General features: G+C 38.6%; 1 pseudogene; it reads left to right on the top strand.

The window, feature by feature from the left end:
• Window positions 1-46,409: 46,409 nt before the first annotated feature.
• Window positions 46,410-47,009, top strand: LOC145819612 (G-type lectin S-receptor-like serine/threonine-protein kinase At5g35370 pseudogene; annotated as a pseudogene).
• The last annotated feature ends 25,080 nt before the right edge of the window (window positions 47,010-72,089 follow it).

Genomic DNA, 72,089 nt, shown 5'->3' with positions numbered 1-72,089 from the left:
GGAGTTGACCCCCTGCGCTCTCTTGAATAATTTTTCTAGTTTATTGACCTTGAGTGCAGTTAGATCAACCTCGAACTCAAACGGAGCCTTGGTTTGATAAACCGGGGCTTTAGAGGCTTGTGATGGGATTGGCTCTGCTGAATTGCCTTGGTTTTCTTGAACATTGGCAATATGAGCGGTGGCTCTAGTTGTTGGGATAGTTCACGTAGGTTTATGAGATGTAGAAATCGTTGCCGGATGTGGTGGTTGTTGTTGTAGTCTAGTTATAACCTCAACCTGACGAGCCGTAACCTCGACTTGATGGGTCGCATTGCGTTGTAGTGTCTCAACTATTTGCTGTAATTGAAGTATTAATTCCTCTATATCAGTTGGGGGATACTGTGCCATGGGAATGGTGATTGTCTTTGAGTTGAGTTGGAAGTAGACAACTATTCTTGATCTGGACTAAACCCAAGTGAGCTGAGTGGTGACTGTTGTAAGAAATGGATTAGTGAACTCTGTCTGATTTTTCTTTGCCTTGTAACTGGTGGTAGTGAGGTAAACACAGGTTGTCCCCGAACAAGATCCTTGGCCTTGCACAGTCTTCCAACTCAGGTCTAGAGTACTTGGGGGATATTAGAACCTTCTGAAGCTATGGTTTTAACTACCTAACAAAAAGAAATAAAGCAAAAGAGCAACAATCAGAAACCGTACAGTGCCTTAACTAAGACATTCTATCAACACAGATATGATCAAAGTTGTAGGACTGCACTCCATACTAAATCTTGCCCCAAAACAGATACCAATTTTACAACTGATATTCACATTCCTGTACAGTTTCACTATAAAGCACATGCCAGTTAAGAGAGAACCAAAACACCCTTATGAGGGGGTTGGGTTACCCTATCCTAGTTTTGTCATGAACTAGGTTTCACTATTTCAATCAAGTAGTTTCACGCAATCCTGCATTTGGATGAGCATCCTGTCCCAGTTTGGAACAATCACTAGGGCTTTGCTATATGCAGCTAGGCCGAATGGTCAAAGGGGGTACCTTAGCAAGACTACCTAATATACCTCTCGCACCTAACACCGAGAAGTAAAAAGAGGATTAAACGGTACAACGGTAGTCCAGATCCAACGGTTGTGTTCCCATCATGGCAGAGACCACGACCGGTCAGCCTTTTGGTAAGCTTTTGGGCAAGCCTCCGACAAACCGTCTAGGAATAGCAGATGGAAAACACAGTGACTTATGCGTACCAATGCAAATGCAATGCAAAGAACATATAAGTGTAGATAAAATTTCATATCATGAAGTTTGAGTCAAATTCTCTAAATCCCCAGTAGAGTCGCCAGAAACTGTAGCTTGACTTTTAGTGCTCCTTTCAGATACGACTAGCCCTACAGTTCGGATTCCCATGTTTCTGAATCTGATTGCATAAGTGCAATGTGAAACAGATAAACACAAATAAGTCCAAATCTAACAATTCTTTTGGAAAATCAATTTTGAATCAAAATGCCAAAAATGGATTTCTTTGTCAGATACAGAGTCCCCACCTAAATATTTTTTTTTGGAGAAATTTAGGAAACCCGGGACTCATGCCAAAGGCCACTTATCCGTCATCACAAAAGTGTCTCGACTCAGGAACTTAGGTACGAGAGGGGAAGGACATGAATTGAGCACCCTCTCTCGATCAATCAAAGATCGGCCTTTACCAATCATGACGTGATTCTTATTTACATTATATGCTCGTGTTTCGATTATAAGACTAACTTTACTATATGTTGTACACAGTATAGACTAATTTGCAAAAATTGGAACACTTTGATTTCATGTTTGTTTTTTGAAAATTGTTTCGAATATGTACCACTTGAAAAAGTGATCTCATATGCACATTACTCAAATTATTCCAATTCAAGCAATTAGCTTTCATCCATAGGCATTCAGACATGTATAGCACTTAAGCACTTAGTGTAACAACCTTGATCCATAATTAGCCACTAATCCGTAATCAATGATGTTAATTAAGTGGATAAAATAAATTATGGTTTATTATGTATTTTGGATGATCTTTGGCTTTCTATCTATTACTCATAGAAGTATCTGTCTAGGATTCTGCTTTAATATGAAAATTGAAAGCCTTATCGGCGTCCGAAATCGGAATTGGTTACATTAATGTGTTATTCGGAATTTTTAGAACCATACGGCAAATTTTATTAAAAAAAAATTAATTCAGTTTGGTTCATTAAGTCGGGTTTGGCAAGCCTTATGTTCTAATTAATGTATTATGGCATCACAACTTTATATATGAGCCCTTAAGCTCATTTGAGCTCATCCTTGTCCATTTTGAGTGCAAAAATCTGAGATTCATTTGAGAGAGAGAGAGAGAGAGAGAGAGAGTGAGTGAGTGCAATTCTAGAGAGAGAGAGAGAGGAAGAGATTGAAGAGGAATTGAAGGTTTTGTGTTAAGTTCATCAAGATTGTCTAAGGACATGAGAATTTGAAGGCTCTAGGTAAGAATGCAATCTCTAAATTATGAATCTAAGTCATCTAGCATGAGATTTCATCAAGATTATGAGGTTAAATGTGTATATTGAGCTTAGAATGAAGATTTGAGTTGCAATTCATGCATGCATGAATATGTGAGTAGTAAATCATCATTTTGATCACAAGCTTTGTTAGTCATGGGGGGTTTAGGCCATGAAATTAACATGCATGCATATTTGATTAAGTTTTGTAAGTAAATTCCATGTTTGATGAGTTTTGGAAAGAAGTTTACATGCATGTTGGGTTTTTCCATATCAAGTTTAATTTTGATCCTTCATGTAGAAATTATGGATAATTGGCTCATGCATGTCTGAATCATCACTTATTACCTTTTAAATCATGTTTTGAGAAAGAGTTTTGTATATATGTGGAAGTTTTGGAGCTTAATTTTACTATGAACATGGACTTTGGGGATGAGAGTTTATAAAACATACATGCATGGGAGTTTTGAACTTAATTTTAGCTAAATCCATGAGTTTTGAGCTAAGAGTTTGTAAATGATCACATATTTGTGATTTAGAAAAGTTTTCCAAGTGTTTTGAACAAGCCATCCACGAATTTGCCATTGAATTTGCATTTGGAAGCTCAAAACCCTGTTTTGGAAACCCAGAATTTTTGAAGGTCGCTTGAGCGGGGGATTTACCACTCGAGCGGACATTTCGTGCATCCAGTAGTTTTGCAGGCTATTACAGCCCGGTCGAACGACCACTTGGACGCTCGAGCGAACCCTTTGCATATTGTTGATCTGCTCGAGCGTGGAAGTTGTAGCTTGAGCGTAGAATGAGACCAACCAGCACTTTTTCCAAGTTTGCAGACCGCTCGAGTGAAGGAAATCTTGCTCGAGCGACCCCTCACATGTTTGCATGTCTGCTCGAGCGAGGAAAGCTACGCTCGAGCGGGGACCTTGTTTTTAGAAATTTTACCAAGTGTTTCAACTCATGTTTTTGGCATCCTCATTGTATCTTTAGCATCCCTAAGCCTTAATTAAGCCATGGTAATGAGGTTATGAAGTAGAAGCACTCTAAGAAAAGAATGTACTAAGTTAAGAAATTACAAGTGTGTGTTTTAAACAATGCATTAAGCAAGAACAAGAATCAATGTAAAGAGAGGTAAGCCACAATGGCCAAGTACATGTGTAATGATAAGATATATTTGTGTTATGTACTTTTGTGTTTGTAGGTCAACGTCTGAGGATTGATTGACCGTTTACGAGAATCACTGTGAGTAACATTTCTATAAAGATATGTTGATATGAATTATGTTCCAAACAAGTTATGATTTCTGAAATGATATTGTTTACGTGAACGAATGTCCTATGATTGAAATCTATTATGGCATCCATAGACAGTCCCAAGTCATGGGGGACGGCATGTAATGCAGGTCCATGACATATATGTGATTACGAGATCTCGTTAGCCACTTCATTGTGGTGATATGTGTTTAATCAGTATCCGGAATCGATTACTCTTGTCGGAAGACGATGTGTGATGAGTTCTATGGGATGTACCATTATTATGTTTAGATACGAGAATGCTTAGACTATGATCTATTTTATGCTTATAATATGTTCGGATTTCGTTCACTAACCTCTTTACCTTAATGTTATTCATTGGGCTTTAGCTCACTGTGTGTATATATATGTATAGGCGGATACTTTGGAGATCGAGCCTAAGGGCTTTTGTTTGAATCTGTGTTTTGTTGTCAGCCAACCATTGCGCCTTACGTGGAGGTTTCGAACATGTTGCATGTTAAGAGTTCCGGTTACTTATGTATTTGAATTGTTTATTTTGTTGGCTGTACGCAAGCTGCTTCAATGTGTGTGGGTATAATACAAGGCTGACTATTGGATATGTATGTAAATCTTTAAATATTCTGTTTCATATAAGTCAGCACAGCTCATTGGACAATTATATTTATGCATTTGCTTCCACTAGCCCCTTAATTATGTTAATCAGTTCAGAGGCCTTCAGTAATCCAAGGAATATTGGCCGGTTACGACACTAAACCTATAGGGGCGGGTTTGGGTCGTGACACTTAGCCTCATGGCAAGCATGCTAGACATGGCAACAATCACACTCATGTCATATGCTAAAGCAATAAAATGTTCACCTGGTACTCCGAGGTGAGCCAAAACAAGAAAAATAATTAGAAAACATGCATGCCCCTAATTAATGCAATATGACTAATGCAATACATGCAAGATGCAATTAATAGGATCGGCTACTAGTATACCATGTGAATCAATTTGATAGCATGCGTTTTAAACACGTTTTCAACGAAATAATAAACAACAATACTTGTTAGAATGATAAATCAAGCCTCGATTCATGCAAGACAAGTGGATGCAAACATGATGTTTTAAACTACCCATTATAAGCAAGTAAATAAAAGGGAGAAAGATATGGGGTTAGAAGACGTACACGCATTATTACATATTTGCCCTCACGCAGGAGGGTCTGAATGAATGCCCTAGCGATTTACTACAAATTAACTAATCTATTACAACCCAAATGAAATAAATTAACTATGCTACCTAATTATTACAACACCACAAATTAACTTACTTTAGCTTATTAATTAAGTACAACACAAAACTAACTAGCTATTCTAACTAAACTACCTAATTGGTTACAAGTCCGCTACTTTAAGTACAACATATTACTATTACAACATTATTTTAATGGATCCCAAGAATATAGGGATGGTTCATGCATGGATGTGGATTTCCTCCCGAAAATGCTCTCCGTTTTGCTACTGGAATGTTTTTGTTCCACAATCAGGAAATTGCACTGATTTTTCATTTCAGTTTTTGCTCTGTTCTGTAGGAAACAGTACACTGCCCTGTTGGAAAAAGTGGCCGGCAGGTCAGAAGTAGTGGCCTGCCGCCTAGTAAAAGTGGCCTGCCGGTCACTAATGTTGGATTTCTCCTGCTGCAACAAAAAAAAAAAAAATAGAGCACAAATAGAGTATTCTCAGGAGATGTTTGTCCACTCTACCTCTCCTTATCAACAAACAGCTCAACGGAGGGGTAGGCTTGATTCGCAAGCCATCAATCGATGCAATTTCATTGCGTGACGACTTATGAACCAAGGGATACAATTTCAATAAATGGTAAGGAAAGACCAACAAAACCTTCTCCCTATCACAGATTTATCAAGGAAAGGGGTTGACATCGACTCTTGAACCGTTTTCATCATTAACAAGTATGAAACGACTCAAGACTCAATGGGTTCAATTGACGTCTGATTGAACCCAAACCATTTTATTATCTTGTTTCATTTTAATCCCAATTTTGTTACTTCATTTTAATTACTTTCCATTCATTAGTCAATTAAGTCTAATAATGAGCTTTACGTTCACTATTAGAGAGAATTGTCAAACCAAATGTTGTTTTAGACATGAGAGGGAGATCATACTGTTGGTAATGAACCCCCAAAGGGATTAAACCATTAAGCACAATATCACCGTTCAAGCTTAAACAACACTCCTTTTGGAGCAACTCTCAAAACAAAAAGAAAGGCCAAGAAAGGAGGGAGATTGCAAAGATGCTTAGAGGTGAACACAAGTATAGAAAGCAAGAAATAAATGCTATCAACTCAAACAGGTTGGTGGCTAAGGCCTAAACCGCCAAGCCTATGAGAACCATTACACTACAAGCATGCAATACAAAGCATAAATGAAACGAACACATAAAAAAAGTCCTAAATTAGCTCAAAACAGTGCTGGAATTAAAGTAAAAATAGATAAATGAGTAAGCTAGAAACATAGAGAAATTAAGCTAATAAACAGCACAAGGAAGGGAGGTTGCCTCCTCCATTTTTGAGACTTCATAATATGATTTTTAGCCTCTGGAAAACTCTGAAAACCAATGGTAAAAAGCTCAAAAATAGTTGATAAAAAGGTGGGAAAAACAAGGGTGAAAGCCTATGAAACAAGGTTCAAAGAAGGGTGATCCAACCCTCTTCCTTTAATGGCTTTAAACCACAAGTTTCAGCCTAAAAATACAGGTGATAAACAACTCAAAAACAGTAAGAAAAGATGAGAAAGAGATGGTACAAAAGAACTAGAATGTATAACTCTTGAAGAGGAACGATCCATTGAATTCCCAAACCACTAATTTCACTCTCAAGTGCTAAAATGCAAGCTTACGCACCTCAACAAAGATCCCTCAAGGTTTGGTTTAGAGTGTCTAGGCAAAGGTTATATAAGTTCAAGAGAGAGAGAGAGAAATGTAGAGAGAGAAATATTTTCCAAAAATTTTTCTCTCCAAAATTTTTTAACCCTAAAAAAATAAGAGGGAGTCATCTATATATAGAAATATATGAGACCACCTCAGAAATATCTATATAGACACAGCTGGTATCATGCACGCACCTGTGGAGACAGCTGGCATAGCTGGAAAAAAGATCTAAAATTTACACAAGTGGCCGGCAAGCCACTAATAGTAGGCGGTAGGCCACACTAGTGGGCGGCTGGAGTCACAAGTGGGTCGACAGGTACCCAGATAGTCAGGCTTAAAAAACTGTTGTTTTGGTCCAAAAACAAGGCACAAAGGTTGTAGGTTCAAAACTGAGGTTTTCTTGTTGAGGAAATCAAGCATTTGACAAGCGTACACATTCATCATTGAGTGATCAATTAGTGGTGCCCAAGTCTTAAGAGCTATAAAAAATGGGGTGTCTACACTATTGCTATAGAGTGATACCATTCGGACTTAAGAATGCTGGGGTAACCTATCAGAGAGCAGTAACTTCTACAATTCATGACATGCTTCATAAGGAGGTTGAAGTATATGTAGATGACATGATTGTCAAGTCTTGGGATCGGGACGACCATTTTGTCGCATGAGAAAAGTTCTTTAAGCATATCAAGGAGTACAGGTTGAGACTGAACCTACAAAAGTGCACTTTTAGGGTAACTACAGGAAAAATGTTGGGTTTTTTGATTTCACAGAGAGGAATTGAAGTAGATCCATCCAAAATTAAGTCTATCTTAGAAATACCCCCACCAAGGACTGGAAAGAAGGTGTGCGACTTTCTAGGAAAAATGTAATTCATAAGAAGGCTTATCTGTAAATTAGCCATGACTTGTGAACCACTATTTGGCCTTTTGAAGAAAGGGAGGAAATTCCACTGAGATAATCGATGTCAGTTCACCTTCTAACAAGTTAAACAGTATCTTCAGAGTCTTTCTATGTTGTTACCACCGGAGCTGAGATAGCCACTGATCGTGTACCTATCAGTGACAAAGTCAACTATAGGATGCATGCTTTCACAGGAGTCAAAAGCAAGGGTGGAAAAGGCTATTACTATCTGAGTAACAAGATGTTGGATTATGAGACTTGCTACACTCCTTTGGAGAAGACTTGTTTAACTTTGGTCTAGGCCACTAAGAAGTTGAGACAATACCTGTTAGCCCATTCGGTAATTTTGGTTTTGAGATTGGATCCCATTAAATATCTCTTTAAGAAACTGACACTTACAGGTAGGATAGCTCGTTAGTTGCTTCTTCTCTCTGAATTCGACCTCAAGTATGCCACTCGCAAGTCAGTCAAGGAAGAGCTGTAGCGAAATTTCTGGCAGGCCATCCAGTAGAAGGGAGAAAAGATGTGGGGTATCTATTCCTAGATAAGGAGATCCTGAAGGTAGAAGAAGAGGTGTGGAAAATGTACTTTGATGGAGAGGCTAATCAAAACGGTTATGGAATAGTCGTGTTGCATAAAGCACCCGATGGTTCCTATATACCCCTACCTTTCAAACTCCGTTTCAAAGTATCCAACAACAAAGTAGAGTATGAAGCGTGTATTGCTGGATTAGAAGCTGCTTTCAAACTAGGGGCAATAAGGTTAGACGTCATCAAAGATTCGAATCTAGTTGTTTCCCAAGCCAATGGAGACTGGAAGGTCAAGGAAGAGAAAATGAAAGTTTATCACTTGACCTTGGACATCTTGATTCGAAGGTTTAAAAACTGACATTTACACATTTGTTAAGAGAGAACAACCGGTTTGTTGATGCACTGGCAACTCTATCTTCTACAATAGAAATATTGATTGGAGTCAAGATACACCCAATCATTATTGAACAAAAGTATGTGGCCGCATATGAAACAGTAGCCACAATAGAAGAAGTTCAGGCCAAGAATCTTTGGTATCACGACATTTGTAACTTTCTTGCGAAGGACATGTATCCACAAGGGGCAAATGCCAAAGATAAAAGGACAATACGACGTCTAGCCGTCCAGTTCATCATCTGTGGAAGTAAGTTGTACAAGAGCGGGCATCTAGGAATGCACAAACTGTGTGTAGAAGAGAAAGAGTTGAAGCGTCTTATGAAAGCCATTCACAGAGGAGAATGTGGAGCACACATGAATGGTGTAATGCTAGCTAGGAAGATCCTTAGACAAGGTTGCTATTAGTTAACCATGGAGGATGATTGTGTCAACTTTGTTCGGCGATGTCATAAGTGTCAATTCATTGCTAATTGCATGAATATTCCACCGTCGAAGCTCTATAATATGACTTCACCGTTGCCTTTCTCGGTCTGGGGCATAGACGTCATCAGAGAAGTTTGGCCTAAAGGCTCGAATGGACACGAGTTCATTTTAGTGGCAATCGACTACTTTGCTAAATGGGTAGAGGCAAGTCATATTCCGTGTTGAAAGATTCATACGTGGCCAAGTTCATTAGGAATAACATCATTTGTAGATATGGGCTGCTGTACAAAATAATATCAGACAATGGCTTCCACTTTAAAAAATAAGTGTTAGACTTTCTTGAGAAATACAACGTGGCCTTCCACAAGTCGTTGACATACATGCCTCAAATCAATGGAGTCGTTGAAGCTGCGAACAAGAACATTAAGAATATTCTCTGAAAATTGTGGAAACCTACCAGGATTGACCAGGCAAGCTGCCTATTGCACTTTGGGGTTACAAAACATCAATCTGAACTTCTACCAGGGCAACTTCTTACTCTTTGGTGTATGGGATGGAAGCTGTTTTGCAGATCGAAATTGAAGTGTCATCGTTGAGAATCATGGTTGAGTGTCAGATAGTAGAGGCAGATTGGCAACAAAATAGGTTTGAAGAGCTGATGTTGTTTGATAAGAGGAGGTTGAAGGCATTATATCATATCTAGGGATACCAGTGTAGAATTGCTAGGGCATTTAACAAGAAAGTCAAGTCTAGAAATCCGAGAGAAGGATATATGGTGCTTGAAGACAATCAAGCTCCTATTAAAGACCCTAGGGGCAAGTTCCAACCCAATTGGACCGGTCCCTACATCATTAAATCTATTTAGTCAGAAGGAGCAATCATTCTCATGGATTTGGATGGTTTGGAGTTCTCAAAACCGATTGACATGGAAAAGTTGAAAAAGTACTACCCTTGAGAGGCTCGCTTGGCTAAAAACTCGAAAGGGTGACCTAGGCAATAGTTAGAGCGTACAAAGTTGGAAATGAATGAAAAATGGAGCTCGGAAGGTCGAAAACCTGAAAGGGCAACTTTGGCAAAAGTTATAGCACAAAAGGAGAGAGTTAATACTCGAGTGAACCCTTACTGAGAACTACGTAAAGCCTAATTCCCATCTTCGGGGTACGTAGGTAACTTTATCTCGAAGTTCGGCCCTAATTATTTTCAACTAAACTGTCTTATCTGTTGTTTGATAAATCCATCTCACCATCGGTTGGCTTGATTGTTTTACCTTGGGAAGGGATAAAAAATAAGAGAGATTAAAGAATAGAGAGATGTGTGTTGAGAAGAAAAAGTAAGGAAAGGGCTTTTGAGAGAAAATAGAGATTGAGTGTGAAAGTGATGTGAGAATCATAAATAAGAAAGGGTGTGAAACAGTACCTGAAAAAGTAGTGGGCTCCCTGCAAACTGAGAAGTCTCCCACCGGTGGAAAGCATCCAAGCCCATTAAGGTTTCATCCAGTGTCAAGCCTATGCAGCTTTGGCCCTCCTTGAGTCATTGGGCCACTTCAATCAGCCTAATGTTGGCTTCGCTGTAACTAGGGGCAAGTAGGAAGTGTGCGCGCAAACACAAGCAGAGGGCTTGTTGATGACAACCTCGCCAAACAAGGTCACTCATGTCCCGGATGTTAGGAAACCGATGAATCAAGTCAGGTACATCTAACTCTCCATTGTGGGCCAAAGATTGGGCCTCATTTAAAGTAAGACCACACATCCTTTCAAGAGCCCCTGCATGGCCAAAGCGGGGTTAGGACATGATCTCCTCATTTCAGTGAGACTCCATCAATGCTTGAAACTCTTCAAGAGTAGGACACATCTCTTACGTTCCGAAGTGAAACACATGAGTGAATGGGTCCCAATATTAGGCAGCGACATAACGAAATGGAAAACAAAGCGGAGTATGTCTCAGAGGAAAAAGGTTGCTTATGCTAAAACCGTTGAAGTTTCCCTTTTCCGTGCCATCTAAAGTGGCCATCCAATCCTTGAGCCTATTCCCAAGCAAAATCTCCATCTTTGGAGCAAAATATCAGAATTTTGCTGTTCTGCCGAGAAAACAATGAGAGGGCACCTTTTATAGAGTTTGGGAAAGGGTGAGTACATGACAGCTATATCCCATTGCCCATTCGCTATTTGGATCCGACCTCCCTTATTGAAACCCGACTGTGTATATTTAGACCCGATCGAGTCTTAATTCCTGCCAAATAGAACAATGGCTGCAAAGGCAGCAAATCTTAGCGCAGTATTTTAAAGTCTTGTTTTAAGTCTGGCTTTGGTTCCAACAAGTGTTTTTATGTGATATTAGGTTGTTTTTGCTTTGTTTCTCTTTTAGGGAGTTGTATTTTTCATTTTGGTCAGTTGAAGGCTCTTTATCTGGTTCAGAATCAATTCCAAAGCAATCATTCTCAGTTTCAAAATCTTGTGAAGTGCTTTTATGTGCAAGTGCCATGCCATTCACCACATGTTATGCAAAACATAATTTTCTTTCTTTCATAAATTGTTGGGTCCAACCTCGATCATAGTTTTACAAAGAAAACAAAGTTTTCAAAAAAAAAAAAAAAAAGAGAAATGCAAGTAAGGTAAAAGGGAGTTATTTAAAGCTACATAGGTTCCGAACTACAAAGCAAAAGCAAAAGAAATGAAAGGAAAAGCAAAATCAATCTCTCATGGCCCTCTTCATCCTCGATTGTGGAGGGGACTCGTCACTATTGCCGCTATCTTCGATAAGTTGGATTTCAACACTAGCATCCTCCTTGCCTTCAGAGGTGGTGTACACAGCATGGTCGTCAAAGGGTCTCCTCTGAAGAAGGCGAGTGCTATCTCGCTCTCACTCTGCATCGACCTTGTCTCGCTTTGCCTCTGCCACGACCACGAGCATCCCTGCCTTTTCCATAGTCAGCTTACTCTCCACCTCTAATTGGGGCTCATCTCTTTCTCCATCCTCTAGCCAGATGAGGCCCCGTAGGCACAGCCAGTGTTGGCTCAAGCTGAAAAGATACAAGGAATTAGAACAAATGTGGCATAATTGTGAACAAGATATTAGAGTATATCAAGGCCGGAGAATGAATGAATTGCAAAGTAATGGATTATAGGGAAAGTGGGTAAGTGTACCTCAATCCTGTGAGCAGCCAACGTAGTTTGTCTCCTTCGCACCATGAGAAGTAAACAGCCAATCGTTCGAAGGAGATCATTAACGTACTCCACGGGCACCTGCAAGTGATAGAAGACATGAGTATGTGGAACAAAATTGTGAAGCACAGTGGGTAGAAACAGAGAAGAAATGTCTACCTACACAACATCAGGGGAAATCACCAACTTGTGATCCCTCACCTCAATATGATCAAAAGGGATCTACTCAATCACTCTATCTGGTTGCATGTGTACGACCTCACTAGGAATCCCATGCAGCAACATAAGTCACCCTCGATGCTTGGGGGATGCCCGCCTAAGGGTGCCACTCAATCTGCAGATAAAGAATGCAAGTCAGATATCAGATATCAGAATACAGTGGTTGAACAGTATGAAAATAAGGAAAAGACAAAGATCAGTGTGAGATTTTGTTACTGTCTCAGCGGTGATCGTATCCAAGAAGTGGTGGAAGTAGTTAAAGTCACGATCCGCGCGTCTCTGACACTCGAATCTGGAGTTGTAGTACCAAGAGCGGGGCACAGACAAGTCAATGGGCCGCACTGGAACAAGGGCGATAGATGTGAAATAGGTGTAAACCCACAACTGTAAAAGGACAACAAGTTTGTGAATCAAGTGGGCAAAGGAAGTAGATATAAACATAAAGTGCAAAGTAGAAAGCATGGTTGATAATAGAATTGAAAAGAAAGTGTAAGGTGTACCTCCCAGACTTTCTAATATCCGCTAACCAAGTTTGCCTTTCGGTGGGATGCCAAACTCATATAGCCGTAGAGACCCGCGGGAGGTGCACCAGTGCTCCCAAAATTTATATCCTCACGGTATTCTCTTTTTTCACAAATAGGATAGTACCAAGGAGATATATAAGGAACCCGCGGACATACTGTTCGACCTCATCCAGAGTAACTAGCTAAAGGGAAGAGAAATGGTCCAAGAACCAACTATAGCGTACCATCTCGTGGCCGATGACATCTGGGATCACCCCAAGAAGATGAAGCTATACAACTCTCCACTGAATCATGTTAGGATCAAATGGGATCGGGTCGCCAACCCCTACCCGTAAACCGGTAAGCATTGAGAAGTCACCGGGAGTCATGGTTATCTCCCCAGTTGACGAGAAGTAGGAGTTGGTGGTGTCCCACCACCTCTCCGCCAAACCACCATACAAAAGCGGCTCGGCCTTCATCTTTATGAGCCCTGAACAAAAAGGTCCAAAGCTGGCGTCATCAACCAAGGTGTGGACCTCCCGGGAGAGCGTCTCATACCAACGTCATGGACTGAAAAAAGTCCCATAACCACTCATCTTCCTAGCCATGACATGAGGCAAGAAGTGTTGTTAGCATTTGGAACAAGAGAGTAGCAATGAAATTCAAGTAAAACATACCTAACAGAAAGATTTCTTATTGTGGTGGCGTTAGCAAATAGGTGCTTCGGCGGCTCTCGTAGAAGGACGCCCTCATTAGCCTAAGGAATGAGGCCCTCAAATCTCAAAATGCCACCGGAAGCCAATACATGTGTGCGCTACTGATAGGTGGCCTGGTCCAAAGGTCTATCAACAAGGGGGAGGAACGCAGGCTCGGCTGCTGGGGGAGGAATGTCCTCGATCGCTAAATGCTCACCAAGAATGGCCTCAATACCAGCGGCAGTCTCCAAGATAGGGACATCTGTAGCAACCAAGGGGACATTGCCTCCTGGGATGACAGAAGGAACACCTCCTTATGAGACATCATCGACCATGGAACATGTGATGGGTGGTGAGAGAAAAGCATGAAAAGTGAGGGAAATAGGTGAAAATCCCAAGCCACAACCTAAGAGAGAGAAAATGAGCAAAAAAAGTGAAAACTCAAGAGTGAGTAGAGAAAATCGAAGAAAACCCGTGAGAATGAGCCAAAAAACTATGAGAAACCCAAAACTCAACCCAATCAAAGTCCAATTGGTTCAAAATGTAGAGGGTTAGAAGGGTTTTTAAAGAAAGTTCACAAGGACAGTTAGGTAATGCGAATAGAGTGAAAATCTAGAGAGAGAGCACCTAAAGAGAGGCAGAGGAAGTTTTTGAGTAGATGGTTATGTGAAATAAGAGCCCAAACCATGTTTAAATGAGCCACGGGTTGCAAAATCCTGAAATTGCCCCGTACCGCTATTGTAACCCAATCGTTCCTTTTTGGAACTGGCCGCATGTTTTTGGACCTGGTCGGGTCTCAATGTCCAAACAATGTGTTTTGGCTAGATTTTTGCCTGATCTATGTATGGATGGTCCTGTATTCATCTTGAAAAAGGAAAAATTAGAATATCTAAGTTTGTTTCAACTTCAGAAAATTCTGAAATTACGTTCTGGATGCACTTTCTCATGTCTCGCCATTTCTTGGGAGTGCGAATGTACCCCAACCTTGAGCTCAAGCTTGCTTTAAGTCGGAATGGCAATCAAAAGTGCCCTCCCTAAACACCATTCCACACTAGATGTATCTTTTCATAAAATGTCACTTTCCGGCAGTGTTGGTACACGTAAGCCCAATTTTAAACAAATATCAAATGAGATACTTTCCAGAGTATCACTTCTTAGCAGAGACAGGTTTGTTTTGTTTTATTTTAGTTTTTTTTTCCCCTTGAAATACCACTTTCTGGCAGCGTGGTACGTGTAAGTCCAATTCAATTCTCATACTAAACGAGGTGATCTTCGTGAACACTGTTTCCCAAGACATTTTCTAAAACCTGTTGCTTCTCGAAACAAGATGGCTTCATACATCGAGCTCCAAAAATATTTTTTTCCTTTTAATGTTCGAAGAGAATTAACCCCCAACATAATTTTCACCCTTTTCGCGCTAAGCGTGTCTAGGTTTGTTTTCATATTATTTCATTACGCTCACCCTATCTACGTGGAAAATGCAGTTTGGTTTGCACCCCCATCCTTTCTGCGTGGAAAACGTAGTTCGGATTGAACCCTCACCCTTTCTGCATGGAAAATGTAGTTTGGCCTGAACTCTCTCCTTTTCTACGTGAGAACATAATTTAAAGAGAGATCCCCATCAGAGTAAGGCGGTTCATCACCACTCACCCCATGAGGTGCCTTTTAAGGCGCCACTTTGTTTGTTTATTCTATTGCATTGCCTAAACATCATCCATTACCTTGCTTGTCACACGTACCACATTGTCTATTGATCCCATTGCATCTATTTGCATCATACGTTATCTTGCATGATCTATCCTTTTTACGCTCAAACGCATTTAGGATCATTGTACCTGAATGGTTTTCTCAGGACATGTGAGACGCATTGTTGAGCGGTCTTTATCTTAAGGTGTGCAATAACACGACCCTAAGCGATTTTCTCAAGACACGTGAGATGCGAACCCGAGTGGTCTTTATTTCAGGGTATGTAGGAACATGACCCTGAGTGGTTTTCTGAGGATACGTGAGACGCTTACCCAAGCAATCTTTATCTTAGGGCGTGCAAGAATACGACCCTGAGCAGTTTTCTCAGGATGCGTGAGATGAGTTCCCGAGCAGTCTTTATCTCAAGGCATGCAAGAACACGACTGTAGACACCCATTTTTTTACTGTCCTTAAAGACTTGGGCGCCACCGATTGACCACCCAATGATGAATGCACACGCTTGTCAAATGCTTGATTTCCTCAGTAGAAAGCCTCGGATTTGAGCCCCAAAAACCTACAAGCCTTACATCATTTTTGGACCACAACAGCTTTTTTCAAACTTGACCACCCAGAGGCCCACAAACCCACTAGTGGCCGGCCAGCCACAAATTAGTGTACGGCCATCCCCTTTAGTGGCCGGCCAGCCACTTGTGTCAAAAAACCAAATCTTTTCGCTAGCTATGCCAACTGTCTCCACAGGTGCATGCACTGCACCAGTTGTTTTTGTATGGGTATTTCTGAGAGCCTAACATGTTTTTTCTATATATACTTGACCCCATCTCATAAAATTGGGTTAGAAAAATTTGGAGAATGAAAATTCTTAGAAAATATTTCTCTCTCTCTACCTTGCAACCTATATACACCTTGCCTAGACTTCTTAAACAAATTTTTGAGGTCTCTTTACTGAGGTTCTTGAGCTTGCATCTTAGCTCTAGAGGGTGTGAAATTGGTGGTTTATAATTCAAAGGCTTACTCCTCTTCAAGAGGTGCAACTTCAAGCTTTTCTCCCCTATTTATTTACCATCATTTATTGCTATTTTTGTAATGTTTTTCACCTTTGTTTATGGGCTAAAACTTGTGGTTTAAGGCCATTAAAGGTAGAGGGGTTGACCACCCTTCTTTAAGCCTTGCTTCTTAGGCTCTTACCCTTGTGTTTCCCATCTTTTCATCAAATTTTTTTCAGCTTTTTACCACTGATTTTCAGAGGTTTTCAGAGGCTAAAAAAGTGGTTTGGAAGTCTCAAAATGAAGGGGTTAGCCATCATTCCTTTGGCTTGTTTACTAGCTTAATTTCTTCATTATTTTAGCTGACTCTTTTAGCTTTTTGTACATTAATTCAGTACTATTTTTTGATGTTTTAGGACTGTTTTAGGTTGTTTATTTCAATTATGCTTTGTATAGCATACTTGTAGTGTAATGGTCCTCATAGGTTTGGTGTTTTAGGCATTAGACACCAACCTATTTGAGTTGATAGCATTTATTTCATGCTTTTCATATTTGTGTTCACATCTAATCACCTCTACACTCCCCTCTTTTCTTGGCATTTTATTTGTTTTGAGAGTTGCTTCAAAATGAGTGTTGTTTAAGCTTGAGAGGTGACCTTGTGCTTAATAGTTTAATCTGTTCGGAGGTTCATTACCAATGGGATGATCTCTCTCTCATTCTCATGCTTAAAACAACCCTCAGTTTGACACTCCTCTCCATTAGTGGACTTAATCTTCATTTTTGGACTCAATTGATTAATGAATGGAAAGGGAATTAAATGGAGTAATAAAATTGGGGCTAAAATAAAGCAAGATAATAAAATCAACTTGGGTTCAATCAGAAGTTCATTGAACCCATGGAGTCTTCAGTCATTTCATACTTGTTAGTGATGAAAATGGTTCAAGGTTCCAAGGTCAACCACTTTCTTTGATCAAAGCCATGATAGGGAGAGGTTTTTGTGTGTCATCATCATTATTTATTGAGATTGTATCCCATGGTCCATAAGTCATCACGCAATGAGTTTGTGTTGATTTATGGCTTGCGCATCAAGCCTACCCCTCCTTTGATCTATTTAATGAGAATGAGAGGCAGGGTGGACAGACATCTCCTAGAAACACTCTGTTTCTACTATGTTCCTTTTTCTACTACAACAGGGCAATACCAACAATAGTGGCCAGCCGGCCACCTCTTCTATACGGCCGTCCACTTTTACTGGCTGGCCGGCCACCTTTTTTAGCCAGGCAGTGTTATTTTCCTACAAAATAAAGTAGAAGCAGTGGCAAAATAGAGGCATTTTCTGCAGACAAAACAGTTCTGGCAGCAAAATAGAGGCGTTTTCGAGAGGATGATCGCATTGGCATGCATGGTTCTCTAACCGCCGCTCGGGTTTAATTAGTGTTAAATTAATTAGTGGGTTTCTTCATTAGATTTTGTAATAGCTTAGTTAATTAATCTTGTGTTGTAATTAATTAGTTAATTTTAATTTGTAATAATTAGCTAGTGTAGTTAATTTATTTCATTTGGTTTGTAATATTTAGTTAATTCGTAGTAATTAGCTAGGACATTCATTCAGACCCTCCTGTGCGAGGGAAAATATGTAATAATGCATGTATGTCTTCCAACCCCTATTTCTTTCTCCCTTTTATTTCTTTGCTTATGATGAACAACGTAGGACATCATGTTTACTTAGCATTTTCCATGATTTGCATCCATTTGTTTTGCATGCATAAATTTTGGTTCATTATTCTAACGGCATTGTCATTTATTACTTTGTTGAATACGTGTGCCACCGCATACTATCAAAGTGATTCACATGACATATTAGACAACCGAACCTATTAGTTGCATTTTTGTATGTGTTACATTAGTCATTCGCATCGTTAGGATCATGCATTTTTTCTAACTATTTTCTTTCTTTTGGTTCACCTCGGATATTGGGGTAAGCATTTATTGCTTTAGCATATCACATGTGTGTGATTGTTGCCATATCGAGCATAATACCATGAGGCTAAGTGCTTAAGTGATATACTTGTTTTAATGCCTGTGGATAATGGCTAATTGTTCAAATTGGGATGATTTGATGAATGTGCATATGAGATCACTTTTTAAAGTGGTACATATTCAAACACTTTTCAAAAAAACATGAATCAAGGTGTTCCAAATTTTGTAACTTAGTCTATACTTGTGTGCAACACGTAGTAAAATAGTCTAACAATCAGAACAAGAGCATATAATGCAAATAAGAATCACATCATGATTAGTAGAGGCCGATCTTTGATCGGGCCAGTACGGTGCTCATATCATGATATTCCCCTCTGGTACATAAGTTCTCAAGCCTCACTTGTTGATGACGGATAAGTGGCCTTTGGCACGAGCCTCATGTTTCCTAAATTTTTCAAAAATATTTATGTGGCGACTCTGTAATCTGGCAAAGCAGTCCATTTTTGACATTTTTGATCCAAAATCGATTTTTCAAAAGATTTGCTGGATTTGGACTCATTTGTGTTTTATCTATTTCACATTGCACTTGTGAAATTAGATTCAGAACCACGGGAGTCCAAACTGTTGGGCTAATCGTATCTGAAAGGAGCACGAAAAGTAAGCTACAACGACCCTGAGCAGTTTTCTAAGGACATGTGAGATGCGTTCCCGAACGGTCTTTATCTCAGGGCGTCCAAGGACACGACCCTGAGTGATTTTCTCACGATACGTGAGACGCGATCCCGAGTGGTCTTTTTCTCAAGACGCGTGCGAGAACACAACCCTGAGCAATTTTCTCAGGACGCGTGAGACATGACCCTAAGCGGGTTTGTTGGGACGTGCAACAAAATGTTCCCGAGTAGTCTTTATCTCGGGATGTGTGAGACACGACCCCGAATGGTTTTCTTAGGACGTTTGAGACATGCCCTCTAAGCTTTTTGCAGTCTTTATCTCAGGACGCGTGAGACGCGACCCCGTATGGTTTTCTTAGGATGCATGAGACGTGTCCTCTAAACTTTTTGCAGTCTTTATCTTGGGACGCGTGAGACATGACCCCAACTATTTTTCTCATGATGTATGAGACGTGTCCTCTGAGCTTTGTGTAGTCTTTATCTCGGGACGCGTAAGACGCGACCTGGAACATTTTTCTCAAGATGCGTGAGACATGTCCTCTGAGTTTTTTTTTTCTTCTCTCTCTCTCTCTCGAGACGTGCAGGATTGCGACCCCGAGTTGTTTTCTATCTCAGGATATGTGACGACATGTCCTCGAGCAGGTTCATCTTGGGACACATGAGTTTGTGTCCAAGTTTGTTTTAAGTCTTTGCTATATCATGTAGAACGCATGTTCAAAGTTTGCCTTGTTGCATTATTGAATTACATCTTCTATAGTTACATCATTTCATAAGCATTATGAAATCGGCTATGTGATGCGTAGTTTGGCCTGCATCTTTCACCCTTTCTATGTGATGTGTAGTTTGGCTTGTATCTTTCACCCTCTCTATATGATGTGTAGTTTAGGCTTGTACTCCCTAGTCTCTTTGTGACATTAGGGCGGTATGCTCGTTTGTGGTTTTGATTGTTGCATTGTGTAAATTTGTATCCTTCCCCTGAACTACACTGATTTGATTCCTTGCGAAGGGATACATAGACAACTTTCGAGTTCAAGCAACTGCAACTGCATCTGCATCTGCATTTTTGTTTGTCTGCCCAAGTCTTACGGCCTTGTCAAATGGGTCATCTTTGGGCTTTGACATTCACTTGTGTCATTTTATGATGTACCGAGCTCTACCAAAGAGGGGCAACTGTAGACACTCCATTTTGACCGCCCATAAGACTTGGGCGCTTCATTCCAAACACTCGATAATGAAAAGTTTCACTGTACAATGTTTTGAATCTTCAACAAAGGAATCTGGATTCAAGCTCTGATCCTAACCTTGCACCCCATTTTGACCAAAATGTTTTAATCCTTGTCCCTCTCTCTAACCTGCAGTGGCCATGCAACAGTGGTCCAGTAAGTAGCTTTTAGACTCGATCGTAGGTTATTGGGCTGGACTATAGGTATTTGAACCCGACCGTGTCTCATTAGCGATAGATAGTATATCTGGTGAGATTTCACCAGCTGTTCTTCTTTGAAGATATTGTCGACCAAAACACCTCAAATTCTATAAATAGACTCTCTCCCTTCAAAATTTAGGCTAGAAAAAAATATCAGAAGGCTTTGAGGTTGTTAGGAGCTTAGAGCATACCCTTTCCTTGCAAAAGTTTTCTTGACCTCCATATCACGTTTAGCTATTGTAGACACCCCATTTTTGACCGTCCTCAAGACTTGGACGTCATCGTTTGAACACTCGATGATCATCCATGCTCGTGTTCGTTTTAAGTTCCCGAAGGTCTCAGCTGCGCGCCTTGCCTTAGGATCTCTCAACTTGTTTGTTTTGTGCTTGGTTGTGGACCAAGGACTTGTGGTTTTGCTTCTGAGGAAAGATGGTGGCTTGTTGGCCATCCCTACAACCCATCGACCAAGGCCTTGTGTCATCAGCCATAAGTTTTGGCCAATCGGCACTCTTTTTGGTTGATAAACACTATTTTTGGTCGGTTGGCCATATTTCTTGGCCGAGACCTTTCCACCTACTTTTGCAGATATTTTTGTGCCAGCTGTGACAGCTGGTGAGCACAAATCTCATCCTCTATAAATGTGTATGGAAGGATGGAATCAAGACTAGCTTGTTTAACAAGCTTGAGAATTGATTTTCTATAAGAAGGGAGACCCCTCTCTCTTTCCAGAGGTTCTGAAAAGTGGAGACACAAGTTATATATATATTTCTCTCTATATTTCCTCTCTCTCTCTCCATATTTACCCTACTTTGTGCTTAAAAGTGCATTTTCTTCATACTATTTCACACAAACACCTACTAGAACACCATCCTTTTGTTGCTGAGGTCCTTAGGAGCTGGTGTTAGTGTTTTTGGATTGGTTTAAGCTCAGAAAAGCAGCTGGAGTTGTGTTTTTGAAGATATTGTTCAAGGGTGAGTCAACTAGCCTTTAAACCCTTGTTTTGTTTTAAGCTTTTGGACCTATTTTCATGCTGATTTAAGCTTACCTTTCTACTATAAAAATTTCTGATTTTTCATGCTTGTAATGTTTGTTTAAGGTCACTTTTGTGTTGGAGGTTGTATACTCCCTCTTAGGCCTTGTTTGGTCTTGTTCTTATGCCTTCCATTTAAGCTATTGGGACCACTTTGTTTTGGCCTTCTCACTACTGAAACTCAGAGGAATTTCAGTAGTGGAAAGTGTGTTTTGAGAGCCCAAGTAGGAGAGGGTTATCCCCCCTCCTTGTGTCTTATATGCTTGTATTAATAGCTCATAAAAGTAACATGCTTGTTAAGCTTGTTTCAGCTCCATTTTAGCATGTATTAGACCTTATTTCAGCATGATGTACCTCTGTCTAAGGTTAGTTTGATAGCCTCTTACATGCACCATGCACCATGCACCATGCACTTGTAGTGCAATCCTCTCTATTGCCTTAACATGCATCTTGTGTTTAGACCATCATTCTAGCATGTTTTGGCTCAACTGAAAGAAGCTTTCCCTTATGTTTTACCATGCTTGGGCTCTGTTTGATGTTGGTTTAGTCATGTGTGCATTGCTTTGTATAGCCATAGTGCATTCTAGCTTGTTAGCTTTGAGTTTCCAAGCCACTAGAATGCATTGCTTGGACCATTTTCATGATTTGGCATCATTTCATATGTGATTTCAGTCCACGTAGTGTGGTCATACACTTACATCTTTCATTCTTTTGACGCTTTCGAGGTTTGGTGTTTTATGACTCATGTATGGGTCATTGTGTATGCTACCATGCTTAGGCCTTTGGGCTTTCATTTCAGTGCATTTTTGGTTTTATTTTGACATGCCTTAACTCTGATTTGTGTTGGTGTAGTCATCTCATACTTGGTTTTGGGGAGTGTAGTGTAATCCTGTTTGTTGGCCTTATATGTGCCATGTTTTGTGCTTGCCATGCTAGCCTGTTTTGGCCTCATTCCATACATGTTTTAGCATCATTTTGGCATGATCTAGGACTATTTTGGTTGTCCTTGGCGCTTTGGGGCTTGATTCATGTGGCCTTGGTATAAGTTCATTGGCTAGCCTTAAGCTTTGAACCCCCTAGCATGCTATGCTTGTGTTGTGTGCATGATTTGGCATCGTCCCTCACATGATTTCAGAGCTTACTTCATTGCCACATTCTCATGTTTGTCACTCATTGCTCATGTTTGAGAGTTGTGCTACCGTGCCTAGTTGATGGGCCATTGCATGCGCATGCTTGTTTTGCATTTCATGCCTTTATTCCAATATTTTGGCCACTGATTTGGGCATGATTGAGGTCTATCCACTTTATTTTAAGTCCATTTTGCATGTTGCTTCATGCTTATTGCATTACTTGGTACATTGCATGTTGTTGCATGCTTGGTACATTGCATGTTGTTGCATGCTAGTTGCATATTGTTGCATGATTGATATATAGCATGTTGTTGCATGCTTGTTCCATTGTATTGTTGTTGCATGCTTGAGTTGCATTACATGGTGGTTGCATGCTCATGTTGCATTACATTGTTTGCATGCCATTAGCTTTGTTAAGCTGTGCATGCATTGCATTGTGTTTGGTTTGGGTGTTAAGCCAAACACGAGGAACGAGGGACGTTTCATACTTGAAGTGATGAAACGTGCCTCAATTCTCAGTCGTCAACCCTCTTGATCATGCATGATACAGGTTAAGGCATTTATGTGTTTTTGTGCATTTCATCCATATTGATTTGTGCAACTTGGCCTCTTTGGCCATCATGCATCGAAATGCGTGATTGATGGCTCGAGAGTCAAGCACTACACTCCTTTGAGCTTCAAACATGATAAGGAGTGTAGTTGCACATACATTTTCTTTCAAATACATTGCCATGCCTCTGTTTGTGCTGTGTTATAGCAAAAAAGAGAGTCTGCAAGAAGCAGTGGCCGATCAACCACCTTGTCTGTCGATCGGCTCTAAATATTTGGCCGATAGCCTCATATTTGGTCGATGACCTTTATTTCTTGGCCGATGACGTCCCAGCATGTCCATGAGGTGGATCAAAAGTGTTTTGGAGATTTGTACAATTTTCAGAAGTCTAAAGCAATGCAGACAGAGGCAACATGAGGCATGGCAATGGATTTCCGAGCGAAGCCGACTGAGCATGCATCTCTTCCTCGCCCGCGAGGCCATTTCACTGTTATTGATTAGTTTGAATGATTGGTCATTTGATTTGTTGTGTAATATTTAACTAGCTTAGTATAGCTATTCGTTTCAATTCGGTTGTGTAATAATTAAACTAGCTAATTTGTTTAATTAGTTAACATGTTGTAATAATTAGCTTAGTGTTAGCTAGTTATTCATTTTGATTGTGTAATAATTAGTCTAATTAGATTATTAGATTAGTTAGAATAGCTTCGTGTAGCTGGCTTGTATTATTCATTCGGACGCTCCGTCGAGAGGGCGAATTTTGTAATAAGTGAGCGTAAGTGTGCGAATGTCTTCCAACCCCACGTCTTTCTCCCTTTTACTTAACCGCTTACGATGGTTAGTTCTAGGTCATATTTCAATTAGCATCCTTATGCTTACATGTTTGCATTCATTCATTTGTCTTACATGCACCAGGCTCGGCGCATCATACAAACTGCATTGTATTTCAATTCCAATTTGAATGCATGTTATCTAATTGCATTCACATGACATCTTAAAATAGCCGAGCCTATCTTAGTTTCATTTTGCATGTGTTGCATTAGGCATTATTAACATAGCTAGGATCATGCATTGATTACTAACTAGCTTTTGTTTTGGCTCGGAGTACAGTATACGTGTTTATGCTTTAGCATCCTCGCATGAGTGCAAGTGACTGCCATGATACCATACTTGCCATGAGGCTATTTGTTTAACTGATATAACTGCATGAATGCCTATAGATGAAGGTTGGATTGCATGAATTAGAACAATTCATCGAAATGTGAGTTTTAAGCCCACTTTGCGAAGTGGCAAAATCTTGTGTTCTAAGCCTACTCGAGGTTGGCAAATCCACGTCTTAGCCTACTTGCGAGTAGCACCTTCAAACCATTCTCAAACAAACAAACATGAGATGCTTTGTTCCAATTTAGGTGGTCTAGTCTATACTTGTATGCTGTGCGTATCACGTAGTAATGATAGATTAATAAATCGAAATAAGAACACATGTGTTTTCAAAAACAAAATATCATGTTAGTAAAGGCCGATCTTTGATCGGGCGAGCGGGAGCGCTCATTGCATGACCTTCCCCTCTCGTACCCAAGTTCCTGAGCCGAGGCAACTTTGGTGATGATGGACACGTGGCCTTAGGCACGAGGCAGGGTTTCCTAAATTTCTCAAAATAAAACATTTAGGTGGCGACTCTGTATCTGGCAAAGCAATCCATGTTTGGCACTTCTTTATTAAAATCAGTTTTCCAAAACGATTTGCCGGATTTGGACTCTTTGGTGATTTATCGGTCTTGCATTGCACTTTGTGAGATTAGATTTAGACCCGTAACATTGAGTCCGAACTATAGTAGCTTGAGAACAAAATGATTTCGCGCCTTTCGCGCGCGGAGTCGGGACGTTCGGGCGTGTCTACAGCTATACATGCACAACACATACACCATTAAAGCTTGTTCTGGAAGCTTTTTGCTAAAGTTTCAAACTATATTACAGGTAGTGCCTAGGTTCTTGTCCTTTTGGGGCATCATTATCTTCCCACCATTTGCCTTCAGTTGTTGACAAACAATTCTCCAGCTCCATTTGAATTACTCCAATGGAGCAATCATCACCCTTAGGGTGATAAGGTGATTTAGCCCGTATTTCAACCGAGATCTCATCTTTCCTAAAATGCTTCCAAGCTCTCCTAGCCCTTTGAATCTCCTCATTTCTTTCTTACTCGAATTGCTCCAGTACTGTTTTGATTTTGGCACCTTCAATTTCATCAAAACTTGGTGTTTGGGTTTTTATGCCACTGCTCTCACACTCTTTTCCCTTTGCTTTGGCTTTCCTGGCTACCAAAGCTTTTTCCTTCTCAGAATCATCTACAATTTCCTCTTTATTTAAGCTGTTATGCTTTCCATTTTTTTCTGCTCATTGTTTCCTTATTATGCTTTATTTATCTTTTTGCAAGGTAGTTTAGCCCCATTGCTTTTGACCAAACAGATACTCCCTAAGCACTCTGGGTTAGAGGTCGAAGACTTAATCGATCCGTGGATCTGATAGATAGACAAGCAGTGTTCCTTTCTTTAACCTCGATTACCAGAAAGAGGTCAGTAAGGCGCAGCGTATCGGTACAGCGGCCGCCAGATCAATGGTCCACCCCACCAGTGAACAGTCAGGCTGAGGTCTCAGTTTCTACTACAGGGATAGATATGCCGATTGTTTAGATATACCAACACCTATGGCATCAATGGAGGAGATGATGCGTTAGCTTCAGGAGAGTATGCTAGCCATGCAGCAGGATGCTGCTTGCCAAGCAGAATTTGCCGCGCGCCAGGCCAAGGTAATGGCCCAACAAGCAGGGCTGATTGCCAGACTTCAGCAACAACAGCAACCACAGCAAGTCGGAGCATCTGCTTCGCACCCACCTCCTCCCCCACTCAGAGTTGTAATACTTGGGGAGACAGCACACGTCCACGACAATACGGACGTTCCAACAGGGCCAGCTCCGCCCCCAATCTTACCCCAGCTATCCAAAGCACAGACCAACCCGGGGGATACACCGTTTGAGTTCAAGGTGGGTCCGACAGCCCTAAAAGTGAGCAAGCTAGAAAAGTTGTTCAAGAAGTGTCAGGGCATGAAATCCATTCCGGATATTGAGGATGGGTACACCGACTCAGCCGTGACTCTGCCAGACCGGTTTAAAATGCCGCAAATAGACCGTTTCGACGGGTCTGGGGATCCTATGGTGCATTTGTAGCTATTCTCGGATATCTTAAGGCCGATGGGCCTCTCTAGATTGCAGAAGCTTTCCCTGTTTGGCCGGACCCTGTCGAGTGTAGTGGCTATTTGGTATACAAAGCTGGAGGATTCTGTTAAGAGAAACTGGGAGGAGATGGCTGAGGCCTTTGTAGCTCAATACTCCTATAATATGCAGATCGAGGTCACAACTTGTGATCTCGAGACAACTAGGCAAGAGCCGAAGGAGAGCTTCTCCGATTTTGTGACCCGCTGGAGGGCTAAAGCCTCGATGATGACCGTCAGGCCGATTGACAAGGACCAAATACGAATGATTGTCTGTAACCTCCAGCCCAAGCTCATACAGAAGATGATCGTCTTTCCCTTTCCGACCTTTGCGGACTTACACTAGATGGGGGTGCAGATTGAGGATGCGATGAAGCAGGGCCTCACTGATCATGAAAGAGAGCAGCCCAAGAGGGCAATCAACCGTAGTACGAATGCAGGCACAAGTAGTGCTGCAACTGCTAGATCTTCAAATGTGGGTATGGTCACCACCACCACCACCACCCCGAAAACCCTTGCAGCTACGCCATTCACCGGTGTGTCCGGAAGTAGCTCGCAAACAGCCAAGTTTCCACCCCGAGGCCAGAGAACCTTCACCCCATTATACATGTCTTTGTCCAAGGCTCTGGGGGTTTTGATGAGGAAAGGGCACTTGAAGCCCCTAGAGCCGCGACCATTGCCAGAAAAACTTCCCCCCTCCCATAACCCGGCGAAGTACTACGCCTTTCACCAATAGCATGGTCATGAAACCGACCATTGCTTTCTATTGTGTCATGAGATTCAAGATCTCGTTGACAATAGGGTGAACGTGTCTCCAAAGAAACCGAATGTCATCAACAGCCCACTCCCACCACATAACCGAGCTCCACCTCCCAAACGCATCAATTTGATCCAAACTGGGGTTGTGTCATACAACCCTAGCATATATATCACCCCTTTCCACCTACCCAAGCTGAAGGTGTTCATTCCTGATAGCACTGACTTGTGCATGTTGGACATCTTCCAAACCCAACCTGAAACGGTGGTGGTGGCTATCGAAGATAGAATTGGGTCGACTGTGGGGGAAGATGAGGATGCAAATTCAAAGCCTGAGGGGTCTACGAGCTTCATGTACAACCCGAGTGGTTACATTATACCAGCAGATCAGCCTAAGCCAATGGTAGAATTGCCAGTGGGGGCAGAGATTTGTGTAATCCGGGAGAATGGACCTAATCAGGGGCTAGATGACCTAGCAAATCTGGAAGAAGACATTGCAAACCTTCAGTTTTTCAACGAACAAGACTCAGAGGACGAGACTGTCAACTGGTTTGATTTGGAAGGGTCAGCGGAAGCTACTGGGTGGCTCAATGACGAGCCGGATGTTGTTGATTAACCTCAGCCAGAACAGGGTCCGTTAGAGACGGGACATCAGCCATGGCTGGAAGGGCCGGGAATCAGTTTGCACCGTCGGAGAGCACCGGTGTTAAGAATTTTGCTCAGAATATGGGCAGTTTGGTACGGAAGATACTGAACAGCAGGCTGCACTGAAGTAGTTTGAGCGGGAAAGGATCGAAGATTCTGAGAGGGCCAGAAAGGCCAAAACCCCTACCCGGACAGAACGTGCTGTGTGCACAAGAACGGAACGTGCTGTGTGCACAAGAATGGAACGTGCTACGAGCACAGGAACGGAAGGTGCTGTGGGCACATGAGTAGTTGTAACGGAGCCGGACAGGTGTCTGTCGACTGTCGATGGCATGCGGTGGGAAGATGACGACCTATGTCTTGCCCACACCAGTGAAGACTGGGGGCAAAGCCAATCGAATGATACCTGGTATATTGGCAAAGCTGACCACATGACTAGGAGTGGGCGGTATTTCAAGCCCCTGCACTTAGATCAACCAGAGGAGTCCGAAAAGGACAAAGAGGTAGACAAGCAAAAAGAAAAGCTGCTCGAGGAGGAGACTGTGCTGAAACAGCTTAAGAAGATACAAGCAGACATCTCCATCTGGGGACTGCTTATGGCCTTAAGAGTACACAGACAAGCTGCCCTTTCTGCAATGGACAAGGCCAAACTTTCAATCGACACCACGCTTAAGCAGCTGGTAGGATTGGTTTTTCCAGGAGGAGCTTCCCCGACGTTGACCTTCACTGACAAGGAGCTGCTGCTTGAGGGCGCAAACCATAACAAACCTCTCTACATCTCTGTCGAGCGTAAAGAAAAATGGATACCGGTGGTTCTTGTCGACACAGGATCCGATATCAATGTGTGCTCGTCGAGGAGGGCATATGCAATCGGGTTGAGACCCGTGGATTTTATGCCAACTGCCCATGTGATAAGGGCCTACGACAATACCAGCAGAGAGGTGATGGGGACTGTACAAATTCGGACTCAGGTTGGTCCAGGACAGCAGGATATTGACTTTCATGTCTTGGACGTTCCCGCAACCTTTAATCTACTCCTAGGGCGGCCATGGCTGCACCAGGTGAAGGCGGTCTCTTCCACCCTGCACCAAATGTTGAAATACCCCCACGGGAAGGGGGTGGGAATTGTCTTTGGGAATTCTTCAATCCATTCGCCGTCGGAGGTTTCTACACCAGTTTTGGATATTGAGCATGGCGTGGAGGATGTGTTCCTGTCAGGATTCACCCTAGCCCAGGCCCGGGTCGTACAGAACATTTTAGCTGTTGATGAGGAGTTATATGTCAGTGCGCAGTCTGCGTACCTCATGAACAAGCTCCAGCACATCCCTGGGATGTTGTTATGGAAAAGTGGCCGGAAAGGCATTGTAGCATCGGCCAAAGTGCCGCACAACCCACATACCTTTGGCTTAGGTTATCTACCTGCCAAAGAGGATTGGGTGAGGAAAGGCAAGGAGATGGCCGAAAGAGCCAGAGCCATGCAGGCCGGGAAGTATTATGACTTGATGCACCGACCAATCCAGGGTACCCTAAATGGACGCTTCGTCCGGGAGGGGGAAAACTTCCTGTTTTGCGGCTTCCTAGAGCCATGGCTAAACGTAGAGAAGAGGCGCTTACCGGGATTTGAGATCTTCTTTAACGTACAGTTGTCTGGGGATAATGTTGCCGAAGAGCAGATAGACCCACCAGCTGAGGCTGAGTAATGTAAGAAAGAGGTCTCTGAGAGCACAAAGATTGAAATGGGGGTAGCTCTGGCTTGTCTACTCTCAGATCCTCCGATCGTAAATGAGTGCTTGGGGGATACCTTCTCGGCGTCCATGATCGGGAATGAAATGGCTGCGAGCCCATCTTTGAACATTCTAGATACGTCCATCGCACCCTCTCTCGTCTGGCAATACGAGGAGGGATTCTTATCAAGTAGCACCTGGTCAAGTAGTGAGCCGGAATCTGATTCCATTGAGTTTGTGGAGTCAGAATCAGGTTCTAGCTCATCTGAGTCTGAGTCTGAGTCCGGTATTCTTGGGGGTGACAACCGGATGCCACAATCCTGTTTTTTTCTTTTCCCTTTGAGTCTGTTGTAATAGAGGAATCAGGCGATTTGGAAGTGATTAATGAGACTTGTGCGGCTATGACCTTCGAGTACTTTTCTATTCCTTTGATTTATTGCATTAATCAAGACTTTCAAAATTTCGATAAAAACGATGAGGAAGAAATTCCTCTGGTTTTGAAATATTTTCTTGAGCAAGAGCAGGAGAGGTTTGTAAAACCGCTGATTGATGAAATCACCACAATTAATGTGGGTACTGAGAAGGACCCGCGACTGGTCTAGATCGAGTCCACATTGTTTTCGGAGGAGCGCGAGCGCTTAGTCGCTTTGTTAAAAGATTTCAAAGATGTTTTTGCATGGTCCTACGAAGACATGCCTGGAATCGATCCTGAGATTGTACAACATCGGATCCCTCTTGACCCAGTGGCCCGACCTGTTAAGTAGAAGCTCTGACGGATCCGCCCGGACTGGGCTCTCAAGATCAAAGAAGAGGTCACCGAGCAAATTGACGCAGGGTTCCTGTTGGTATCTCAATACCCAACTTAGTTGGCCATTATAGTTCCGGTGCTGAAGAAGGGCGGTAGAATTCGGGTATGTGTGGACTTTAGGGATTTGAACAAAGCCAGTCCGAAGGACGACATTCCTCTGCCGCATATCGACGAATTAGTGGACTTCACTGCTGGGCATGCGTTGCTCTCATTCATGGATGGATTTTCTGGCTACAATCAGATTTTGATGGCACCTGAAGACCGGGAGAAGACTGTTTTCACCACCTCGTGTGGGACCTATTGTTATAGGGTGATGTCGTTTGGGCTGAAGAATGCTGGAGCTACATATCAACGGGCTGCGACCATGATTTTGCAAGATATGATCCATAAAAAGGTTAAAGTGTAAGGGGACGACATGATTGTCAAGTCCAAGGAAAGAGAGGGCCACTACACCGCCTTGCAGAAATTCTTTCAACGGATCAGAGAGTATCGGTTGCGACTGAATCCTCAGAAGTGTACATTCGGTGTTACAGTAGGGAAAATGTTGGGGTTCTTGATCACACAAAGAGGTATCGAGGTCGATCCTTCCAAAATCAAGGCCATCTTAGAAATGCCACCACCAAGGACTGAAAATGAGGTGCAAGGCTTTCTGGGTAAAGTGCAATTCATAAGACGATTTATTACAAAATTAACCTTGACTTGTGAACCACTCTTTGGTCTCCTAAAGAAAGGAAAGAAGTTCTAATGGGACGGCCGATGCCAAGCTGCTTTTGAACAGATCAAGCAACATTTACACAACCCACTTGTGTTGTCACCGCCTGAGCCAGGAAAACCGTTGATTCTGTATCTTTCAATGACTGAAACTACGATGGGCTGCATGCTTACACAGGAGTCTGAGGACAAAGTAGAGAGAGCTATCTACTACCTAAGCAAGAAAATGCTGGATTACGAGACTCGCTACACTCCGTTGGAGAAGGCTTGTCTAGGCTTGGTACGGGCTACCAGGAAGCTGTGGCACTACCTATTAGCTCACTCTGTAATACTGGTTTCGAGATTAGATCCCATCAAATATCTCTTCGAGAAACAGACACTTACGGGTAGGCTAGCCCGTTGGTTGCTTCTGCTTTCGAAATTTGATTTGAAATACGTGATGCGCAAGTCAGTAAAAGGGAGAGCGGTAGCGGAGTTCCTAACCGATCACCCAGTTGAAGGGGATGAAGCAGTTATGTACCTATTCCCAGACGAGGCCATTCTGCATGTTGAAGATGAGACCTGGACGATGTACTTTGATGGTGTATCAAACCAATACAGGTATGGGATAGGGGTGTTGCTGATAGCACCCAACAATTCCATCATACCTTTAGCATTCAAACTCCGGTTCAAAGTCTCGAACAATGAGGTAGAGTACGAGACATGTATTGCTGGTTTAGAAGCCGCCCTCGAACTAGGGGCAAAACGGTTGGACGTCATCGGGGACTCGAACCTTGATGTATCTCAAGCTAAAGGAGATTGAAAAGTTAAAGAAAAAAAGATGAGAATCTACCACCAAACCTTGGACATGCTGATTCCTCGGTTTGAGAAATTGAACTTCGTTCATCTATTAAGAGAGAACAACAGGTTCGCAGATTCATTAGCAACTCTATCTTCTATGATAGACATCCCTTTCGGAGTCCGGATGCATCTGATCATCATCGAACAGAAATTCGTGCTGGCCTACGAGCTGATTACTGCCATAGATGAGGTATAAGATGAAAATCCCTGGTATTACGATGTCTGGAACTTCTTGGAGAAGGAAGCGTATCCACCAGGGCAAATGCCAAAGACAAGAGGGCAATTCAAAAAATGGCTGCTCAGTTCATCGTCTGCGGGGGTAAACTATACAAGAGAGGTCATCTCGAGATGCATAACTTGTGTGTTGATGCTGAAAAATCCAAGCACCTGATGGAGGCCATCCATGGAGGAGAGTGAGGAGTGCATATGAGCGGGGTGATGCTGGCCCAGAAGATCCTTAGACAAGGTTACTACTGGTCCACCATGGAGGAGGATTGTATTGGCTTTGTTCGGTGATGCCACAAATCCCAGATCCATGCAAACCACATGAACATTTCGCTATCGAAGCTGTACAACATGACTTCACCATGGTCGTTTTCAGTTTGGGGGATTGATGTGATTGGGTTTGTCACTCTAAAAGGGTCCAATGGGCATGAGTATATTCTAGTAGCGATAGACTACTTCACGAAGTGGGTTGAGGCCCAATCTTATGTGGTATTGAAGGCATCGCATGTCGCGAAGTTCATCAGGAACAACTTCATTTGTCGTTACGGGGTCCCGAACGAGATCATTTCAAATAATGGTTCCCACTTCAAAAAGGAAGTGATCGACTTGTTGGAAAAATACAATGTGGCTTTTCATAAGTCATCTACATATTGGCCGCAAACCAACAGAGTAGTTGAGGCCACCAATAACAACATCAAGCACATTCTGCAGAAGATGGTGGAAACCTATCGGGACTGGCCAGATAAGCTGCCATTTGCTCTGTGGGGCTACCAAACTTCAATTCGAACTTCTACTGGGGCAACTCCGTATTCCTTGGTCTATGGGATGGAGGCTATTCTGCCTATCGAAGTTGAGGTTCCGTCATTACGCGCATTGGCTGAGTGCCAGATAGCTGAGGCAGATTGGCAGTAAAGCAGGTTCGAAGAACTCATGCTCTTTGATGAAAGAATGCTGAAAGCACTGTACCATGTTCAGGGTTATCAACGATTAATTGCTAGGGCTTTCAACAAGAAGGTTAAGTCCAGGAATTTGAAGGAAGGGGATCTTGTACTCAAAGACAACCGAGCTCCCATCCACGACCCTAGGGGCAAGTTCAGACCTAATTGGACTGGTCCTTACATCATTAAGTCTATCTGGTCGGGTGAAGCTATCATTCTGATGGACCTAGATGGCCTAGAGTTCTCCCAACCGATCAACATGGACAAGTTGAAGAAATACTTTCCCTGAGTGGCTCGTTAGGCCGAAAACCCGAAAGGGCGACCGAGGCAAAAGTTAGAGCATGAAAAATTTGAAAATATAAAAATTGAGCTCGCAAGGTTGAAAACCTAGAAAGGGTGGCCTTGGCAAAAGTTAGAGCGCAAAAGGAGAGTGTTAATACACGAGTGAACTGGAGCCGAAATACGTAAGGCTTGATTCCCATCTTCGGGATACGTAGGCAACTTCATTCTGAAGTCCAGCCATAAACACTTCCAAATCAACTTTGTCCGTGTGATTATGTTTGGTTATCTTTGTCTATTCTGCATTCAAGAGCTCGGTTGTGATCTCCAGTGTAGTACTATTCAGACTAGGGGCAACTTTTCAGTTGATGGGATCCGGGGTTGTACATCTCAGTGATAGATCTCGGGCGTGTCCAGTTGTGATCCATAAAGAAAGTGGTTTTGAAAAGTTTTAATAAAAGTTGATTTTGCTCAAGTTAATCTTTTTATAACTTAGACTATTTTTGGACCAAACTGAAAACTTTCAGTACCCACAACCTTCAATTACATTGATTTCAGTACAGAGTTCTCCTGCTCTTGAATATAAATTGAAGTTGCTTTTTATTGCATTCATGAAAAAAACTTGAAAGTACTAATTAAAGCAAATAAATTCGGGGCATAGTCAGCTGTTCCTGCGTCCCTTCCCAGAGCTTGTGGAAGCCTCTGATGCCAAGTACGCCCAACATGCGCCTCTTCATCAAGCCAAGCTATGCATTCATCAAAAAGGGTGTAACTGAAAGTAGGAGCGGGAGCCAGAAGCTCTCTTGTCCTCCATGCCGTGGCATACCGAGCTAGTTGTGTGCCCTGGAACGAAAATATTTCTGGATACTTTATCCCCTCCTCCAGGAAAGTCTGATCATGTCCAAACTGGTGCAGGAATTGGATCGGGAAGTAAAAGACACAGTGTGTCAAGCCGATCAACTGAATCCCAGGCTGGCGCATCGCCGGTAAATTAAGCCAGGGACAGTGCCAAGCAATACGGGCAGTGGACAAATAACACATCCAGTCGCACCGTCATCCCTTATCAGGGGCATCGACTAGGCGCCGTCGGAAGAAATAGCTGTGAGCTGAATATGCTGGGCACGAGTCCACAACTTTCAATTTATCCATCAACCATATCTGGAGAGGGATGAAAAATGAGAGATTAAAGAATAGAGAGGTGTACGTTGAAAGAAAAAGTGAGAAAAAGGTTTTGAGAGAAAAACCGAGCCTGAGGGCCGAGTGATGTGAGAAATATATGTGAGATAGGGTGGGAAACATTACTTGCAGCAGTAGTGGACTCCCCGCGAATCTAGTCGTCTCTCGGCGATGAAAAGCGTCCAAACCCATTAATGTCTCAGCTAGTGTCATGGCGATGCAGCTCTTGCCCTCTTTTAAGCCCTCGGCGACTTCAATCAAACGAGTGCTGAACCCTCCGGAGTTCGGGGCAAACAAGAATTGAGACAACATACACAGGCAAAGCGCATGTCACCGATAACCCTGCCAATGATGATTGCTGCGGTCACCGGTATCAGAAAATCGATGAACCAAGCTCGGAATGTCCAGTTCTCTGTCGTGAATCAATGACCGAGCATCATGTAAAGTAAGCCCGCACATTCGTCCTAAGGCTTGGACGTAGCTGAAGCGAAATTGAGGCAAGATTTCTTCATCGCGCTCGGATTCCATTAAAGCTTGGAAGTCGTCGAAAGTGGGACATATCTCTTGTCCGCCAAAGCTAAAGACATGTGTTACCGGATTCTAAAACCTCGCCGTGGCATGAAGGGATGGAAAAAGCAGCGGGGTGCGACTCAACGTAAATAGTGCATTAATTTCAAAACCCCGAAAATTCAGCTTTTCCTAGCCATCCAAGTTGGAGTTTCAATTTGTGAGATTTTGGACAAGAAATGCTTTCATTTGGTGCAAAAACTTAGCTGAAATGGAGAAACTACGAAGCTAGGGATTTTTGTAGAAGATAAGGTGTTGAGTGGAAGGCAGGTGGCAGCATTCTGGAAGTTCTTGCCATTTTTGGCCGATCGGCCAAAAAGAGTGCCGACCGACCATATTTTTTGGCCAATTGGCTAGTAATGATTGCCGATGGCCATTTCTTGTGGCCGATGGCCTCTCACTTTCACCGATGGCCTCTCCTCTTGTTCTCTGAGCTGTCTATGTGTTGAAGATGTTGAGAACTTATGATTTGTTCCACTCCAAATGCCTTTCGGTGATGATTTTGCGAAGTCACACCTGTGTTACTTCAATTTGTTTATCAAGTTGTTGTACTTTTGTTTATGGAGTTGTATTTTGTGTTCTTTAATCCTTGTTTTGCTTATCAAGTTGTATTTACATTTGGTTAGCATATCAAATTCTTTGTTTTGCTTATCGAGTTGTTTTGTTGTCAGTCGGTTCACTACTTGATAAATGCAATTCGAGTGTTTAGTTTTCAAAACAAGTTCAATCTCATTTACATTGTTATGTAATGTGATGCAATGCGATGCGATGCTTAAAATGTACAAATGTAACACTTTTTTTAACAAAAGAGCTGTTTCATTCCATCATATTCTCTTTTGCAAAGTACATAGTTTTGAAGAAAATAAAACCTGCCTAGGGCAGTACAATGTGCAAAACTACTAGTAAAAAAGAAGAATAAAGCAAAAAAAAAAAAAAAAAAAGAGAGAAGAAGAGCAACAAAATGTCTGGATCGGTGCCAGTCGCCCCAAGTGCGGGAGTCCCTCATCGTCCTTTTCCTGGATGAAGGTCCAGGATCGTCGCCACCAGCTCCGCTGTCTGAGCCTGAATCTGAGCCATCCGCAACCTCATCCTAAGACGACTCCAACTCTGCATCAAACTCGTCGTCATCTAGAATAGACACTCGCGAGCTACTCCCAGAGTGAGTACGCCGGGCTTTGCTGCAGCTGCGTATTGAGATCCCTCATCTTGCTCTCCTCGCTCCTCGGGTAGGTACTGAAGGTCCTGCTGGAGCAACCCCTGGGGCCGGTATCTGGAATGGGGCCTGAAAAGAACAATTGGCAAACGCATCAGTTATGCTATGCAAAGTCGAGTATGGTATCAAATATAGTGTATGAGTATAGTGTGTGAATGCTGTGAACAGCGTATGAATGCCGTGAGCAGTGTATGAGTACAGTGTATCATTGCCGTGAGCAGTATATGAGTTACAGTGTATCAGTGCCGTGAGTGGTATGTGAGTGCAGTGTATCAAGTGTCGTATTGATAATATGATGCATCAGATCAGTACGGAACAAATGTGCAAAGTTTTGGGACTGAGGTTGAAAGAATTTACCGGGATACTGTAGGTACTCAGTAGGCCCATGCTCCTCTGCAGCATCCCCATCACCGAAGCCGTCAGCTCCAGGGCCTGTCCAATGTACCCGATCGAAGCCTGCAAAAGTGTTGAAGTAATTAGTATTCTATGGGGTATCAAATGAAATGAAATGACTGTACAGAATGCAAAGTATAGTACATACCGGGGTCGAGCCGCGAACTCTGACGAGCTCATGATCAGCCGGAGAAGGAGTGATGGGTATCTGATAAGTCTCCCCACCCTGTCCCCGGCATGTCATGGTGGTGGGTAGCTCTGGCCACTCCACTTCGCGTCCCCTCTGGGACCCACTCTTGTCACGGGCCTGAGCTGCCCTTGGTACTCCTCCTCCTCTCACAGGGGCTGCAGGCCTCTCCCTCTCGACTCGATGAGCACTAGCCATAGGTCGCATAAGATAAGTCTCGATGAAGACGGTGTAGTCGCCTTCATCTCGAAAATAGTCAGCGTCCCAACCGATAGTGAAGTCGGTCATCTCCTCCGGGGTGTACCTCTCCTATGCCTCATATGGGTAGGAGGTGGCCTCGGAACTATCTGCTCAGGTAAGCCGAGGGTCAACCGTAAGAAGCGCTCTCCCAGATACCAAGCCCGACAGACCAGACCCTCTAGCAAAACCCTGAACTGGGCAGTCTCCCGAGCACCCGCATACTGGTCTCTCACTACATCCGACAACACGGCCTAGGGTTGCCAGGTGATCTGTAAATGACAGGATATACAGTTTGTTATCTGCTGTTGAAAGTACAATATAAAGCGAAGCTTAAATGAACTATAATGTTTGAAATACATCCACTGCGGTAATGGTGTCGAAGTATCTAAGGAAGAACAGTAAAGACTCCCGCGGCCTCCCCTCGCACCTCACATTGTATCAATGAGAGTATTAGACAGCGAGGGGCATCTCCACTTCCGTCTCTGGAGCAAGCCTCGGAAAGTAGGCATACACCCACAACTACAGAATGTAACAGGGTAAGAATGAGTATGTTTTATCAATAAGGCAGCATGCAGATAAAGTAGAAATTAGAGAATGATGTGTAGTGTATTGTACAGTGTGTGAAGTGTATTATGCAGTGTGTGCAGTGTACAGCCAATGTAAAGCAGATTGCGTGTATGTAGTGTTTGTGGTGTGCAGATAGTGTAAAGCAAAACTGTAAAACAGAAAGGGAAGATGTACCTCCCAAGCTCGCCAGTAGCCTCCTAGAAAATGTCCGCTGCGGTGGGATGAAGAGCTCATGTATCCGTAGAGCGTGGCTAGGCCTGCGCCACCCCAGTCGTAACGCCGAATCCGGGTCATATCCACCAATGCGCTCAACAGATAGAGGCCAACCGTGTTCGCTCGGTCGGCGAAAAGAGTGGTGCCCAGCAAGAACATAATGAATCCTCGGGCATACTGCTCGACCTCCTCGAGGGTCTTCGACGCCTGTACTCTAAAATGGTCCTCGAACCAAGAATACCTCACGAATCCTGGCCGGGAGAAAGGTGGGCGAGCACCAAGCAAGAAAATCTGGGCAGCATCCCACTCGCCCATGTTAGTGTCGAAGGGGATCGGATCACCCCCTACTCCAATGCCAGTGAGCATGGAGAAGTCAAAGGGAGTCATCATCATCTCCCCCGCTGCGGAAAGGTGGAAGGAATTAGTGGTGTCCCACCACCTCTCCACTAACGCGCCTAGAAGGGGCCTACTCGTAGTGAGGCACGAAAGTCCCATGCAGAAAACGTCGAAGCCGGCCTCGTCAACGATATGGCGAACCTCGTTGGGTAGCTCCATGTACCAACCCCACGCGATGGTGTTCCCATACCCCCGGAAGGCATAGGAATCTCCTTGTGTTCAAGACAAATAGATGCAAAGCAGTGTTAGAAATATATAGTTTGAATGTGTTTAGAATAGATGAAAATGCAGTGTGTGTGTGCATATGTTCGAGTCGACAGAGATATCGTGTATGATTGTGCTCTGGGTGAACTACGCAGGTGATCTACAAGTGTGTTTGTGATAATCAGTTAAAGAACAGTATCGGCCATCAAAGATATCTGACCTACATTGCAGAAAGTAAAAGAGGGGAAAAGTATACCTCAGTGGCGCCATAGGAAAGGTGCAACTCCAACTCGCATAGCAGGAGCTCCAATGGCGCACCTCGCGCGTAGCTCCTAAACTGGCGGATGCTTTCAGGAGGCAATACATGTATCGCCGGCCTGTTTGTCGTCGGGTCGAACGGTCGAACACTGAACGGCAAGAGGTCGACCTCGGGATCCGTTTCCATCTCTGGGGGAGTCCCACCCTATGGAATAACGTCCGTCATCTCGAGAAGAGTGCAAAAATGGCCAAAGATATGGAAAGTGGGTAAAAATGCAAAAAGTCAACCAAAAGTCAACCCCGAGGGGTAAAAAACGGGAGAAAATGTCAAAGTGCAGAAGAAAGCATGGGAACCAAGGTTAACTCGGGGGAAACAAATCCCAAGTCGTGGAAATTGAGAATGTGGCACCGAAATCACGTTTCGTTTGGTTCAAAGTATTTGGAACAAAGAGTGTTTCGCGAATTGGAAGTTGCAGAAGGCTTGAAAATGGGAGAAAAGCACGAATCGAAGGGAAGAAAATCACCTAGAGAGAGAGAGAGGAATGATTTTCGACTAAGGAGAAGTAAGGAAATAGGGTTTGGAACCCTATATTTAAAGACCCGAAGCAAATGGACAAAATTGCCCCGAATCTGCCACTTTTGGCCGATCGGCTAAATTGTTGGCCGATAATCTCTTTTTGTGGCCGATGGATGGCTGATGGCTTCCCCTTGTGGTCGATGCACCTCCAATGCCCTTGTTTGGGTCAGTTCTGCTGATTGGTACCCTCATCTTTCAAAAAGTCCAAGAAAGTACACTTTTGAAGCTTAACCGGCCTTCGTGTTGACCTCGAACCGTGTCTTCCGTGTGCGGCACTCGGTACGCGCGAGGTGTATCCTTCCTCGTATCCTTTTGTATATTGAAAGAATTGCTCGAGAATTGCTTTTGAATATCTTGCCTTACGAGTGTTTCGTCATGCTTGTAAGGCACGCATTTTTTATATGTCTTTTCGCTCTTGTATTGAGCATGCCTCATCTTGTTTTAAAGTTGCATCTCAACATCGTGAATAATATGCCTTTACCATGCTTCCATTGAACATGTGCCTCTCTTTGTTCTTGCATTGTTATACACATTGCTTTCGTTGTCGCGCATGCTTTACATACATGTGTTTATGCCTTTCTCGCATTGTTACACATTGCATGTGTTGTCGCGCAAGCTTTACTTACATGTGTTATGCCCAATGTTGTCGCGCATGCTTTACTTACATGTGTTTATCCCTTTCTCGCATTGTTACACATTGCATGTGTTGTCGCGCATGCTTTACTTACATGTATTCATGCCTTTCCTCCATTGTTATACACATTGCTTGCGTTGTCGCGCATACTTTACTTACATGTGTTCATGCCTTTCTTGCATTGTTATGCATCTCTTGCTTGCGTTGTCGCGCATGCTTTCTCTTGCATTGTTATGCACCCCTTGCTTGCGTTGTCGCGCATGCCTTACTTGCACTGTTATGCTCATTCTAGTTGCATTGCCATGCATCTTTTCACTTGCATTGCTATGCACCTTCTCACTCACATTGTATATGCATGTGTTTATCTGATATTGAAATGATACCTTGATCTAAGATTGAACATGTGTTTCTACTATATTGTACCTGTTGAATTTCTTTCTTTTGCTGGCACGATATTGTATGTACGATTCATTCAAGAAAAGTTCCGGTTCAGCTTGACTGCTACCCTTCTCCACTCGCGTTTGGCATGAGTTTGGACGTATCTCTCTCCTCCCGCGTTTGGCATGCGTTTGGATGACTACGCTTTCTTGCACAGTCCTTTCCTCTCCTGCATGTGATACGCTGAGAGATGTTGTGTTTGAGACTCCGGGTATTCTCTGCAGTCGCTTTTTAGCCTTCTCCGCGTGAGACGCAGTGAGAATTCTAATTTTCTTACATCTTTTCTGTTGGAATGTGTAGGACTACTCTTTCTTATTCACTTGCTTAAAATGTTGTATTTGCTTTGAATAAATGCTTCATTACAGCTCTCTTTGCATGATCATAAGTTATGCTCGGCATTGTGCATGTCATTTGCATCTTGCCCCTGCCTGTGAGCGCATCTCTTTGTTATCTTGTATGCTTGTCTAAGTCTTCGGCCTTGTCGAAAATGGGTCGTCTCTAGGCTTTGACATTCACTCCCATCATCTTATAACTTTCGAGTTCTGTCCAAGAGGGGCAATTGTAGACACCCCATTTTTGACCGTCCTCAAGACTTGGACGTCATCGTTTGAACACTCGATGATCATCCATGCTAGTGTTCGTTTTGAGTTCCCGAAGGTCTTGGCTGGGTACCTTGCCTTAGGATCTCTCAACTTGTTTGTTTTGTGCTTGGTTGTGGACCAAGGACTTGTGGTTTTGCTTCTGAGGGAAGAGGGTGGCTTATTGGCCAGCCCTACAACCCATCGGCCAAGGCCTTGTGCCATCGGCCTTGTTTTCTTGCCATCGGCCATAAGTTTTGGCCGATCGGCACTGTTTTTGGTCGATCGGCCATATTTTGTTGGCTGAGACCTTTCCACCTGCTTTTGCAGATATTTTTGTGCTAGCTGTGACAGCTGGTGAGCACAAATCTCATCCTCCATACACGTGTATAGAGGGATGGAATCAAGACTCATGCTTGTTCAACAAGCTTGAGAATTGATTTTCTATTAGAAGGGAGACCCCTCTCCCTTTCCAGAGGTTCTGAAAAGTGGAGATACAAGTTATATATATATATATATCTATATTTCCTCTCTCTCTCTCTCTCTCTCTCTCTCTCTCCATATTTACCCTACTTTGTGCTCAAAAGTGCATTTTCTTCATACTATTTCACACAAACACCTACTAGAACACCATCCTTTTGTTGCTGAGGTCCTTAGGAGCCGGTTTTAGTGTTTTTGGATTGGTTTAAGCTCAGAAAAGCTGCTGGAGTTGCGTTTTTGAAGGTGTTCTTCAAGGTTGAGTCAACTAGCTTTTAAACCCTTGTTTTGGTTTAAGCTTTTGGACCTATTTGCATGCTGATTTAAGCTTAACTTTCTACTGTAAAAAGTTCTGATTTTTCATGCTTGTAATGTTTGTTTAAGGTCACTTTTGTGTTGGGGGTTGTCTACCCCCTCTTAGGCCTTGTTTGGTCTTGTTCTTATGCCTTCCTTTTAAGCTATTGGGACGACTTGTTTTGGCCTTCTTACCACTAAAACTCAGAGGAATTTCAGTGGTGGAAAGTGTCTTTTGTGGTCCCAAGTAGGGGAGGGTCATCCCCTCTCCTTGTGTCTTATATGCTTGTATTAATAGCTCATAAAAGTAACATGCTTGTTAAGCTTGTTTTGACTCCATTTTAGCATGTATTAGACCTTATTTCAGCATGATGTACCTATGTCTAACGTTGGTTTGATAGCCTCTTACATACACTTGTAGTGCAATCCTCTCTATTGCCTTAACATACATCTTGTGTTTAGATCATCATTCTAGCATGTTTTGGCTCAACTCAAAGAAGCTTTCCCTCATGTTTTACCATGCTTGAGCTCTATTTGATGTTGTTTTAGTCATGCATGCATTGCTTTGTATAGCCATAGTGCATTCTAGCTTGTTAGCTTTGAGTTTCCAAGCCACTAGAATGCATTGCTTGGACCATTTTCATGATTTGGCATCATTTCATATGTGATTTCAGTCCATGTAGTGTGGTCATACACTTACATCTTTCATTCTTTTGATGCTTTGGAGGTTTGGTGTTTTTTGCCTCAAGTATGGGTCATTGTGTATGCCACCATGCTTAGGCCTTTTGGCTATCATTTCAGTGTATTTTTGGTTTTATTTTGACATGCCTTAACTCTGATTTGTGTTGGTATTGTCATCTCATGCTTGGTTTTGGGGGGTGTAGTGTAATCCTCTTTGTTGGCCTTATATGTGTCATGTTTCGTGCTTGCCATGCAAGCTTGTTTTGGCCTCATTCCATGCATGTTTTAGCATCATTTTGGCATGATTTAGGACTGTTTTGGTTGTCCTTGGCGCTTTGGGGCTTGATTCATGTGGCCTTGGTATTAGTTCCTTGGCTAGCCTTAAGCTTTGAACCTCCTAGCATGCTAGGCTTGTATTGTGTGCATGATTTGGCATCGTCCCTCACATGATTTCAGAGCTTACTTCATTGCCACATTCTCATGTTTGTCACTCATTGCTCATGTTTGAGAGTTGTGCTCCCATGCCCAGTCAATGGGTCATTGCATGCGCATGCTTGTTTTGCATTTCATGCCTTTATTCCAACATTTTGGCCACTGATTTGGGCATGATTAAGGTCTGTCCATTTTAGTTTAATTCCATTATGCATGTTGTTTCATGCTTATTGCATTGCTTGGTACATTGCATGTTGTTGCATGCTAGTTCCATATTGTTGCATGATTGATATATAGCATGTTGTTGCATGCTTGTTCCATTGTATTGTTGTTGCATGCTTGAGTTACATTACATGGTGCTTGCATGGTCATGTTGCATTACATTGTTTGCATGCCATTAGCTTTGTTAAGCTGTGCATGCATTGCATTGTGTTTGGTTTGGGTGTTAAGCCAAACACGAGAAACGAGGGACGTTTCATACTTGAAGTGATGAAACGTGCCTCAATTCTCGGTCGCTGACCCTCTTAATCATGCATGATAGAGGTTAAGACATTTATGTGTTTTTGTGTATTTCATCCATATTGATTTGTGCAACTCGGCCTCTTTGGCCATCATGCATCGAAATGTGTGATTAATGACTCGAGAGTCGAGCACTACACTCATTTGAGCTTCAAACATAATAAGGAGTGTAGTTGCACATACATTTTCTTGCAAATATACTATCATGCCTCTGTTTGTGTTTGTTGTAGCAAAACGGAGAGTCTGCAGGAAGCAGTGGCCAATCGACCACCTTGTCTGCCGATCGGCTAGAAATATTTGGCCAATAGCCTCATATTTGGTCGATGACCTTTATTTCTTAGCCGATGACCATACCACTTGGCCGATGACCTCCCAGCATGTCCATGAGGTGGATCAGAAGTGTTTTGGAGATTTGTACAATTTTCAAAAGTCTAAAGCAGTGCAAACAGAGGCAACATGAGGCATGGCAACGGATTTCCGAGTGAAGCTGACCGAGCATGCATCTCTTCCTCGCCCGCGAGGCCATTTCACTGCTGTTCATTAGTTTGAATGATTGGTCATTTGATTTGTTGTGTAATATTTAATTAGCTTAGTATAGCTATTCGTTTCAATTCGATTGTGTAATAATTAAACTAGCGAATATGTTTAATTAGTTAACGTGTTGTAATAATTAGCTTAGTGTTAGCTAGTTATTCATTTTGATTGTGTAATAATTAGTCTAATTAGATTATTAGATTAGTTTGAATAGCTTAGCGTAGCTAGCTTGTATTATTCATTCGGACCCTCCGTCGAGAGGGCGAATTTTGTAAGAAGTGTGCATGAGTGTGTGAATGTCTTCTAACCCCACGTCTTTCTCCCTTTTACTTAACCGCTTACGATGGTTAGTTTTAGGTCATATTTCAATTAGCATCCTTATGCTTGCATGTTTGCATTCATTCATTTGTCTTACATGCATCGGGCTCGGCGCATCATACAAACTACATTGTATTTCAATTCCAATTTGAATACATGTTATCTAATTGCATTCACATGACATCTTAGAATAGCCGAGCCAATCTTAGTTGGATTTTGCATGTGTTGCATTAGGCATTGTTAACATAGCTAGGATCATGCATTGATTACTGACTAGCTTTTGTTTTGGCTCGGCTCGGAGTACACTGTAAGTGTTTATGCTTTAGCATCCTTGCATGAGTATAAGTGACTGCCATGATAGCATGCTTACCATGAGACTATTTGCTTAACTGATATAACTGCATGAATGCCTGCGGATGAAGGTTGGATTGCTTGAGTTGGAACAATTCATCGAAATGCGAGTTTTAAGCCCACTTTGCGAAGTCGAAAAATCTTGTTTTCTAAGCCCACTCGAGGGTGGCAAATCTACGTCTTAGCCTACTTGCGAGTAGCACCTTCAAACCATTTTCAAACAAACAAACATGAGATGTTTTGTTCTAATTTAGGCGGTCTAGTCTATACTTGTATGCTGTGCGCATCACGTAATAATGATAGATTAATAAACCGGAATAAGAACACATGTGTTTTTAAAAACAAAATATCATGTTAGTAAAGGCCGATCTTTGATCGGGCGAGCAGGGGTGCTCATTGCATGACCTTCCCCTCTCGTACCCAAGTTCTCGAGCCGAGGCAACTTTGGTGATGACGGACACGTGGCCTTAGGCACGAGTCAGGGTTTCCTAAATTTTCCAAAATAAAACATTTAGGTGGTGACTTTGTATCTGGCAAAGCAGTGCATGTTTGACACTTCTTTATTAAAATCAGTTTTTCAAAACGATTTGCCGGATTTGGACTCTTTGGTGATTTATCGGTCTTGCATTGCACTTTGCGAGATTAGATTCAGAATCGTGACATAGCACTATTCATTGCTAAATTATAGCAATAGCAATGGCATTATAGCAACAATGGTTAGAGATGCTCTAAGCTAAGAAATTTTATAGACTTTTTTTATCTTTTTTTTTCCCTTCGATGTGATATCTATCACGTTATTAAAGTGTTTTATTTTAGATTTTAATTTTTTTAAATTAAATGACAAATCGGTTAAAAACATTATAAAATTTAGTAATTTATATATCATTTGCATACATTTTTAGTAGTGGATTTATTGGTGTTATCTGTTAAGTTGACTATTTTAGTTGGCTATTTAATTTTTGTTGACTATTTTAATCTGACTACAAAAATTGTGATTGAAGAGTTGGTTGTCTTTTTGTTTTGAAATTGATTTGATAGTTATGACCAAAAAAAAAAACATAATGATTATATACTGGACGTGATATTTTATCTTATAAATTATTTCAATCTATTTTATCTGTTATTAGTTGATTATTTCAGCCCAATCATCTTCCCAAACACCGCCATAAACATCCACTCAGAAATTTATGAATATATTCACTAATCCCGAAATTTTATGAGGATTTTCACATGATGCTGCCAATCAACAGCATAGCAAAAAAAATTTGACAGGTAGGATGATATTAATCTATTTTTATTACATAATTGGTAGATTAGAGTTAACTCACCTAATTTGTTTTATAATTTCTCATATGTCACAATTTAATAATTTTTTAAAATTTACACCTAAGCTACATAAGTGGGCCTTACCTCTAAATATTTTCCTACCCACTCTTAAATTTTCTCTTCCCTTTCACTCGTTTTTTGACAATAAGTATTTTTTCAATCAAAATGGAGGTTTTCTTTTCCTTGAAATAAATAAATGAATATACAATATGTGTCTTTGTTAAAATAATTGTATATTATTTATAGTATGCGTTCTTATAAAAATACAAAATTATTTTAATAAAACACTAATTTAATAAAGCAATAATTGTAATAGCTTCATTGTATATTATCTATGAACACTGCCAGGTTTGAGATAGTGGTGTTCTACAGTGGGGTGTGAAATCTTTGTCTTGAACAAAATAAAATGGTATGAATGTTTGTGTCGGTTCGACCAATTAGTAAAGGGGAAAATCGGTCTAAGGTCCCTATCCAACTTTTAGTAATGGATTAGGTCCACAATCTGTTCTTTTGTAGTCTAAGGTCCCTCACCCCATTCCCTCTCTTTCTACTCACTTTCTCTCTCTACATGGGCTCTCTGTTTCTGCTTCACATTCAAATAATGGTCAGCAAACAAACTTCTATTTGTGTGTCATTCACATGGCATCCAATGCTATCACTTGGTCTGCTAATCGTGATGCTCCCATTTCGAATTCAGGAAAGATGAGTCTAACCCTTGATGGGATTTCAATTACCGATCAAGATGGCGCTTTTAGATGGTCAACTGCGCCATTGAAGGCGTCGGTGTCCGCTCTTCAGTTAACCGAAATGGGCAATCTTCTTTTGCTTGATCAATTCAATGTTACCCTTTGGGAGAGCTTTCGTTATCCAACGGACACGATTGTGATTGGGCAGAATTTGCCTCTTGGGTTATTGCTGTCGAGCACTGTATCAAGCAGTGACTTGTCAACTGGCAATTACAGGCTCGCGGTTAGTGCCTCAGACGCTTTACTGCAGTGGCAGAATTTGACATATTGGAAACTGTCAATGGATACCAAGGCTTATACGAACTCAAATTATGCAGTGGAGTATATGGCGATAAACCAAACAGGTCTGTATCTGTTTGGTCATAATGGTAGTGTAGTTGTTATTCAGGTGAACTTGTCTCCATCTGAATTTCGAATAGCCAAGCTTGATTATTCTGGACTTGGAAATAGTGATGTGAATCATGCGATAAGTGTACATCTCTATAGTTCCTAGATGAATCAAGAAGAAGAGGGCTCCACTTTGAGGGTCATGTTAATTACATGAGGTATTTACATCCTATGAGATCAATAGGAAGGAATCATCAGCCTACTTCCTTGAAAAGCATCCTAGTGGATATATGAAGGAAGCAAACAAAAAATTATTTTGGAGAACTAAGATTTGTCATGTAATTCTTTACTGTAGTGCTAGATTAAGTTTTAAGATGCATGTGGATTTTTTTGTTTTATCTTTACTGTGGTAGCTGCTAATCAAGATATTAGTGAATTGGACTGAATTTTCTCTGGGTTGATCCAAAGAAATTCTCTGGTTTGAACTGAATTTTCTCTAGGTTGATCCAGAGAAATTCTCTGGTTTGGATTGAACTAGTCCTCAAGTGTTGTCCAGAGAAATTTGGCATTTTCTCTGTGAATTTTCTCTGGTTTGGAAATCATGTTTTTTGAATCTTTAGTATGTATAAAGGTGTAATGATGTCATGTTGAGAATTGAATTCATTTTATAACCCATAGATTTCTTCTCTCAGTGCTCTAATTGATTAGAATTCTTTTTTCTTTTTTTTCCGTTGATTAAAATTTCTTTACAAAGTTGCTCATTTTATTCCCCCAAAACGAAAACCACATGTGATTTAAGGCAATTATTGACAAGATATTCCAGTGTTTAAATCACCAGAAAATACTCTGATTTGCACCATTTTTGGGAATTGGATGAGACATTTGCAAAACATAGAAAATCAAAAAAATTGAACAAATCAGAGAAATTTCAAATTTCTCTGGTTTGAAATTTCTCTGGATGGAAATTTCTCTGGGTTGAAATTTCTCTGGATAGATTTTCTCTGGACCTGCAGAAATTTTTCAAAAAATATTACAAACCAGAGAAATTCTCAATTGTTATTTTTAATAAACCAAAGTAATTCTCAATTGATATTTCAATAACAAACTAGAGAAATACTCAGATTTTTCAAGAGTTTCTCTGGTTCTGGTAAGTTGCCATTGTTATCCCATTCTAATGTTGCTTACATATTACAATGTGAAATTTTTCCAGTTGAATTCAGTTGAAGAATGTTGCTTACCTAATGAATCACAATGATTTGGATGTAAGTGAGAAGAAAAGTAGAGAAACTCATCCAGAGAAATTTGGTCCAGAGAAATTTCTCTGATCCAGAATTTCTCTGACCAATTTTCTCTGCACTGAAATTTCTCTGGACCAAATTTCTCTGGACCAATTTTCTCTGCACTGAAATTTCTCTGGACCAAATTTCTCTGGACCAATTTTCTCTGGACTGAAATTTCTCTGGATCAAGGTTGAGGGACCTTAGATATTATGAAAATATTGTTGAGGGACCTTAGACATTATGAAAATATTTGGTGTCCTTTATGCTATAAAATCATAATACCAAGGACCTTAAAAAAAAAACCCCTTAGTAAAGTGTGTTTTTGGTTTGAATATATTAAAAAAACAAAAATAAAAATAAAAATAAAAAGTGTGTTTTTGGTAGTAATATCAGCAAGGGTAGATTGCATCATTAGTCTTTCTATTTTTTATTCTTATAATTTTAATTTAATTTTTACACTTTTGATTATATTATAATGTAGCCCATCTGACTGTGTTATCACATTTTAAATTAAAAAAATCACGTGCAAAATTACAGAGATTAGAATGAAATTCAAAATAAATTATAGAAAAATTTTATCATTAATCTCTATAGTTTAAATGAAATATTATTCTAATTTTTATAATTTTAAGAAAAATTAAAGTGATCTTTCACTTAAATTACAGGACTAATAGGATCATTTGCCAACCAGCAACTTGTACTTGTACCCCAATTCACCTCTCATTCAGCGGCATGGGGAGCCTACCAAGCCATGTCGCTTCGGGTCAGCAAAGGGCTATTTAGTGTGACTCACTTTAAGCCCATCAACATGATTTGCACTTTTCATTTTGTAATAACTTTTAATATATAAAGATTGTTTAGAGTGATCTAAATAAATGTATTTTTTAATTTTTTTTTTATAAAAAGATGTGTAGAAATATAAAGAGATGATACGACTCAAAAAAGATAAATTGATAAAAAAAAGTGTGTTACAGTAGGTTATGCCAAACAAATTCATAATTTATAAACATAATTAAGTTGATAAGATGTATTAATAGTTATAAAATAATTAGATTGACAAGATATATTCACAGTTATACCATTAGAGATCACATTTATATTAAAAACAAAGTGATTTTGAAAATAAAATAAAATTTTATTCAATTATCATGTGGTAATCAATGTCCGACCAATTTAATTTTTACATAAATAATAAGCTTGATAAATAATAGGAAACGAACAATTTAGATAATCTTAATAGGTTTGGAGTCTAACCTAGTAGGAGTCATAGCAACTCCTGTTCTGTACAAAACACAACAGACACCCGATTTCTCATTCAACGACATGAGATTATGAGTCTCTAAAAAAGTGTTTGTCCGTGTGCAATGCATTTATAATTATAGTATTTAATTTTTAATTTCAATAAAAGTAAATCGTATAATTGTCAATTATGAAATAATGAACATGTACCTTTTTGCTGACATGGCTTGAAGCGATAAGACCCCTTTCAATGTTGAATTACTAAAATGATATGTTAATGTCAAATGATTAAAAAAATAATAAATAAGTAAAAAAAAATTCTTCTATTTCTTGGCACAAAATTAGATATAGTAGGCTGCCGCCCCAATCCAAAGATGCACACAAAAAACATTTTCACTTGACAATCTAACAAATTATGTGGCAAATTTAACACAGTGTAACGGTATCAAATTATGTCAAATTCTAACACTTCTAATAACGGCAACCACAAGGGGCGGTGACCTGGTGGAGAAAGCACTTCATCTTCACAGGCTTGATCCATGGTCGAATCTTGAGGGGAGGTAGAAGTGTTCTCTTTGAGAACCCCCCCTTTGTACTCTGGTTCGAACCCTCGGCGGCTTGTAGCGTATAGCGTGAGCTCCGTTAGCGTCCTGGTGGTGGGTCCCTCACTTGGTAGGGGTTAATTCCTACCTGGCAACCGGTTATCCCGGAGTTAGGGCCCATAGGGGCCGGTCCCTCACTTGGTAGGAGTTAATTCTTGTCTGGCAGCAGGTTATCCCGGGGTCAGGGCCCACAGGGGCCGTGATGACACCTCAGAGCCCCTTTTTGTTGGTAAAAATAAAAAAAAATAAAAAAATAAAAAAATAATAAGGGCATTGCTATATACAAGTCTAAAAATTAGACTAAGCTTTTAGACTTAATGATATGACAATCAATTAAAACATCTAAAATAAAACTTTCTAATATCTTCTCAATCATCAATTATCATATCTAATAATAGTTGCGTTGTAACCAGTTCTGTCTTCCGTTTAAGCTACTATATAGTGGTGGTGTTTGCTATAGATTACATAAGTTGTTTACAGCTTATTTTAATTCTAAAATTTGTGCTAGATTTTTTTGTACAACTTATGTTTACAGATTAGACAAAAATAATTTCAATAAATTAAAAAATTAATTATTTGAAAACTAAAAAAAGGTATTTTTATGTTTTATTTTTTGATTATTTACTTTTAATTTAGAATAAATTATACCAAATAAGTCCATTATAACTATAGCAGAAATTATATCACCAGCATTAAAACAAGTTTAAAGCCCCTTTGGATTAGCCAAATTGGCTTAAAAACCAAACAACAAATGGTGGATATACACGCATATGTATGTGTGTGCGTGTAAAATGGCCATTTAATTCACTAGTAATGGCGTGGCAGAGGTAACATGTGTTGTCTTACGATAATGACTTATGATAAAAGCACACGTCAAATAAAAGCATTGTACATTGCTCTATTTTTGTTTTTTTTGTTTTTTCCCTCTCGCTGTGTACGTAAACTCTGTAATATTTAAGACATACAAACTCTATGTTTAAATATAGAGATATGTGAATTAAATAGAATGGGAATAGTGGGACAAAATTTAAAAACAAAGAAGAGAATTAATAAGAGGGACCTCCCCAAACTTCATTAACTTCACCATCTGAAACATCATTTAAGGCCAGCACGGAATGTATGAGTCCTACATTACTGCAGCCTTTCCTTCTTTGCATCCTCTCTCTCTCTCTAACAAGCTGGTAATAATAAAAATAAATAAAAATAGTATACTTGTAAAAAAAATTCGGTGGAGGATTGTCTTCGGTCTAATCTGCATTGGAAGATATTGTTTGGGCGTATAAGACTCACCACAAGTCTTATTTTAATTATTTAAACAACTTATTTTATTAGACATTTTGTGCATTTTATCCACAAAAAATAAAATTGATATGATAATTGTAACCTATGCAATTTATTGTGTTGTCACAAAAAAATAGATGATTTATTTTTCAAAACACAATTGTTATTCGTGAAAAACAAATAAATTGAATATATTACGATTATCGAACCAATCTAATTTTATTTATGGGTAAAATACACAAAATATCTGACAAAATTAATGATTTGAAACATTGAAACGTGATTTGTGGTAGATTCCAAGGATCCAAACAATAGAGACCCTCCTCCGCCAAATTTTATATAATTTTTTTTTTTTATATTTCAAATGACTTTACACGAGTATTTTTTTTTTTTAAGGATAAATTACAAAGGGATTGAGAAAATTATAATAAACTTCTCAAGTTTAACATATATAATTGTGTTAAATTTTCTTAAAATGTTATTTCGCTTACATAATACTTATCTTATTTTCCTTATTAATTTTGTAGTCATATGCAAAAGAAAAAAATATTGTAGTCATATGATTTATATTAGAATTTATATTTCAAATTATCTATTCTTATGCATGCAATGCACACCTGCGACGAATGATATTAAATTTTTTATAAGTTATTGTATTTTTTAGGAAAAATTATTTATAAGTCCTATTAGGGAGACTTATGTTACATATGGTTCTACTAAAAAACTTATGTTCCCATAAGTCTTGTGGAAAGTTTGTTGACACATTTACTCTCAATATTAGTTGTTAATGTTATAAATAATAGTAAAATCATATATAGAAAATTGAATGTTATCATAGATCATATCTATATAAACGTAACATAACGTGACACCTACATAAACGTAACGTGACACATATGATCTATGGCAACATGCAATTTCCTATATAAGAAATTGCATGTTACTATAGATCATATCTACATAAACGTAACATAATGTTACACATACATAAACGTAACGTGACACCTATGATCTATGACAACATTCAATTTCCTATGTAGGAAACTGAATGTCACCATAAATCATATTTATATGAAACGTAATGTGAAACCAACAGAAACCAGTAATTTTTTCACATTCAATTTAAAAAAATAAAAACTCATTAAGTTTGCGAAACGTAACGTGACACGTTATGTTACGTTTATGTAAGTGTCACGTTATGTTTATGTAGCTGTCACGTTACATTACGTTTATATAGGTGTCACGTTACGTTACGTTTATGTAAGTGTCACGTCACGTTACGTTTATGTAGGATTTTGTGGAATACATTTCTATTTAAATAGGACTTAAGACTCTATAAGAAATTACACAGGACTTAGCCTATTATAAGTGTCTGAAAAAAAACTTATAAATAAGTCTTCCTATTTTTTAAACCTTAAATATGATTAGTGTAATTTATCTTTATTTATTTATTTATTTATTTTATTTTTAAATTATGATTCACAACCTGGATCTTTTAAGGAAAAATTACAATTCAATCTCACTTTTCAAAAATAATTACACAATTATGAAAGTTTTTATAATTTTAATTATTAATATTTATAAAATTTATCATTGATTTGTAATTATTTTTTTTTTCAAAAAATCACTAATTTGATATTTCTCTATCTTTTTATTTGAAATAACAATATAATATTTTATTATAAAAAAATTCGGAAGTTTGTAAAGATGGCTGAATTTGCGGGAGTTTTTTTGCTGATGGTGACATTAGGTCGGCTGCCCCACAACCAAGATTACAAAATAGATTCCTATGTCCCATTTATTTATTTATGTATTTTTATTTATATTTATTTCTTTTCTGAATGTTATTCAACCGTATATCTGTCGCCGGAGGACCCAGTAATTTAGTACACATCCTCCTCCTCTCATCCTCCCTCTCTCTCTCTCTCTCTCTCTCTCGCTCTCTCCTACATAAGTCAGATATTTGAATTGGAAGCGTTTATTTTAAGCTTATATTTCATCCTGCTCTTCTTTTAAGTATTATAAAATAAAAAAATAAAAATAAAAAACTCAAAATTTGACATTTGTTGTTAATTTAAATTTTAAATTTTTTATTTATTTTCAACTGATCTAACTATTTTCTCCAATTTTTTTATATGAATAAAAAATTTATATTAGCGAGAATCTACCGTTACGTAAATAAATTTGATGCACATAAAATTTTTCAATTTGAGCTACATTTTGGATATTTTTTTAGGTATGCAAGGCATATCATATGCAATCCCCCCTTGTACATTTCTCCTTTAGGTTATATAAGTTTGTATTAGAAATTATACAAATTTGTGTTAGCACTTATGTATTGTTGACCTGCTAACACTACAAGAATTAACACTTTTAGCAACAAAAAAATTGGTCGCTAAAAGTCTATTTTTGGTCGGAAAAAGTTATCCGCGACCAAAATTTTTGGTCGCTAGTTTGGTCGCCAATTAAGGGTCGGCAAAAGTAATTCGCGACCAAAATTTTCGTTGGTCGGCAAAAGTTGGATTTGCCGACTAAATTTTTGGTCGCTAAATATTTAATTACCGCGACTAATTTATTTTGTCGTTAAAACACTTTGGTCGCGAAAAGTGATATTTTTCCGACCAAATTTCTTAGTCGCCAATTGTCACATTTTGCGACCAAATTTTTTGGTCGCCAATTATCACGTTTCGCGACCAAAACTTTTGGTCGGCAAAAGTGAGTTTCCACGACCAAGAGCTGTTTTGGTCGGCAATAGATGTATTTTTTTGCGACCAAAACTCTTGGTCGGCAATTATCATTTTTTGCGAAAAAAATTTATTTTGGATGCCGCGACTAATAAATTGGTCGCCAAAGCAGGAAAATAATACACCTGTAATATTTAGCGAATTCATAATCAAAACAGGACGAATTCATAATCAAAACAGGTCTTATTATAAAATTTTCTATATCCAAGTTTCAACACATAACTCAGCAGCAGCAACATTGATTCCAAAAACAAGGAACGATTCACAAAACCCTATTCTAAACCCCAAAAACCAAAAAACAATTCATTCCAACAAAAATTTAACATAATCAGCATCAATTTCAAAAAAAAGAACATCCGGCGTTAACAAGGTTGAGTATTGTTGTTCTTTTTTATGTAGGGCATCCAGCTCCTTTTTGGCCTCTGCAAATCTCTCTTTGTCGTACGCGTCAACAAGGTAAACTACAGAATCCACCTGCATGATGATCAAAAATTATATACTATTTGTGAACAAAATTCAAGACTCTTTGTCATATAAATGAGCTGTGATTTGTCCTTTTCGTGCCTTGACAGAGAAAAAAACTAATAGCAATAACAATAACAAGATGGAAAAACATTTATTCAGGCAGTAGTTCATTTAGCCAAAATTCAGCCCTGATACTCAGAGAGTCTTGCATAAAATTTTTCTATCATAAAAACCTCTTCTGCCCTGATACTCATTCCAATTGTATTTTCTGTGATTAATTTTGTGATCTATAGTGTTGTAGAATTATTGAATTTTTATACTTTTTCTCTCAACAAATTCTATTAACAAACTCCATTTTTCCATTAGTACAAAAAAAATTAGTGCTAATAACATAGTTGTGGACACACAATCACACAAATGATCTCCCTGTCCAGTAAAGAATGACTAACAAAAAACAAATTCCACAATTTAGGAAGACCATAATCAATGCTCAAGGGTCCCCTTCATAACATGGTTTAAAAAGAGGTAATAAATAAAAAGACAGACTCACCCTCACTTCTTTTATAAAGTCGATTCTCATAACTCCAATCTACACATCACAACCGGAGACAAACAACACTTGCCATCATGTCAGGTTACAACCTCACGCAATTTAGGAAGGGTTAATAATAAACATACAACGATAATAAATTAGCAAACCATTGGTGAAGACTACTTTTCATTAATGCTCAATCTAAAATTACATCGCCCCTCCAAAACTTTGCTAGCCTTGATATCCATGTGTGACAACAATATTTTACACCCTACTAACCCTACAATCTAACTAAGCATACAGAGCATGCTATCCATTCGAATGGTTTTCAATACTCAAGCTATTGCAAGGGACAGTAATAATTTGGTTGTATACTCTTTCACTTAATGAGTGTGAAAATAACTATACCTGCCAATCCCGTTAAGTCGGATATGTGATACACAGCTTCGATTTCCATCCTTCACTCACTTCTTCCCTGATGCAAATCTTCGCCAGAAAGTTTGTTATCTGTACTGCCCGTGGTAGCAATTGCTTCTTCCTGGATAAATGAGATGGTAATCAAATGGTCAGAAATTAATCTTACATTCTGATGAAACAAAAACAGTGCCATCCATTTATTTGATTTTGAGACCCTTGCAACACACCCAATTGCCTGAAGGGGTAACGGAAGAAAGAAACTGCTTGCAACACCAAAGACTGCAACGAATAAAAATAACTACCAATTTTTTACCATTACAAGTTATTATGTTATCACCATACTGGTGAATCCTACCAGGAAGTACGGAAGCATAATACAGATAAAACAGAGGGAATAAAAGTTGGACACAACAACTCGATTCAATAAAAGGCCTGAAGTCCTTTGATCTTCCTTGGAGTCCAAATTAGAAAGATTACCATTCACAACACGATAATCAGTGCTGGATGAATTGGTCATACCAGTCAAAGAATTAGGGCTTCCATTCTTGGAATCACTTGACTCAACTTCATCTCCACTTTCCCCTTGAACTGAAATAGCCTCTTTCTCATGTGCTCCATTCGTTTGAGTTACATTAGCAGCTGCCTCTTCAGCTTTCTTCTTCTCTTCCTCCCTTTGTTGTCTCCTCCTTGTTTCTTGCTCCTTTAATTGTTTAAATCTGGGTAATGCCAATAACTTGAGACCAAAAACAAGATTTGCCATTGCAACAATGCAATCATACAAAAACACACACACACACACACACACACACACATAAGTATATATGACGAGCAATGTCATATATTAAACAACAATGTCATCATATTACAATAAATCAACAAGAATTAACCTTTCACCAGGACAGAGCCCCTCTGAAGTTGACTTTTCCACTTGGGGTTCCTTTATGATGGTGCTGGTTTCAAAAACAGATTTCTGAATTTGGGATTGCTCCTCCTTCTTAATGATATTATCACTGAATTTACTCACTGGATTTTTTGTAACCCCTGATTTTTGAAGAAATACTTGTTGTGCCATGCTCAATATGTTATTAGTGAACCTGCACAAAACATAAGTATTTAAAATTCTTGAACATTCGTGGAAGTTAAGGTTACTACTGATAGAACGAGGGAAAGAAAAGAAAGGAAAAAAAAGACATTTTATGGTTTGATCTTGATCATGCTTTTTAGTGTAGTTTCTTTGACAATGTTGTGGCTTCCACCATTTTGATAAGATAAAGGAAAATGTATGACAAGATAATGAACAATGCCATAAGCAGCTACATAATCATGCATTTTGTTATTAACAAATTATGTGCCATTATTAGTCCTCCAGATTTGATAGGATGTGGAGAATTGATTTTTGAGCATGAGCCTTGAAAACTACAAAGGCAGAGAACACCTTAGTTTTAACATGAACAGGATAAATTTAAGAAAAATTGGTAAAATCATCAATAAACAACAGATAGTACTTATAACCAAAATTTCAGGGAGAAAATGGAAACTACAAAGGCAGAAATCAATGGAGACTACCTCACACTGTTCTGAAGAATGCTGTACCTAGAATGAGGGATGTGAGTTCACTAAATGTGGGATTTCTTGATGGCAAGCATAGAATGTGGGATTTCTTAATGTTTATAGCAACAAAAGGCTTTAATGGAAAGCTCAGTGTTGGTTCTTTTCTATGCCATTGCCCAAAAATGGAAATTGTGAGGCTGTTGTCTCTCCTCCACTCCAAATTCTGTTTGCAGGTGAAGCAACACATAGAACCCATTATTCAACTACTCATGGAGCCTATTTCAGTGGCCTTAGAGAAACCAATAGGCTTCTTCAACATTATCATTGCAACGGGGTATGAGAGTTATTGATGCACCACTACGATCGGAACAGTAAGCACTTTTTTTTTTTTTTTTTTTTTTTGGGAAATAAATATGCTTTTGTTTCCAGCATCATCAGATATAGAAGAAGAAGCATTGCAATATATTCTTATTCACCTAGTGAAAACATAAATATCTTGGTACAAAACTACTCATTTCCCATCAGCAGTCACTTAATGCAATGTGTCCCTTGCCTGTTCTTTGTTATGATATTCGCTTATATATATATATATATATATATTTGGTGTACTCAAAATTTTCAAATGCAATTGGACCACAACTCAGATCATCTTGTCAACCAGAAGATGTTTGGGGTATGTTTGTTGAGGAGCAAGGCTAGTAAAAATATATTACCATGTATGATTGCTCATAGTTATAAGAAATCGAAAGACTAATTGATATGTTATGACATCCTATAAATCATGGAGTAAATTTTTTTTAATATTTTTTTTTTGGGTACAGAATGATGGACTAATATTGATTATAAATCAGAAAGAGTAAAAAAAAAAAAAAACTCCTTACTTCAACAGACAAGATGCGCAGAACTGAAGAGCATACCTTTCTGGCTCCATAGAAGGCTATTATTTATGAAGGGAAGCAAAGTTTTGCTAAATACTCTTCCACTGCCAATCAAAAGAAAAGAGAAACACCTTACTAAAATAAATATTGAAATACACTAGTCAGATAAATGTTTCAAGTATGATACTACACCACCAAGTAACTTCATTTTTTGACAGTGTTTAATGATCGAAACCCAAATTCAAATACACAGTAACAATCCAAAAAATGAAGTTGAGTAACAATCCAAAAAAGTTGAGTATATTTCCACACAAAACCTATATGTCACTTCAGTCCATGCAATTGTGTAATCAAAATAATGGTTATTAATCTCTTACACCAACAAAACAGTTGATAATCAATATGATCATAAATAAAGAAAAACCCACAAAACAAAACATGATGAATGAAATCAAGAGACCCACATTCAGTTGACAAAGAAACCAGAACATATTGCCAACACTAGTTCCCCAGTAATATGTAACCTCTGTTTGGCTACTGAGAAAAGGCCGGAAAAGAGAGAAAATTCAAATCTTCGTAAACCAACAGATTTTAAAGATTTTGAATTTCTTTCACTTGTACCCATTAAATCGGCAACAAAAATGGAAGGTGAGAGACCCAAATCATTAATCGTAAAGATTAATCACATCGAATGGAAATTAGGAGATAAAATAAAAGAAAAATTAAGAAATGGACAGAGGCAGATCCATCCCCACCACCAGTTCTGCCCACCAATCTAACATCCACTCCTAGCCAATCCTCTTTTCTTCCACAGCCCTAGAAATAGCCCTAGAAAAACGTAGAAGCCCTAGAAATAGAAATGAGTGGAGTACCTTATCAGCGGCATGAGAGTGAGGCTTCGAACGAGATTTCTTAGAGGTTGATTGGGGAGGCTTTGAAGCTTTCTGAATTGCCTCTGGCTGTGTGATCGATTCGACTTCGGACTTTCTCTTGTGAAAGTAGTTCCCGAACACAGCGAGCGCGATCCGAGATCCTACAACGACCGAAACCACAGCAACAGGAACAATTGAATCCATTTTTGTTTGCTATTATCCGAATAAACAGAAGATTCAGATATGTATGAGTGATCTTCAAGGTTCGGAATTAGGGTTCAGCTGCAGTGAGTGTTCGTGGATTATCGAGTAGATCAGAAGCTACTTTTGTATCTTCAAAGACAATGATCCTTTGTGTTGAAGGTCATTATGCGAATGAGGGACCACAAAAACCTTCAAGGTCTCTGAATCCCATTCGTTCCCTTCAAGGGAGATCAGGCTTTAATTTTTTTCTGAAATTCAATTCCCGCCCCACGTTTCAAATTTCCCCCAAACTTTTGGCGACCAAAAGATCAAATTAGTCGCAAAAACAGGTTCTTTCGCCGACAAAAATTTTTAGTCGCCAAATCTCAATCAACGGCGACCAAAATATTAGTCGCTAAAAGTACTAATTTGGCGACTAATTTTTTTTGGTTGCTAAAAATAAGTTTTTCGCGTTCAAATTTTTGGTCACCAAAAAATATGTGACCTTCCGCGACCAAATTTCTGGTTGGTCGGCAAAAGTATACCACTTTCTGCGATCAACTCATTTTTTGGTCTATGGGCTGTTGTTTGTGATTCTGCTGGTCTATGGGCTGCTGTTGTGTGATTCTGCTGGTCCCTTAGGCTCTCTGTTGTGTGGTTGTTTGTGGAGTGTTTTGTTGTTTTTTTCCGCTCTGTTTGTTGGTTTCTCACCAACTTGGAGCCTTGAGTGTGTGCTAGCAGATGATTTGGTGTGCGTTTTGGTGCCAACCTAGTTGGGATCTAAATGTTTCACTGTGATGCTTTTTGCACCCTCTTCTTTACTGATGTAAGGATCATCTTGTTATGTTTTTCCATCAATAAAGATTCTCTTTTGCCGATCAAAAAAAAAAAAAACTCATTTTTTGGTCGCCAAAATATAACATTTTGCGACCAATAGGTTATTTTTTTGCGACCAAAATTTTTTTGGTTGGCAAAAGTGGTCGCAAAATGTGTAAATTCTTGTAGTGTAAGCAGTTGAACTAATACGTAAAATTATTAAAATAATAGCTTATATAATATATGTGTAAGTATTTTCACAAAAAAAGAATAAGTTTTCATAAAAATAGATAAATCTTTACAAATTCCGTAATTGATTTCACAAAATGTATAAATTTTTACAAAAATGAGTAAGATTTTTCAATAATTTAGCACAACGCAAAAATGAGTAAATCTTCACAAATTATGTAAGTGATTTCACAAAATACACAAATTTTTATAAATATATGTAAGTTTGTCTGTAAGTGACTTCACAAAATGCGTAATTTTTCTCAAATATGCGTAAGTTTGATTCAAATAATTTAAAACAACCCAAAAATGAGTAAGTTTCCACAAAATTCATAAGTAATTTTACAAAATTCATCAGTTTTCACAAATATTCGTAAGCATTGTTCAAATAATTTAGAACGACACAAAAATGTGTAAGTTTTCACAAAATCCATAAGTGATTTCACAAAATTCATAAGTTTTTACAAATATACATAAATCTGATTCAAATAATTTAGAACAACACAAAAATTAGTAAGTTTTCAAAAAATTCGTAAGTAATTTCACAAAATTTACAAGTTTTCACAAATATGCATAAGTTTGATTCAAACAATTTAGAAAAAAAAAATGAGTAAGTTTTCACAAAATCCGCAAGTTTTCACAAATATGGGTAAGTTTGATTCAAAAAATGTAGAGCAACATAAAAATGAGTAAGTTTTCACAAAATCCATAAATGATTTCACAAAATTGGTAAGTTTTCAAAAATATGCGTAAGTTTGTTATCAAAAATTTATAACAACACAAAAATGAGTATGTTTCACAAAATTCGTAAGGGATTTCATGAAATGCGGAAGTTTTCATAAAAATGCATAAATTTGTTATCAAAAGTTTAGAACAATATAAAAATAAGTAAGTTTTTACAAATTTGGTGAGTGATTTCACAAATTGCACAAGCTTTTAGAAAAATGCATAAGTTTGTTGCAAGTAATTTAGAACAACACACAAATTTGTAAAATTTCACAAATTCCGTAAATGATTTCACAAAATGCGCAAGTTTCACAAAAATGTATAAGTTTGTTTTTAATAATTTAGAACAACACACAAATGAGCAAGTTTTCACAAATTGTGTAAGTGATTTCACAAAATGCACAATTTTTCAAAAAAAAAAAGCGTAAGTTTTCACATCAAAAGTTTAGAACAACACACAAATGAGTAAGTTCTCACAAATTTCGTAAGTGATTTCATAAAATGCGGAAGTTTCGCAAAAATGTGTAAATTTGTTTCAAATAATTTAGAACAAGACACAAATGAGTAAATTTTCACAAATTGCATCAATGATTTCACAAAATGCGTAAGTTTTCAAAAAAATACAAACGTTTTCACATCAAAAGGTTAGAACAATACACAAATAAGTAAGTTTTCACAAATTCCGTAGCTGATTTCACAAAATGCGCAAGTTTTCACAAAAATACGTAAATTTTCACATAAAAAAATTAGAACAATACAAAATGAATAAGTTTTCACAAATTCTGTAAGTTTTTTCAAAAAATGAGCAAGTTTTCACAAAAATGCGTACGTTTTCACATCAAAAGTTTAGAACAATATAAAAATAAGAAGTTTTCACAAATTTTGTTAGTGATTTAACAAAATACGCAAGTTTTCACAACAATGCGTAAGTTTTTACATCAAAAGTTTAGAACAACACAAAGTAAGTAAGTTTTCACAAATTCGGTAAGTGATTTCGTAAAATGTGCATTATTTCATGCAAAATTCGTAAGTTTGTTTCAAATAATTTATTTATTTATTTATTTATTTATTTTTTTGATCGGCAAAAATCTTTATTGATGACAACATACAAGGTATGGAAAAGTACATCAATAAAGAGGAGCTTGGAGCTAAGACAAAGCTCGAAGCGCCAGTTGGTGAGGAACCAACCAAAAAAGAGCAAGAGGAGAAAGAGAAGGGAAACAAACAGCAGAAAAACAGAAAAAACTGGTAGCAGACACCTAATGTGTAAGTTTTCAAAAAATTTATAACAGCACACAAATGTGTAAGTTTTCAAAAATTCCGTAAGTGATTTCACAAAATGTAAATTTTTTACAAAAATGCGTATGTTGGTTTAAAATAATTTGAAACAACACAAAAATAAGTAAGTTTTCACAAATCCCCTAATTGATTTTACAAAATGTGTAAGTTTTGACAAAAATACATAAATTTTTTTGAAATAATTTACAACAATACAAAATGAGTAAGTTTTCACAAATATGCGTAAGTTTGATTGAAATAATTTAGACCATCACCAAAATGAGTAAGTTTTTGCAAAATTCATAAATGATTTTACAAAATGCGTAAGTTTTCACAAAAATGCATAGCCTTGTTATCAAAAGCTTAGAAAAACATAAAAGTGAGTAATTTTTCACAAATTTCATAAATAATATTACAAAATGTGTAAATTTTAAGAAAAATGTATAAGTGTGTTTGAAATAATTTAGAACAACACAAAACTAATAAGTTTTCCCAAATCCCGTAACTTATTTTAGAAAATACTTAAGTTTTCACAAATATGCGTAAGTTTGTTGAAAATAATTTAGAACAACACAAAAATGAGTAAGTTTTCACAAATTCGTAAGCAATTTCATAAAATACATAAATGTGTTTCAAATAATTTAGAACAACGAAGAATTGCGTAAGTTTTCACAAATCCCATAAATAATTTCACAAAATGCGTAAATTTTTTACAAATTTGCGTAAGTTTGATTTAAATATTTTAAAACAACACAAAAATGAGTAAGTTTTCACAAAATTTGTAAGTAATTTCACAAAATGTGAAAGTTTTCACAAAAATGCATATGTTTATTATGAAAAGTTTAGAACAACACAAAAGTGAGTAAGTTTTCAAAAATTCCGTAAGTGATTTTACAAAATGCGTAAGTTATTTCACAAAATACTTAAGTTCTTACAAAAATGCGCAAATGTGTTTCTAATAATTTAGAAAAATACAAAAATGAGTAAGTTTTTATAAATCCCGAAAATGATTTCACATAAATGCATAATTTCTCATAAATATGCATAAATTTGTTATTAAAAGTTTAGAACAACACAAAAATGAATAACTTTTCACAAATCATGTAAATATTTAAGATAATGCGTAAGTTTTCACAAATATGCGTAAATTTTATTCAAATAATTTAGAACAACGCAAAAATGGGTAGGTTTTCACAAATTTCGTAAATGATTTTAGAAAATTTGTAAGTATTGACAAAAATGCGTAACTGTGTCTCAAATAATTTAAAACAACAGAAAAATTAATAAGTTTTCAGAGATCTTGAAAATGATTTCAGAAAATTCTTAAATTTTCACAAATATGCATAAGTTTATTATCAAAAGTTTAGAACAACACAAATATAAGTAAGTTTTCACAAATTTCGTAAGTGATTTTAAAAAAAGCGTAAACTTTCACAAAAATACGTAAGTTTATTTTTAACAATTTAGAACAATACAAAAATGAGTAAGTTTTCACAAAATTCATAAGTGATTTCATAAAATACACAAGTTTTTAGATGCGTAAGTTTGTTTTAAATAATTTAGAATAACTTACATGAGTAAGTTTTCACAAATTATATAAGTGTTTTCATAAAAATGCATAAGTTTTCATAAAAATGAATAAGTTTTCACATCAAAAGTTTGGAACAACACAAAAATGAGTAGGTTTCGATATGCGATTTCATAAAATGCCCAAGTTTTCACAAAAATGCTTAAGTTTATTTCAAACAATTTAGAAGAATACGAAAATGAGTAAGTTTTTACAAATTCTATAAGTGATTTTACAAAATGCGCACATTTTCACAAAAATGCGTAAGTTTTCACATCAATAGTTTAGAACAACACAAAAATGAGTAAGTTTTCACAAATCTCGTAAGTCATTGCACATAATAGGTTTGTTTTCATAAAAATGGCAAAGTGATTTGACAAAAATGATTAATTTTTCACAAAAATGGGTACATTTCTTCATATAAATTCTGAACAACACAAAATGCATAAGCTCTTACAAATCATGTAAGTTATTTCACAATGGTGCGTAAATGAAAACAAAAATGCGTAAGTTTATCACAAAAAATTTGAAGTAACACAAATATGCGTAAGTTTGTAGAAATAAAGTAAGTCATATCAGAAAACCACATTAATTTCTAAGAAATGGGTAAGTTCGTAAGTGATCAAAAGTACGAGTAAGTCATTCGATAACACTCTTATTTTAGAAAATTGCATAAGTTTTCAGAAAATCACGTAAGTTGTGCCACATAAGTCAAGGTAGATAGTACAAAACGATGCTTAAGTTTGTTCGTACAAATTTTCAACAACACCAAAATGCATAAGTTTTCACAACTAATGTAAATGGTTTTTGGAAAAAAGTATGTAAGTTAACACAAATACGAGTAAGTCCTTGCATAACACATTTACATCACAAAATTTCGTCAGTTTTCAGAACTTACGTAAGAGATTTTCCAAAAATGAAAATTCGTAAGTTATCAAAAATGTGAGTAAGTCTTCAAAGAACAATTTTATTTCACAAAATTGTGTAGGTTTTCATGAAGTCACGTAAGTTGTGTCACAAAATTGAGGGTGGGTAACACAAAATGATGCATAACTTTGTTCTTACGTATATGGTTTCCCAAAAAAAAAAAAAAAAAAAAATGCATAAGTTATCATAAATATGAGTAAGTCCTTAGAAAACACATTTACATCACAAAATTTCGTAAGCTTTCATAACTTACATAAGTGATTTTCCAAAACCAAAAATGCGTAAGTGAACAAAAATATGAGTAATTCTTGAGAGAATACTTTTGTTTTACAAAATTGCGTAAGTTTTGACAAAGTCACTTAAGTTGTATCATAAAATTCAGGGCCAGGGTGGATAGCAGAAAAGGATGTATTAGTTTGTTCCTAGACGTTTTCAACAATATAAAAATGCGTAAGTTTTCATAATTGAAGTCAATTGTTTCCCAAAAAAACTGTGTAAGTTCTTAGAAATACGAGTAAGTTGTTAGTGAACACTTTTATTTCATAAAATTGCGTAATTTGTCAAAACTCATATAAGTGATTTTCAAAAAAATGTATTATGGATCACTTATACGAGTAAGTATTTGGGGAATACTTTTATTTGATAAAATTGTGTAAGTTTCATAAAGTTGCGTAAGTTAGGTCACAAAACTCAAGGTGCATAGCACAAAATGATGCGTAAGTTTTCCCAACTTATGTAAGTGAGTTCCGTAAAAATATGTAAATTGTGGAAAATACGAGTAAGTCTTTTGAGATCACTTTAATTTCATAAAATTGTGTAAGTTTTTCCAAATTCGCGTAAGTTATGTTACAAAATTCAGGGTAGTTAACGCAAAATTATGAGTAAGTTTGTTCCTACAAATTTTGAACAACTTACTAATGATGCCAAATTTTTTTCACAACTGACGTAACTGATTTTCCAAAAAATGCGTAAGTGATCAAAAATACGAGTAAGTCCTTGGAGACAACTTTTACTGACAAAATTACGTAAGTTTTCACAATTAACGAAACTGAATTCCTAAAAATTCCGTAAGTTATCACAAATACGAGTAAGTTTTTGGACAATACTATTGCGAGACAAAATTGCATAAGTTGTCACAAAGTCGCATAAGTTGTGACACAAAAGTCAGGGTGATTAATAGAAAATGGCGAGTAAGTTTGGTCCTACAAGTTTTCAACAACAAAAAATTGCGTAAGTTTTAATAATTGACGTAAGTGTGACCCGAAAAAATACATAAGTGATCAGAAATACGAGTAAATCATTCTAGAACACTTTTATTTCACAAAATTGTGTAAGTTTTTACAAGTTATGTAAGTGATTTCATAGAAAATGCATACGTGATCACAAATGCGTGTAAATATTTGGAGAACATTTATATTTCACAAAATTATATACGTTTTCACAAATTTGGGTAAGTTATGTCAGAAAACGCAGGGTGGTTAGCAGAAAATGACACGTTAGCTTGTTCCTAAAAATTTTGACCAACACAAAAATGTGTAAGTTTTCACAACTGATATAATAAGTGATTTTCCAAAAAAATGCTTAACTAATTACAGAAATCATGATTCCATAAATAATTTTACAAAACAAAAATAAACAAATATGTTTTTTATATATATATTTTTTAGAAAACAGTTTTGAAAAGAGTTTGGTTTTGAGTTTTGAAAAGAATTTTCAATTGATTTTTTAGTTGTGTGTTTGGTTATGAGTTTTTAAAATACTTTTTGAATTGAGTTTGAGTAGTTTTGAGTTGTATATTTGATTATGAGTTTTGAAAAGAGTTTTGCAATTTTTTGATTGGAATCATAATTCCAAAAGAGAAGCAAACACAAGGTGTTTTTTTTTTTTTTTTGTAGTTAATATTTTTCTCATTTTCTATATGGACAAAATTTCCCTCTCAACAATGGTAAAAATTATGTATTCCACACCGACAATAATGATGTGTTCAGGTGAAGCATCCTATTTTATTGAGTTGGTAAGCAATTAAAAATTGACACTTATGAAATTGCATTATTGTGTATTAAATTGTGAAAACTCCAAATAATTTAATTTTATACGTGTCAATTTTTAATTACTTACATGCTCAATAATATACGCACACACTTAATACATAATGCATTTGTGAGTGCCATGCCACGTAAGTTTCTATTTCCCTCCCAAATTTGGACCACCCAAAAGTAATGTTGGCAGACTGCCTCTGAAATCCCACCAACCCAATACTATTCCATCATCATGCCTTGTCTGTGTCCTTTGTAATCTCACAAACTCATTTCTATTTCCCACTTACAATTTTCAACACTTATTCTCCCCCCTCTCCCTTTCCGCATTTCGATTTCACTCTCCATCTCCATTCACACTGTTCGTGTCACTCTCCATTTTGCCCCTTGCTCGTCCTCTCCGATGGTACCAGTCACCATTGTCACAGGTATCTTTTAGTGTCTCTATTTTATTTTATTTTTATGTTGTTTTTTGTACTTCTGTATGTTTCGCTATCATCATGAATATTTTGTAACAACTATTTAAAATCAAAATTTTTAGTGCTTTGAAACCCTAGCTAGGATTAGTTAAACAAAATAAAATGGGTTACAAACTAAAATGATGATTCAAGAGTTCTATACTCATATTACAATTTGTCTGTTGAAAAAATGGGCAACAATTGATTTTGGAAGAATACAAGGTTCCTCTTTTTCTCTAAAAATCATGAATTTTATAGTATATTGCTTTTTGGCTTTCATACCTTTTGCACTTCCACTTCTTTATTGATGTAATCTCCTTCCATTTTTCCTTTTTTGATGTTGCCTTCATGCACTATTGATGGTAGTAACAAACTTCATGCAAGAACCCAGATACCTGTACGTCCAAAGGTGAAGGCACGTGAGGCCCAGGGAGATGACGTCCCTCTTCAACTTTTGGGAAATTATGCATTTCTCGGTTGTACAAAAAATTATTTCAATTGAAACCTTTTTGAACTTGTTGGGAAATTTCTATGCCGCTCTTTTTTATTTTTCTTTTTCTTTTTTACCATTTTCAAATATGCATATATGTTACGAAATTATGCCTTATGTTTTCTCTGTTTAGGCAAAATTTTCAAGTTAAAACCCACATGTTGAAGCCCTTTTTGTGTATCCTTCTAATTATTGATTGGAATACTTTATAGGAATTGTCATCATTGCATCTGACGGATATTTCTAACATCGCACCAATAATGTTAGTTTTTGTCCTAGAAGACTTACTACCAGTTGGTTTCGTACATATGTTTTGTAACAACTGAATTCCATTGCCAAGGAATACCATCAATTTTTGATAGGATAACTTGTGACAGCAGTCCCTGTACTTTTCTAGTTGTGTCATTTGATTTTCTTAAATTTTAAATTGGCTTGATTTGCACCCTTAATTTTGAACTTGTGTTTGAATTTCATCCATTTCATTACAACTCTTATCCTTATTTATCAAAAAATATGCATATACATGGCATGTGTCATGTTTTGTTGAGTAAACTTATAAATTTACTAAACTTAGTTAAACTCAAGCAATTCACATTACAATATTTTTTTGTGACAAACACAAACGACATTAGCATTTTGACCAAAAGAACACCGAATTCAAAATGAAGTGTCAAAATTTAGTCACTTTAAAATGAATCAACCACAAAATGTGTACACCACTAATGTAATTTTCCCTTCAATCTATTTTCTATTTTTTTTTGTTTATTAAAGAGAAAGGAAAGATTGAAGACAAGTGGCGAACAATGAATCAAAATATCTGACACTATCGACGCCGCTCCTTAAAAGCGGCCAATTGCACCATTCAAGTACTACTTGTTCATTTTCAGAATCTGTAATTACATTTTTCGTATTGAAAGCATGAGCCTTGTCGAATGTGAGTTTGTAATGTTTGAAATTGTATTGGTTCCCCCTGTATGAAAATGTTGAAATCGTGTTGATTTGGTCTCGAATGTAGGAAATGTGTTTTGTGTAGAATTCGGGGCCAAATTTACATAATAGTCATATTTTAATTTCAGGACCAACAATGTAATTAACCCTTACTTTATGTCATTTCAATATATATATATATATATATGTATTCATATTTAAGATTTACTGATGATAAACTTGACGATGCTTGTAGCCAGCAACAATTCAAGGAAATGCAAGAAGCAGACAATACTGGAGCAAAAATGGTGAGTGTGCAAATTTGTATTATCTATAGTACACTATGCTGGAAACACATGACTGCTATCCACGAGTTGTATTCAATGGTCGTACTAGCCTTCTCATTGTTTCACATTTATCGATTTGTGCCATGACATAATGTCGTTTTCCATGTTTTTCTAAATTTTGATTATTTGGAAAACTGCATCTAAGTTTTGTCTCTGACGGTTTTTTTTTTTTTTTTCTTCTGAAATTGTTATTTTTATTTGCAATAGCATTTAATTACCAAAAATACACACGCAATGCACACACATGGCATGTGGCACAACTTGTACTGGCATTTATTTTGGAGTTATAGTTGTTAGTTGTCTTATATGTGTCTCACTTTCATGTAACTCTTACAGAGCAGAAAGAAGATTGGGAAAAGGTGGCAGGCACTCCCTTTCGATGAGAAGAAGAGGTTTGAGGACATGGCTAAGGTGAGTGCCCACGTGCACCGAAATCTGAAAAGGTAATTATGTACTTCACGTTTTCATAAATGCATTTGCGTAGGTCCTACTTTCCTTATTATTGGTTCTATTTTGTTATTAATGTTCAAATTAGAAATTTGCAGATTAGAAGGCAAGTCTACATATCATTGAAGTCAATTATTGATCTAGTTAACTGGTTTAACGAAGCACAAAATTGGGCAATCATTGATATTGGGTTCGGTTGCATCCTGGGGATCAAAAGTACACGTATAGATCACGAGTTGTGTAAATTGTTGGTACAGAACTTTGATCCTGACAGTAGTTCATTGAATCTTTATGGTTGCCAACTGAGGCTTACTTATAAGGAAGTTCATGTTTTATTAGGAATACAGTCAGAAGGCGGTGATGTGCAGTTAAGTGGTACATTAGACGGATATCCCGATATTTATGAAGAGGTTTGAGTTATTAAGGGAGTCATTCCTTTGAACCGATTAAGGCTTTATCTAATGGAGACTAATGATGCGGACAGTGAGTTTTAGAGAAAATTTACGCTGTACGTGTTGGGGGCCATGTTGTGTCCTACCACAATGGCTGCCTTGACTCCATTGTTCATTCATGTCTTAAATGACGTCAACGATATGCGGGCTTCTAATTGGGAAAAGTTGACACTGCAATTCCTTGTGAAAGGTGTTCAGAAGTATAGTAGCAAAGGTCATCGCGATGCAACTGGATATGTTTTCCTTCTAATGGTACGACAATCAATGATTGTTTTTACCATTCTCCCTTTCATATGTTTCATGCATTGTTATGTTATTGTTTAATAAATTGGCCTTCATTAGGAAATAAAATGTTAACTGTTATGGCAGTACAAGAAATAAATCTATTACCAACCAAATATCCTAGTCGCATAAAGAGGTTATGTGGTCGCAAGCGTCATGAATTTCACAATAAATACTATAGAACAAAAATACGAGTCCCACCTCAACGAAGGGACCAATTTTCGTATGTTGTGAAGAGGGAAAAAAAATGATCGTTCTTCATTCGTTTTGATTAAACATTCAGATAGAGAACTTGAACACGCAATTTTGTACACATTTGTAGGTAGACTTCAAGAAGAACATAGAGAACAAACCTTCAAAGGACCATTCAGAAAGCAAAAGCATTCATTCTGGGAAAGGTCCTTAGGGATTCAGCCATTTATATAGACAAACATGTACATAAGTTTTGTATGTTGTTTTCATCAATAAAGTCCTTGTTTTGCACCCAAATAAATAATAAATAAATAAATAACTTGCATCATGTGTCAATAAAGTTCACAGCATAATTTGGTTGAAGGTATTGTATCTACGTTCACTTGAAAATGTGGTAGAATAAATTTCAGTGTTATTGAATGAAGGCGATTTTAGTGGGAAGCAAAAATTAATTATCATGTCCCCCTAAATCTACACTAAGGGTGGTAGTCAAGGGAAACTCACTAACGAGTACTATGGCCAATGACCAAGTATGATCCCAGATTGCCGGAGGAGCCAAATTAGTCTCCCTTCTAAGTCTAGCTTTCTTAGGTAGCGTGCTACCCCTTTAACAGATCTTAAAAGACATTGACGCAAGGTCTCATAAGCAACGTAGGGAACTATATTGGTTTTTAAAAAGGCAAGCATATAATAATAATAAGAGAATAGATACAGAATATACTTAGTTACAAAAATTAGTTTCATCAATATTACAACCCAAAAATAAAATTCCAGATAGACTATGCAAAACACAAAAGAATATTTCTAACTTGTCTAGGATAGCCAAAAGTCTTCAAAGGTTTCCAGCTCGTCGTCTTCTGCTGCGGGATCTTCTTCGGCACCTGACATGATACGCCGTGAGCTTTGAATGGCTAATTCAAGCACACACACCCTGTCCTTTTCTCCCAATCTAATATACAATATCAATTACAACAATAGGGGAAAGGAACATGACATTCAAATAAATAACAAGGTTACATGGCTAGTGTAGACACCCCATTTTTGACCGTCCTCGAGACTTGGTTGTGCTTGCAGGTACACCCAACAACTAGTTCGATTGCTCGTTGAGTACTCGACTGTCGCGGCGAAACATCACCAGTTCGAGCTTCCCGGACCCTATATCCTTTTTGCCTTTTTTTGGACCTTGACTAGGTCCTTTCAAAGTGACCTTCTTGGTGCACTGCCGGCCATGGCATGGAACTGCCGGCCATTGCCTTGTTCTTGCCGGCCATTGGTGATGCCCTGCCGGCCATCAGTGGGCCACTGCCGGCCATTGATGATGGCCGACACCCCCCTGTCTCAGCTGGTTTTCCTCCAAATCTTTTGAGCCAATTGGTTTTTTGTTTGCTCCCCTCCATACACATGTATGGAGGGATGAAGCCCTTGTAAAGCTTCTTGGAGAAGCTTTGGCTTTGCATTCCTCTATATAAGTAAGAGACCTCCCTCTTTGCCAGGGGTTCTACAACTTTGGAAGAAAAAGTCTCTCTTTCTCTTTATATTGTTTGTGCCTTGTGCTTTGGAGTTGGATTTCCTTGCACTTTTACACTACAACACCTAGATATACACCACCACCATTGGACAAAGCTTCTTGAGAGGTCTTCTTGAGGTCTGAAAGTGAGTTTCTACCCCCTGAAGTTGCTGGTTTCGAAGAGGGTCTTCAAGGGTAAGTATTTTTCCCATTTTTGCACTTTCTTGCACCTTGCTTTAGCCCTCTTTGCATATTGATTTAGGATTTGATTATAATTGAAAAAAGTCTTGTATTTAAGTCCTTTTTAAGTTTGTTTAAGGTCATTTTGCTGTTAGGGGTGTGTAGCCCTCTTGCATGCTTTGCTTGGCTTTGTTTGAAGCCATATCTTGGAACCTCCGAGCTAGCCTTGGTTTGGCCTTATTACCACTGAAATCCAGCGGACTTTTAGTGGTAAAGGTGTGGTTTTGAGGTCTTTAATTAGAGGGGGTGGCCCCCTTTCTTTTGGTTCCTCTTTGCTTGCAT

Source organism: Camellia sinensis, chromosome 1 (genome assembly GCF_055761805.1).
Source record: "Camellia sinensis isolate YWXY chromosome 1, ASM5576180v1, whole genome shotgun sequence".
Lineage (NCBI taxonomy): Eukaryota > Viridiplantae > Streptophyta > Magnoliopsida > Ericales > Theaceae > Camellia > Camellia sinensis.
Note: the sequence above shows the minus strand (reverse complement) of the source record. Positions and strands in the feature narration are given on the sequence as shown.